This window comes from Mixophyes fleayi, chromosome 4 (assembly GCF_038048845.1).
Source record: "Mixophyes fleayi isolate aMixFle1 chromosome 4, aMixFle1.hap1, whole genome shotgun sequence".
Lineage (NCBI taxonomy): Eukaryota > Metazoa > Chordata > Amphibia > Anura > Limnodynastidae > Mixophyes > Mixophyes fleayi.
Window position 1 is genome coordinate 142,609,133 of NC_134405.1, and position 65,079 is coordinate 142,674,211.

A 65,079-nucleotide genomic window follows, 5' to 3' on the forward strand; every position below is an offset into this window, starting at 1 on the left:
ATTGTTGTCGCGTGTTTAAACAGTCGTGTTCATAGTCTGTTATATATGCATAGTATAATCAATTGTTAAAGCCTCTGAAAATATATTACTATTGTTTGGGAAATTTATTTTCTGTACAGAAAAGAAAAGGTTGTGTGTGTATGTGAATGTTATACATAAAGACAAAAGTATACTGGTAACGGAATATAGGTTTTTGCACGCGCGCCCAGGGCTGCCAAGAGGAATTCAGGGCCCCGGTACAACAAATTCACTAGGCTCTCAATTCGCCCGAGCGTCACATATGTCCAAGCACTCCTGACTTTTAGGACATCTAGCACCACAGTGTAGTATAGAAAAAATTCAGTGTGTATACAAAGAGTTCAGTCTTGGCCTGCACCTTAAAATTTACATTGTCCCTATTAGAATCACAACATTTCACATACTGCCCTGCTCTCTCCTACCTGTTCTTCTTACTTTCACCACCTGTGGCTGCATGTTTCTTTAGTTGCAACTTGTCTGGATCCTGGAATGCTGGGGGCCCTATTTGGAAAAAAATAGCTACATTTAGATAATTCCAAACAACCCTGGCGTTAAATCAATACCATCCACGATTAATAATTAGGCCTTCCTCCAGCTCCAATATTACAATAATGTGCCCCTTCATCATCGCCATGCCTTATGATCACACTGTGCCCTCCATGCTGCTTTTGCCCCCTTCATCTGGTTCCTCTTCATCACACTATACTATGCTGCTCCCCCCCCCCCTTTTTCAATCCCACTGTGCCATGCTGACCCCTGTTTTTTAACCCCACTGTGCCATGCTGCCCCTGTTTTTAACCCCTCTGTACCCCCTCATTTTTTAACCTCTCTGTCCTGCTGACCCCCATTTTTTAACCCCTCTGTGCCCCCCTCGTTTTTTAACCCCTCTGTCATGCTGCCCCCCCTCGTTTTCCTCCCTTCACTTACCTTTTCTCCTTTCTTGATTGTACTGCAACAGCAATTCCAGCAACTAGTTCAGGATTTAGTGATTTGGTAGGTCTGCATCCTGTCCGCACAACAGCAGTTCCCAATGGGAAGGGGGACAGAGATGGTGAAGTTCCCTTAAAACATGTAGCAGAGCATGATCCATAGACTAGGTCTGAAAGATTTCCCTGATCCTAGGAAAGATTTGGCCAAATGTCAGAAGTTTATTAGATATTATGGTAATGTGTACGAGCCAACTAATAACGATTGGCGAGTACTGTTGAAGGCCTGTCTTCCTCTCAATACTGATATACAAAAGTTTATTAAGGATTGTATGTTGGAGGAGGATAGATCCTCAACAGAGGGCGATAACCTTGAAAATATTAACCGCATAATTTCTCAATTGGCTTTATACTTTCCTGTGGTAGTGAACTGGAGTAAAATTTTCACTATCAAACAAAAGAATAGTGAGAAGCTAACAGATTATTTTCACAGAGCTCTGATAGCGATGGCCAAATACACTGGGGTATCAGACATAAAAGATAATGTACACTACAGAGAGGTTGCTGTTTCAGTTCTAATGGATGGCCTCAGTTAAAACTTGAAAACAAGGGTGCAAACTTCATTACCACACTGGAGAGGAATAACTGTAAGTGTTCTCAGGGAGTCAGCTATAGGACATGATAGAAGTATAAATAAACAGAAAGAGACACTAAGTGATAGGGTAATGATGGTAAGTATCCCAGCACTAGAGGGACTGCACACACGACCACCAGCATACAACCCACATAACAGGAAACCTAGAATATCGAGGTGTTACAACTGCCATAAAGAGGGACACATAAGGAGATACTGTAAAGAGAAACAATCATAGCCACCCACAAAGGAAGCGTACACAAGTCTCAGAGGTTTTTTCCAACAGTCACCTGCACACCTCACAGCAGCAAAGATTTTGAGGAAGAGCTATAGTCAACCCTATAAGTCAGGTCACACCTATAGTCCTACAACCAGGCGTGGTAAATGTTAAACTGTGGTAAGTATTAGTGTGCAGGTTACTGAATTAAAAGTATACTTTGTTGATTTTGCTTGTTTGTTTTATGATATCACATGTTTGCTTTCCTGATCGCTGGCCGATGGTAAAGAATGAAAATGTTTGTTTTGTTTGCTGTTTTAAGATAGCTATCTTGATTTTTTTCTTCTCACAGATAAGGGTACACAAAAGGAATATAGACTTAGTACTTAAGGGGGTGGGATAGAGAAATAGAAAAATTACTCTTGAAAGACAAATTAACAATGGATCATTGGAACACTCTTTGTTTTAGGCTGCAGTGACTCATGATAATTTGTTTGCCTGAGAATCATTATCCAAAAATGAACTATGTACATACTTTGCTCTAAAATATTGTTTTATGTATCTCAGATGAGTCGCCAAGAGTTAATTTTTTTTCCATTTCTCTGTTGTAAGTCAGGAAGTCCGTTGCAAAGGTATGTAGTTATGGTGATACAGAGTTCTTAATGAACAAATGACGGACAACACTGGATTGCACGGTTGATGTAAGACCCTCTAGTCAAGTATGGGGAGGAGTCGTAGTTTGGTGAATAGCTAAGGGGATTAGTGAAATGAATACAGCCATTGTCCCATAGTGTCCAATCCAGCTGTCATGGTTACTGTAAAAATCTTTTTTTTTTTGCATGTCTATTTGTTTTCAAACCCTTGTATTCAAATCTTTGTATTCTTATTACTCATTGCTTTCTTATTTCTCATTCTTTACATCTATGCTAGTATCTCTCTATCTTTTTCTTTCTCTCTCTCTCTCTCTCATCTCTTGTATAGAGATACAAAAGACGTAGACACGGTCTCCTTAAATGGGGCTAAGACTTTTTTTGACATAAGACGGACTCAGGGATACACCCACTAGATTGTCATAAGTCACAGAAACAGTTAGGGGGTTGGTGTTATGTGTATAGAAGCTGCTAATATTAAACAGAAATTTTTTTTTGTTGTTGTGGAAATATGATTCATGTTTTTTTAGATTGCATATCTGCTTTTTGCCCCCTGTACAAAGTGTGCCTTTATATTTATGCACAAAGGGTGGAGAGATCGCTAGAGGTTAGGCATACAGATATGCATCTCTGTTGAACATTAGAGTAGGATTTTTGCCACAAGATACGATATAATGTGAAACCCTAGAAAATGTAGAATTTTCGAGTTTTATATTTTTTCACTGTTAGACAGACATGTACTGGGTACTGTTATATTTGAAGAAAGTGTTATAGAAATAGACCCCTTTGCCCTTCTCACTTAGTCAAGTAGCTGAATGTGAGGCACTGAGAATGGCATGTGAGTTGGCAGAGGGAAAATCGATTAATATACATTGGTCTTCAGCATTTTTCTAGTCTAGGGGGCGACATTGAGTTGACTGAAAAATCTTTTTATAGCAATACCAGCACATGAGTAGGACACTACATAGAGGACTTTACACAGTGGCACAGTTACCAACTGAAGTAGCTGCTAGTAAAATCCACACTTACACACACGACTATACATGGCTGTCACACCAGGCAGCACATGGCTGTCAAATAGACAGCAGGGTTTTATGTGACAGCTGACAAATCTATGTTTTGTTTTTCGTTGTTTTGTTTTAAAATGTGAACAAACACACACACATGCACGCATACACATATTGGTTAATATATGAAGATTTGTGTTACCTGAAGAATAAACTGTCTGGAAGGTGAAGAGATGTGGTGAGGAGTCTGGCGGACCCTGGAGAGATGGACAAGGTAGACTAGTAGCTCCCAGAGTGTATCTTCCAGACCTAGCGGAGGCAGCACATGGTCTGGCTCAGATGGGTACAGAAGGTATGCGCAAGCTGGTAAGAGCACATTGGGGTGCACTAGACGTTTCTTCTCAAGCTAGTAGGACGGCAACATCCTGTCTTGATTGAGAGAATGTCAGGAAGATGATACCAATAGAGCCATCCTATATCCCTCCTGCAGATGGGTTTTTCTCCAGGTAAAACAAATCCAGGTCATCCAATTACCACCTTGCAGGATCCTCAAGTATACACTGGTGTACCGATAAAATATAGCTAGGTAAAGGTGTATTGAAATGTGTCTAATGTATTACTGTGTCCTACTCAAAGCTTTTGTTATTCAATGTGATAGCCCTAAAGTTATAATAGGTTATAGGGGTATTCACGTTATTAATAATAAATGTATAATGAATGAGTAGTGGTAACAAATTACATACTTTTGATTAGCCACAAAGCAGTGTGAACATAAAGTAACGGTACTAGTTAGAACGAATTGAATAGAATGAAGGTTGAAACTTGATTGAAGGGGCTGATGGCTTTGGCCACTAGTCCTCCCCACTATCAAGATCACTCCTGGGCTGCCTCTTAACCTGTTGACTTTGAAATGTTCTTGACCCCTCTTGGGATAAGTTTGTAACTGAGAGACTAGTTTAGACCTTGAGAGGGAAGGTAAACAGTGAGACAGCAACCGAGAACGTTCAAAACACTGTTTTCTGAAAAGTTACACTAACTGTCAGGATGTTGGACCGGGAGAGTAAGTTGTGGAACAGTAATTTCCTAGGCTCAGGTTATTTGACAGACAGGTACCAGGTGTAGGCTACCAGCATTACGACTTCAGGGGTAGCAGAGACAAACTAGTGCCCACTTCACCCACTGCAGAGGAGCCAACACTCAGAGAAGGGTCCAAGTGCAAACATTAATCTGTTCTGGGAGGCCTCGAATGCAGTTATTAGCACCTGAGCCAAAGGCTAAGACAGTTGTCCAGCATGAAGTTGTAGTTTTCCTGTTCTGTGTTTCTCTCATCACATTCTTTTTTCAGGACGGTCAATTCTTTTGATTATTGACAGGTGACAGAGGCTGGTTCAGGTAATGATATTGGGGATGAAGGAGAAGTTAGTAGCACAATTGGTCCAGCCAATGATTCTATTCAATTCAGGGGTAAAGGAAAATTTGAAAACCTTGGAGAAAGTGTGAGGGGCTATTGTCTGAGTAGCATTATGTCCGTAAGTACGTTGACTCCATAGTTGAAGAGAGGTACACTCAGCGATGCCAGTCCAGTAATATTCGGACTTGAGCAGGCGTCCTTGAGAATGATTATAATTCTTGGGTGGGTATGGTTGTAGACCAACAAGTGCTGGGGGTGCTCTCATGTACCTCAGTGATTATACCAAGTAGGACTAGTTCTCTTTCCACTAAATATTCCTGAGGTACTCGAATTATGGGTGGGAGGTCGCTAGGGGAAAAGTACGACACCTAGGTCCCTTAATCTGGAGTCTCCCAATGTTTGGTAAGCCAACCGCTATTTCACGTACAAAGAAACCTGAGTATTGGGAGACTGGGAAGAACGAACAGACAATAGCCCACCCACAAGTGTTGATGAAAAGAACTGATGACATTATTAGAAGTGTGTATATTAACGCAAGCTGAAGGAGATTGTATATGACATTATTGATAGACATAGGATGATGTTATTGATGAACATGAAGTGTTTAAATGTATTCTGAGCTTAAAGACATGTGTTGGACAGATGAACCTGTTAAACTTGAAGAACTGTAGTAGAGTATTCTGTATAACTGATACATGTTCCATTGTACTCTGTACCTTTCCAAATAATGTATTACATGTTTTATTGCACCCTTGAAGGGCATACAAAAGGTTATCTCCAAGCTCCAGAAGTATACGGTCTATAGTAAAAGAAGAAATTGTTTTGAGGATTAAGACTCTCTCTTATGATAATTTGTTTAGATCTACAGACAGCATGGTCATACACCAAGGGGGACTTGCATTACATAGCAATGAAACGTGGTACTGAGATCCTGCATATAAAATCTTTAAGGTGATAGTTTATTATACTATCAAAGGGTGGAACTGTCGAAGTCGTATAATTGGATGAACGAAAGTATATTGTTTTATTGTGCGATGGCACTCAGTATGCCACGCTACACGTGGCATAGTGCGATCACGCAGTAAAATACGCACGCACACACTTGCACTACAACATTTAGTTATTTATATATTTCATATTTATATTGATTCCAATCCACAGTGATTTATGAGCAGATAGTATTTAGTTTATTATTAGTTTATATAATATGATTATATGTACACTTCAGTGTTATTTAAGGTTCAGGTTATAGAAAATGTGTCATGTCTGATATCATTTTAATCCCCTATTCATCAGCAGCTGTCCGGTTCATTCGCAGAAGAATACGCATATTGCATACTCTAGTTATTGATGTTAGGGAATAAATAGTCAGAGTGATACCAAACTGTAAAATGCTAATGGACTAGTTGTAACTGGTTTCTGGGCGGGAGAATCATCTGGAATGTCCACCCTCAGTCTTTGAGGGGGTTGTTTGAACTAGCCTATGACCTGTTTACACTGGACCCATCTGAAGCCTTGCCCTATAGAAGCAAGCCACGTCATCTGCAGTGTTCTCTCTGTAACACTGAATGTATATAATCATAGCTGTGCTCCCACTAGCCTCAGTCTACTCTGACCACAGTATTTTAGAGTGATCTTCTGTTCACTGGTACCCGTTGGAGCGCAGCGAGCGCATGCGAATGCAGCGGTATGTATTTATCTTTTGGTATTGGCTGTAATGTATTATAATCATGTATTGAACTGATAAATGTTACATCTGCTAAAATAAATTACTTTGTGCGTTGGAAACAATACAATCGCTTGGGCAATGCTTATTTTGAAAACGATAGAATTACTTTAATAGTACTTTCCCTGATAACACTATTCTAACTATCTCATTGTTACCCTGTCCCGTCCGTTCACTTGCTTGCAGGCTTCTTCAGCGCCGGCTCCAGCGTCTTCCTTCAGATGTGCTCCTTTGCGGCTGTCGTGGACCATACTATGGAATACACAGATCCCTGTATGGTGTCAGAGTTGGATCAAACTTGCCTGTGCAATCTCTAATGCATTTTGTCCGTGAAGGACTTATTCAAAGAGTGCAATGCAAGGATTGGGGAGCCTTTTAAGGCATTCTCCTTCTCCCATTTTTTTTAACAACAGCTTTACTGATAAGTAATAAAAATGGATAAAAAGAATGGATAACAAAATCAAAATGTCCATTTATTCTTTTATTTCCCTGTCCATAATTAAAAATATTGAAATAGGTATATTTGTATATAGTGTAAGACTAGTGCTTTATAATTATATGGGCAAGAAAATTTGATATTATTTAAAATTACCCTATTTAAAACTTCATAAAAATACCAATACTGCATAAATTAATCTTTCATATAATGAAATCAATAAAAATAGTTTTATTATTTGTTTATCTTCTATGTGATGGTTTATTGGGGATTACCCCTTCTTCTTACCTGATTTCTTGCAGCCCAGACAGCAGGAACGTTTCCATCAGCCCGGCTCCACTGCATAACATGTGACTGCTGTAGTCACATGACGCTGAGACCGAGACACAGAGTAATAGGAAGGACCACCCCTGCTGCTCTGTCAGTGTAGCTGGCGAGTCTGCAGCTTTCTATTAAACATTTCAGGTGCCCCTTGTGTCTGTTCATCAGGGAGATAGTGGCTCCACCCACCCATCTCACCATGAGTTGCCATAGCTGATTGGCATACTATAATGGGTGATATGGTCGCACTGGACTAGGTGGTGGAACTTTTGCCTGTAAGTCTGTGTGGTTATGGCATAATGTTTTAGGAGCATCCCCTTTTTAACATAATGTTCTGCACAGTTCATTAATCCCCGCTACCCCATGATAGGCCTCCACTGCATTTCACTAGTGTGTGGAGACCAAATATTTTGTACAGTCCCTCATTTACAGGCCACAGAGTCTGATGCTCATCTTCAGGTGTTTGATATGACCTGCAATGTCCCCAACTCCATCCTCAAATTTGGAAAGTGCAGATACCCCAGCCTTTGTATACCTCCAGATACCTGTTTACTGGGTGCTGGGAGCCACCAGTGATAGGCAACCTGTAACACTTTGATGTATATTTACTAAACTGCTGGTTTGAAAAAGTGGAGATGTTGCCTATAGCAACCAATCAGATTCTAGCTGTCATTTAGTAGAATGTACTAAATAAATGACAGCTAGAATCTGATTGCTATAGGCAACATCTCCACTTTTTCAAACCTGCAGCTTAGTAAATATAACCCTTTTAACTTTTAAAAGGGCCGAACATTAGCGATCTTCTCAGTAATAAGCTAAAACAATACATTTAGTTATAGAAAGAGACATCTATCTGTAATAATTCAGTTTAAACAAATGTTTCAAGCTATAACAGAAAAATCTGACAGGAAAGCAAGAAGTAGCTGAAGGCCACAGGTGAAGTCTCGTAGGGCAGTATGCGACCCTAAGGCCACCTGTTGTCTATCACTACTTTAGAATATCAGACAAAAAAAAACACTTAGGAAAAGTGCTAATAACCACATTAATTGGTTTAAAAATATATAGAAATATTTAATATGGCGGTGTAACCACGTGAGAAAGGATTGGCTTTCAATATATTTTAATGCACCAAATTTGAAAACAACCACACAAATCCTTTTATATATTCTAATATTATGTAAAAACCTATGTGGAGCATACCAACACCATTAGGGTGAGATAGTGTACATTATCATATGTAATAAAGTCATATAACTGATAAATAAAATGAGCTTTACAAATCAACAGCTGTTTAGGAACCAATAAGTGCCACACTATAATAATCTTCTTGCTTGCAAAACTTGGAATCCTCAATCTATCCAAATGACCTTTCCACTACTTTCACCTGCTGGAAATGGAATTATAGTGAATCCGCACAATTTTACCTTCAGACATTTGGGATAGCCATGGGCACCAGGTTCACCCCGAGCTTTGCCAGCTTGTATATGGGCCAATTTGAACAGGAATACCTGTTGACCGCCCCGTTTAGGGAAAACCTGGTGCTCTATGGTTGGTATAGCACTAATTTGTGATGGGCACTTTTAAGTCAGCACTGGATGTTGTCACTTATTTAAATTCAAACAATAATAATTTTAAAATTCACACATTTAGCTGTACATCTGTAAATTTCCTGGATGACACCCTGTCCCTCTAGGGCACTAAGATCTGATTGCCAGTGTGGTAGAATGCCTTGTTTTTGATGACCAAAGGCAGCTTTTGATATTCAAGTGCATAGAATGGTAGAGAATTTTAGGCAAAGGGGGAAGCCAGATAGTCTGTTGCAGAAAGCCTATTCATTTACAAAAAGATTGGATACTAGAACTAGAAGCAGAAAGTTCTGCATGAATGCTCTTCTAAACAACTAATCCTTTCATTTTCAAAATATAATAATGCATCTGGGGAAATTAAAACAATTGTTTCTAAAAACTTTCAGAGTTTAAAACCCAGCGATTAGTAATATATTGGATAAAATGAGAGAATATTTGATTTATCCACCAATCCTGTGAATGAGCTGCTTATGTTTTAGCACATTTTCACACTTTTACTCACCCTAAAGAGTTTTGTCAGTGTTGAATTTGATTCCTGAGAAGGGCCTTATCTGTGCATAGTTTATATATTCTCCCTGTGTTTGCGTGGGTTACCTCCAGGTGCTCCGGTTTCCTCCCACACTCCAAAAACATACTGGTAGGTTAATTGGCTGCTGACAAAATTAACCTTAGTGTGTACAGCATTGCAGAATTTGTGTCGCTATATAGGTAAATGACAATGATGCTCCATTTATGTTTTTAAGTAATATTGCTTAATAAATAAAATAAATATATATATATATTATTTATTATGTGTATATATGTAAAGGATGTGCAAAAAGAGCCTGTTTTGTGCATCCAAAAATGCTCTGGCAGGGAAATCTGACTTTTGCATTTGGATTCCAAATCACGAGCACTATTGCAGCTTCTTCCATCAGAAGGACGAAATTGTCCCTTCCCACAGTCGCTACCTTCTTGATACATTAATCCATAGAAATTGGTGCATCTGCACAAAAATAGTAACATGATGTCACAAATGAAAATGCAATGGCATTTGCTCTGCCTCTTCCATAATTTTCTGCTTTACTAAATGACCCTTAGCATGTCACTTGTATGTTCATTTCACAGGATGGAGGAATAGTGACATCCCTGAGGCTCTCACCACCCTGCCTTGTCCGAGGCTCTCATTTCAGAGGGCGTAAGATTCTTGATTTGAGGCAGCAATGCTAACCATTGTGCCACTATGTTGTCCCATTAATCATTGAGTATTTCTGGTGTATTGCATGTCAGATTTCTGAACAGAACATTTATAAAGACACTAAATCAGTAAAAGATAATGCTATTTGTTTTATAAACAATCTTTTAATGAAGTGGTTATTTCTTCTACGAACGTGGTTATTTCTTAAGTACAGCTTAGTGTGTGCTTGCAGTCAGAGGTGTAACTAGCAAGATGTGGGCCCCGATGCAGGGAGGCTGGGAGCAGGGAACCGAGGCCCCTGACCCCCTGTATTTGCCATGTAGTGGGCCCCATTATCTCCATGGGCTCCGGTGCACCGCACCAATGATACTGCTTCCAGTGTTAAGTTGGGTACACACTACAGGTTTTTTGTCCAATAAGCGGCTCAACCAGCCGACATACGACCGCTCATTCGAAAGTGAGGTCAGTGTGTGTAGTGACATGATGGTCGAAAGTCTGCCCAAATAGACGATTATCGCCTCATTTGGTTGGTCGTACCGTTCAATTTTTTCCGATCAATCACCTAACGATCATGTAGTGTGTATGCACTCATGCTGACGATCTCCATAGTGTTTACAGAGTCGGGCTCTTTTCAGTCGATGTTAGCACTGAATGTCAGAGTGGATAAATGTAGAGAGTGCTGTAGAAGGAATAATTCATTTGTTCGTTCTGAGACAGAATATTTTGTTTCCGAGTCACAGAAGCTAACGAAATTTGTTAGGACATGTGGATAGCTATAGCAAGGCGGTTTTAAGTCCTCTAGTCTCCAGACTAGAGGACCAGATAAAAGACCAGATGAAGAGCACAGATCTGAAGGTAAATCGTGTCAGTGTGTATGCATGAATCGCCAGACTGATCGGACCTTCAGTCGTAGGTATAATCGTTTGAGGTAACACGTCAGTCTGAACAATTCTTCAGTGTGTACCCAGCTTTAGTAGGAAAAAGCTGTAAAAGTAAGAAATGTGAGCACACAAATATCATAGAGCCACAAGGCAAATTAATGAAGCACAATCAGCTAGAGAGGGAAATCTGTTATCAGCCAAACAGAAGGTTGCAAACATCAAAGTCCATCAATACTACAATAGTTGGGAGGGTTTCATACATTTAGACCCATATAACTGTAGGGGAGATGAATGAGTTAACACCTGAGTAAACAATAAGTTTAGCAATGTAGTAGTTAAGTTTAGATTGGCGCAGGATAGTATAGTATAGGTAGCTCCCCCCTTAGCACAGTATAGGTACCCCCCCCCCTCACTTACCTTCAGTTGCTCTGGTCGGCGTCTTCTCTCACATCAGGCAGACAGGAAGTGAAGTCGACTTCCTGTCTGCCAAACAGCATCGTGGGAGCCCATACAGCAACAGGCAGCCTAGCGATTGGCCGCCTGTTGCTGCCCACTGAACACCAATGGTTTAGATTGCTTCCCTATTCCCTGCACGTGACCCCCCCCCCCCCCCTGTGGCGCCCCTCCCCCTGCATTGCTAAAAAATATAATATATACATTTTTTAAATCTGAGACAATCTGAGGTGGCCTCTGGGCGGCCTCGTGAGGCCATCGGTCTACCGTGAAGCTTCCCTGTGAGGTCTATGGCCAATCTGCCCCTGATTGTTTCAATCTATAAATATAAACTTAGGAGAGGCAGTGCCCTGTAACTAGCAGGGTTAATCTGTACTAGTGTGAATATTTTTCCTGGTACGTACCTGATTTCTAAAGAAATATGCTTACTATATAGAAGTGTCTGGATCTTGATTTCTTACATAGTATATACCCAACAGTAAAGTTTGTCATTTAATGTATTGTATGTTTAAATTTAGAATACTGATACATTGCTAATTTACGGGGAACCATTTCCAACACTATCTCCTCTTTGCAAGGAGCTGAGTTCTTGGCTTTAGATCTCACAATTATGACTGCTGTTCTCATATGCTGATGGCAATGGGAATATCTCTGCACACCCAGGCTCATGTAGAGTTGGATGCATTTGCTTCCCGAATATTAGCAGTAAAAGACGCACACATGAAAAAGCGCATTTACATGCATATGTTTGGTCTACAGCTCTACAACACTAGCATATCTGCCAGGTTTACGGCAGCAGCCACAAGTGTAGAACAGAAAGCTTAGATGTGGCTTGACAGTATTAGTAGCAAATGTGCAAGTCGCATTATCATATGTGTACTGGATATAACAACGTAATGAAGTGTCATACGAACATGAGAGAATAGTGTCATGGCAATTAATAAATAAAAATTGCAGCTACTATATAAAATGATTAAATACAAACGCTGATACATGATACATGATACAAATTCAATTAAATGAAATAAAATACAAACATCTGTTACCTCTGTAACATTCCTGACACAGTCCAAATGGAAGTGTCTACTAAGTAGATGGAAGACGGCCTTGCCTTTTATATAATAGTACTGAAATCATTTGTGTGCTCTAAAAGCTGGAAAGGTGAATAAGCAAATATCCAATCAGAAGCGGCTTGTTAGACTGGGTACACACTATACAAAATTTATGCCGATGTGATATTCTTAACGATTTTACCAACGATTTAACAATAAAATAAAATTCCAGAAACACACTTTACACGATTTACCTTCAGATCTGTGCACTTCCTCTGTTATAACCATCGCCTGAAAAAATTGTGACTCTCCACACGCTATAGAAATCTATGAACACTTCTGGTCATGAGTGCATACACACTGCTGGATTGTGACCATATTGTTCCATCGTTGAACAAGATTTTTAGTCCGGTTTAAAAATCAAATGAAATGATACAATGTGCTTTAGAATGATAACCTTCATCATTGCAGTGTAAACACTAATGCGATATCGGGCCGAACGCTCGTTTATCATTTGATTGGGCTGATAATTGGCTGAAACACTGTAGTGAGTACCCAGCCTTATCTCTGCTGATCGTTCTCATCATCATTGCATTTTGTTGTACCAGCCCTTCAGCACCCACAACAGATACAGTATGTTTCATGCCAGGTGCATATGTGTCTGCATACAGGTCTACCTCAGTCGTGATTACATGCACATGCCCTTACAGTACTTGGCCTATGCTTGGCCACCCTTTCCCTTCCACTTTCTGCTTCTGCCAGCAGGGGCGGGCTGGCCCGGGGGGCAGCAGCCCCCAGGGCCGCTCAGTCAGGCCGCTATTAGGGCCGGGGGTAGGCCGGCCGGCCGCCCCCCGGATGCAATATGCCCCATTTTCACCGGCGGCCGCATCTGATGACATGAAATGCGGCCGCGTCAGCGCACAGGCGGCCACATCATATGACAGGGGATGCGGCCGCGTCATCTATGACGCGGCCGCATCCCGTTTCATGAGAGGCGGCCGCCTGTGTGCCCCCGGGCTTCCCTCTCCCAGCCCGTGCCTGTCTGCCAGTGAAAGATGCATCCAAATCTGCATGCGGATGTATATTATACATATTTTTTTGGTACGCACGCACAGTACGGAATAAAACCGATATAGATCCAACTCTACATGAGGCCCACAGTGCACAATCTAGTTGATATCTTGATAGCCACTGGCATAACACCATCCATGCATTCAAATTAATTACACTGTGTAGCTATGTGTATAATGGGGCAAAGGTAGTCATAAAAATGTATTTAGGAACTTCTAAGTAAAAACATAATAGGCTTCAACTAGTATGTTGGGTAAAGCTGTAGTTAAAATTGTGGTCTGTTCTTCAGCCATGTTATACATTATTATTCACACACAAATACAATGCATATCAAGTATCAAATATGCCTTGACACACACATACAAAAAGTACTTAGTTATCGATCAATGGATAAAAAAAACTTATTGACACAGGACCAGCTATGCTGATTACCATTTCATTAAGTATATCTTTATGACATAAGGACCATTTCATCACAGCCATCTCTTTGGAAATGTTAGGTGGCCTTTTATCTGTTGTATGGCAGTAGGCAAATGTCCAAGTTGCACTTAATTATAGAGAACCTGTCACCGGGCTCTGAACTGGCATTTTATACCGCTTTCATACTGCCGCCCCGGCAATATCCCGGGTTTTTCAAGTCGGGTTTTTGCCGGGGCTCGGAGCGTCCCAGCTCAGAAACACCATTCATACTGCACCTCGGACCCGGGAATTTCCCGGGTTGACCCCATTCATACTGCACAAGTCTGTGCCCTGGCAATTTGTGGGAGTCATCACCAGAGCAGTTTTCATTGGCTGAAAAATGGTGATGTCATTGAAATACTGAAAATAAAGCCCTCAATGATATGTTTAAGTGAAGGGGAATGACAATAAAACACACTCATATCACTGTGCTGTTGGGAGGACCCTGCTTCTTCCACCATCTAATCAGCTCTGTCCTCACTGACACAGTCACTGCCTACCACAAAATTAACTTTCCTGAAAAACGTTGTGCTTCTGTGAATGCTCCAGCGATTTGATTGGCTACAGGTTGTTATACTGCCCAGTTAAAAAAACAAAAACCCACAAATGAGCAGGAGATAAAGGTAACAATAAAAGTGCCACAACATCCACTGATACTAAAATCCTGTTTCCTGGACGGAGTGCTAGCAGTACAACTGAACATCAAGAATTCCGGCCCTGATGCTGGAGAAGCCAGTCTGTGACATCACTAGCCAATCAGCTTGTTTTCTGTGCAACCTGGGTTGAAAAACCCGGGTTGCACCATTCATAGTGCAGGCAACCCGGGTCCCCTCGATAAATCCCGGGTTGAAGACCCGGGTTTTTAGACCCGGGATTTTTGACTTGTACCATTCATACTGCACCAAGACCCGGGTCGTTTGAGCTCGCCCCGGCAAAAACCCGGGATTTTGGTGCAGTATGAATGGGGTATAATTTACACATTGCTTGGTAAACTATGCAGACATGCTATTTGGGAAAAAGTGTAGCACAATACACAGCCAACATGAAATTTGAGTAGAGGCATTAGCATACCAGGCAATTTTTCAAGTGCTCTCCTGGGCAAAAAAGGGCAGAGCAGAATTTTGTACCATGTGTGGTGCAAAAGGCTCAATGTTGGGTATAAACAAAATGCCAATCAAGAAAGTAGTGGCAGGTCCACCTTAAATTCATATTTGCACAAGGAACTCCTGTTTGCATGGATTATAATTTTGATTCAGAGATCTGGGGTTCAAGGATTTCAGTGGGCCAAAAACTTCACCATTCACATTCAGTGGTGCAAATATAATCTTGGCAAGAGATATAGCTGATTAAGAGTTGTACATATGTCTACTTGGGCAATATAAAATAAATTTTGATACATTGTGCATGCCTAAAACTTGAGTTTAGACTCACATAACTCTTGCACTTGAAGTCCCTTATCTGCTGGAGAGGCACTCATGTGCCAGTACAGTAAAGAAAGGGAGTGCACACGGAAGTTCAGCACTTTCTTTAGAGATGCGTCTTGGGTATAGTTAAAATTACCTTTTAGATGCACCTTTTTAGGAGGATTATCTTTTGCATAGTTAGAACTTTTTTTTATATTCCTTAGTGTAAGTTTGTGTTGATGATGATGACTTTAACATCTTGTAGTATTAAAGAAATGAAAATATTATACACCCCCCCTCTCATCCCCAAGTTCATAAACCAACACCATCTTATACAGAGGAGGGTTGGCAAATTTTAACCTGAGGCAAGATTCAACAGCCTATTTTGGAACTTTATAAAGAAAAAAAAATGCAAGTGGCACTGTAGCCCACTATGAGACCTGCCCAGGGGGGAGAAGCCCCCCTGCTCTCCAACCCAGCCTGTACCTGATCCTATACAGCCTGGGCTTGTTCCCACTAAATCGTGGGGACAACAATTGTAGGATACACCTGCTAGGTGTTAAGCAGCACCAGGCACAAGATGTGCTTGTGACACTAGAACAAGGAAACCCACAGTGGAAAAAGAAAAATGTAATAAGTTTTTAATTTTGACGTATTCCTATGGTATGGACAATGAGTGATCCTTGGGCGAGCACTTGAAGATAAGCAAGTAGGAGAGACAAGAACGGTAACAGGCGCAGGCTGTTATGACTATGAAGAAGAGGAGAAAAGCCTGAAGGGAGCTTGTATGGAGCGTCTGAAATCCGCTCCTTAAAGGAGGGGCTATGTCGGCGGTTCCAAAACTGTGCGCCGCGGCTCCCAGGGGTGCTGCGGCGCTGTCACTGGGGTGCCGCGGGCCAGACCTAGAAAGAAGAAAGAAAACAAGAACTTACCAATCCGCCGGGCGCCGGGACCCAGCAGCCTCCTCTCTCCCGCAGCTGTCACTGAATATCGACGTCAGTAACAGCTGCGGGAGAGAGGAGGCTGCTGGGTCCCGGCGCCCGGCGGATTGGTAAGTTCCTGTTTACTTTCTTCTTTCTGTGGCTGGCGCCTGGCGCGGGGAAGAGTGTGAGAGGGATCGTAGCAGAGGAGGGGGACAGAATGATGGCAGAGGAGGGGGACAGAATGATGGCAAAGGAGGAGGGGGACAGAATGATGGCAAAGGAGGGGGACAGAATGATGGCAGAGGAGGGGGAACAGAATGATGGCAGAGGAGGGGGAACAGAATGATGGCAGAGGAGGAGGGGGACAGAATGATGGCAGAGGAGGAGGGGGACAGAATGATGGCAGAGGAGGAGGGGGACAGAATGATGGCAAAGGAGGAGGGGGACAGAATGATGGCAGAGGAGGGGGACAGATGGCAGAGGAGGGGGAACAGAATGATGGCAGAGGAGGGGGAACAGAATGATGGCAGAGGAGGGGGAACAGAATGATGGCAGAGGAGGGGGACAGAATGATGGCAGAGGAGGGGGACAGAATGATGGCAGAGGAGGGAGACTGATGGCAGAGGAGGGGGACAGAGGGCAGAGGAGGGGGCAGAGGTGGAGGGCAGAGGAGGGGGGCAGAGGAGGAGGACAGAGGGCAGAGGAGGGGTACAGAGGGCAGAGGAGGGGGACAGCGTGAGAGAGGGCATAGGAGGGGGACAGCGTGAGAGAGGGCAGAGGGGGCAACGTGAGAGAGGGCAGTGTGCCTGGATGCAGAGGGGGCAGTGTGCCTGGATGCAGAGGGGCATTTTTGCATACAACTAAATAAGTATTTCTGTCGTGACCTAAATACTTATTACAGTTTTTTGACCCAACTACTTCTAAAACAGGACTGCTAAGTAATTATTTTGGAGGGGTGCCTTGAAAAAATTTGGAGACTCTAAGGGTGCCGCGAACTGAAAAAGTTTGGGAACCACTGGGCTATGTTATGACTCTGTCTATACTTTGTATGTGGCAGCAGTAGTACCTCAAATCACCAGAGGTGCTGCTGCTGTTCAGGGGCAGAACAGCAGCAGAAGAGGTGCTGCTGTTCTGACCCTGAACTTTACACCATGCCTGTAGGAGTTAATCTCCTTACCTGATTAGAACTGCACCTGTCTCACAGCTTCTAATAGCTGCCTTAATTTGTGCTCTGGGCAGTTCATCATTTATACCTGACTGCTGCTTGTCTCTTGTTTATCCCTGATCCAGTTTTGCTTTGCTGCCATCTGATCTCCTGTTGTGACCCTCTGCCTGATTACCGGACCCTGATTGTTTGCCTGTTGCCCTGACCTCTGCCTGGTCACTGGACTCAGCTAGTCTGTTCTGCTTCCCTTGACTGCCTCGTGCCTCTGGCAATCTGGAATCCTGACCCCTGCCTCTTTAGTCTGGAGCCTCATGCCTCCTGGCAATTGGATAACTCATTATAGTTGTCCCCGCATTTAAACTGTATTTGTCATTGCTTGGATCCTGTTGCTTCTGTGGACTATTACTGCCATTCATCACACCTGTTCATAATTGTGTATTGGAGTATACCTGTTTATTCTGCTACCTGAAATCTGCATATTCCACAAACTAAATCCTTCACATATTTTGCCTAAATAACGACACTTGGTCTTTCTACTGCTATTGCCGTGTCCTGAATTCACCAGGAATCAGAACACAGACATGACAGCCCCTTCCCCTTTCACATTTTCACTCTCATTAGCATTCGTTCATGCCTCCTCTCTGCTATACAGTTGTTATTTTAATGAAAACAATATGAGTGACCAGGATTGCTGTGACCCTTTCAAAACACCTGACCTCTTGTTCCTACCCTACTGACACACCTTACATTCCTACCATGCTTTCACACTCCTGGTCATCCTGGTTATTTGTCCTGTCAATTAGTCAGAATCCCATCTTACTATACATATCTCCTGCTCCTGACTCCTCTCCCCTGACTCTCTCATGACCCTTCGCCTGGTATCTTTTAATGTTAAAGGTCTCAATTCCCCCACAAAAAGGGGCAAACTTTAGGTCACCTTTGAGGGCCTGTAGGGAAGCATAGTGTTTTTACAAGAAACCCACTTTATCATACACCTACACCCTGAACTCAGGTCCAAACGCTTTCCTTTCACCTACCATGCTTGTGACTTGGCCCAGAAGAGACGCGGGGTGGCAATCCTCTTCTTTCGTAACCTTGTTTTTAATCTTACAGATACACATAGCAATAAAGAGGGTAGATTTCTTATTCTAGTGGGTAAATTGAATAAGCTTCCTTGCACGCTAGTAAATATTTATGCCCCGAACCAGGACCAGCATAAATTCTTTAAAGTCTAGGAACAACACTTTCGCAGGTTCGTAAGGGAGAGTTGATAGTGGGTGGAGACTTTAATACGGTTCTCAACCCTCACCTGGATAGGTCTGCCCCCCTTGGCTGCTCTTCCCAACAGGAGGGATGGGAGGAACTCCAAGGCTTTGCAAGATTTTTTTTAAGTTGCATAATCTGTACGATACATGGCGAATCTCTGAACCTTTGACTCGAGATTACTCCTTTTACTCTCCCGTTCATAACACATATTCCCGAATCGACATGACTCCGCTCAGCCACGATCTGACCCTTAAACTCACTAACTCTGATATTCACTCAATCGTGTGGTCTGACCATGCCCCGATTTCGGCGGACCTCTCCTCTTTAGCCTCTCGCCCCTCTTCCTTCTCTTGGAGACTCAATGAATCTCTTCTCCATAACCATAACATGGTAACCCACCTTAAGTCTCTAATATCTAAATATTTTGAAATAAATGAGTCCCCTGATATTCCCCCCTCAACTCTATGGAATACCCGTAAGGCTGTCATCAGAGGTCACCATCTGGCCTTGGCCGCAAGCGCCACGAAGACGAGACTAGCTGAAACTATGCGCCTCTCCACTTCCCTCCAGCAGCTAGAGGCACAACATAAATCTAACCCAGGCCCTGCTGTATTTAAACAGTCTCTATAAGGGGGGAGCTCAACCTGCTACTCTCCCAGCTCGTGGCCAACAAGCTGAAATGGCTTAACCAGCGTTTCTATGAAAAGGATGATAAGGCAGATAAGCTCTTGGCCACTCGGCTGCGGACTAAAATTTCGGCACGCAATCTCATGGCTATCGGAGATTCCTTGGGGGCCCTGGTTTATGACTCAAAATTAATTTGCTTGGAATTACAGAGCTATTATTTAAAACTGTACAACCTCCCTCAACCCTCTAACGCCTTGGCCTATCAGAAACAGGAGGAATGTATAGAGAAATTTCTGGAGAACGCGCGCCTCCCGAAGTTGACCCCCCAAGCCGCTGACCGTCTTAGTGAGCCCGTTGCCTTAGAGGAGGTCGAGTAGGTTATTAAGGCTCAGAAAGCTGGTAAGGCACCTGATGGATTCTCGGCAGCATATTACAAAAAGTTTGCAGCTCTCCTGGCCCCTCGCCTCTCCACCCTCTTCAACTCTATCTTGAAGGGCAGCCCCTGGCCCAAGGAATCTTTTGAGGCTCGAATAGCTCTGATCCACAAAGTGGGAAAGGATGTCCACAACTGTGCCAGCTACCGTCCAATTTCTCTGCTCAACAATGACCTGAAACTATATGCTAAGATCCTCGCCAATCGCTTAAATTCTGTACTCCCCGGGTTAGTTCATTATGATCAGGTGGATTTTGTCCCTGGTAGGCAGGCCAGGGATAACACAAGGAGAGCCATTGACCTTATTCACATACTCAACATTAGGAAAACTCCCTCCATTATTCTATCCTTGGAATGCCGAAAAAAGCCTTCGACAGGATTTCCTGGCAGTTCATGCCCCATACTCTCAGGCACTTTGATCTGTCGGGGGACTTCCTGTCGGGGGTATGGGCTCTATACTCCCATCCTTCTGCTAAGGTTGTGGTCAATGGTTCTCCTTCTGATCCCGTCCCAATTAGTAATGGTACCTGCCAGGGATGCCCTCTTTCCCCCTTAATCTTCGCCCTGGTCATCGAACCTCTGGCAGCTACTATCCGAGCCTCTCCAGATAGACGGGGTCTGTGGAGAGTAAGCTCTCCCTCTTTGCTGACTATATACTCCTCACGCTCCAGCAACCAAGAACATCTTGATTCCAGGAGATTTCTGATTAAACGTTTCCCATCCTTGGAATGTGTGACTCGGACCTGGGAGATCTGTAATTGCCATCTTTCTGTCTCTTCCAGCCCTCTTCCCATCACATCTATGTGACACAACCCCGCCTTCCCTCTGGGTATGTCCTGACCTTTTTCTCGGTCATGGATCGCAGCGGGTTTACGATTTGTAGGAAGTCTCCTTGAACGAGGAAGGCCTATACCCTATGACGCTCTCTGTTCCAGAGTTCCTGACTTTCACCCGCCTCTTTACCAATATCTGCAGGTACGGCATTTCCTCCTGTCTTTCCTGTCGGTCAGCTCGCCCCACCTCCTCTCCCCCTTTGAATCTCTTTGCCTCTCTACCCCCTTGCGGAGGGGTATGATCTCTTCCTTGTATAATCTCCTACTGGAGAATATGTTGCTGTCTGGGGATGCACATGAGAGGGAGTGGGAGAGGAACCTGCCCCCCCTCTCACACCCCTTCCTGGATGAGGACTACTGGGAGACCATAAGACTGAATGCTGAATGTGGCCTCTAGTTCTATATCTATACTAATTAAAGAAAACGCTTATAAAGTTTACTACAGGTGGTATCTTACACCCGATAGGATTACATGCCCAATGCTGTTTTGGGCATGTAATCAGGTGGCAAAGTAGGCACAGATAGCATTTTGAGCATTTTGAATAAGTAGCTGCAGATTTGCAAGGGTTAAATGGTGTTGGGCCAGCAATTTGACAGTGGGAATCAATACAGGGTGGTCAGTTACATATAAAACATCTGTCTTTTGCCTGGCCCAACGCTGTTTTGGGCATGTAATCAGGTGGCAAAGTAGGCACAGATAGCATTTTGAATAAGTAGCTGCAGATTTGCAAGGGTTAAATGGCATTGGGCCAGGCAAAAGACAGATGTTTAATATGTAACTGACCATCCTGTGTTGATTCCCACTGTCAAATTGCTGGCCCAACAGCATTTAACCCTTGAAAAACTGCAGCTACTTATTCAAAATGATAAAATATGGTGACTTTGCCCACTGATTTCATACCCATAACCTTGTTGGGTCAGGCAAAATACTAATGCATTTTGTATAAGTGTTAATTTGATGTGAAATCAGTGATCCAAATTGATTTAACCCTTTAAAAATAAGCTTTTCTTAATAAGAAGCTGGAGCATGAATAAGAAGCTGGCCGAATAAGAAGCTAACTTCAGCCTCGTTTTTTTTTTTTTCTATGTACAAAATATAATCTTACAGTAATAGGAGTCCATGAAATATTACATCTATTGGACTCATCATATGAATCGAGCTCTACACTGCACATCTGGAACAATTAGTACAGTGCTGCATATGCCCGAGCAGACAGACCACTATTGATACACTATCTGCAATACAATAGGTAGAGAGATAGTGTCTGGGAGGGGTCTGGAGGGAAGATATAGTAACAGAGAGGGGAGGAGGAGAGGAATGACGAAGAGGTGGTATGGGGGAGGGAGAAACACAGAGATGGATCTGGTTTAGTAATGGAAATCATTACTGTGGAGCAGTGAGGTTGGAAACCGTATAGAAAGCAGGCTCGGTACACAGGACACCACCATGGATGTGGACGAGTAAGTGATGCAGTCTTCGTTCATGTCTTGTTTATTAGTGACCTGTAATGTTGATGCTCTCTGGAAATAAATACACTTTACACTACCCTGCCTGATGCACATCGCTAAATGGTTTACTCGTACAGCAGTGACCGCTGCTACAACAAGACTGGTTTATATACTTCTTACACGCTCACACATATGATGTTGTTTTACTCGCATGCATCACTCTATTTACGATGGTGAGGAAATATTATACTATACAACTGTTTAGTTACAAAATGTCCTCAATGCACGGTATTCTCCTCTCCACAGTATTGCAAGTGCAGTTTGCAGATGCACACTGCTGTGCCACAATGTGTGTGGCCGATTCATACGGTTGTGTGTCTCAGATGCACACAGTTTCCAGTGTTGTGTGCACAATTTGATAAATACTGATGCATTAAGGTTATGCACTAATAATTAATGAAAGCATAGTTTGTTTATATTCGATTTATTATTGCAATAGTATGGTTTTAGCAAATTTGACAGATTTGCCATCTTGACCTAATGCATTGATTTGTAGATCTTTCAGTGCATTCCAAACTAGAATAAATAATTCACATATAATGTAACCTTACATAGTTAACATCACTCTTTTGTACACTTCACATTCATTTATTTGTATATTTATACATATTTTTATGTAATTTGCTGTTTATTACAACGATTGTGCAAAATGCTGAGATTTGCCAAAACACTGATCTGCATTCAGATCTCCATTGCATTCGAATGAGATTCCTCACTTGCTCATTCAGATCACCTTGAAATGGGGAATGATGTACTAAGGTTGTAGATGTTATGATGCCAAGTATAGAATTGCTCTCGTTTTGACAGTTAAACCTATTTGGTACATATATGGCTGTGCCATTGTATTAGATCTATCATTGTTGCCGACGATAGTAACTTACAAACCCCTCTGCACCATAAGTTTTGAGTCAAGCTTAATATGTACCATAAAGCACAGACACTCCTGTGTGGCTGCCCAAGTGCTGCAACTTAATTTCTTACCAGAGTAGACACTATTTATTAATTGTAGTGTCTCTGTTGCCTTAAATGCATAAAGTGCTTTATCTCTTTGCATAAGACCACATCATATGACGTTCAGTACATGCATGTTAAATTTGCATATTAATGGATTAATATTAAAATTATTTCAATATGCTGTTCATAGGTGCAGCCACGATCACCCATATGATTTTGTCCAATTGAGGGATAAACTTAATCCATTGAATTCCAGTGTTGTGTTTACCCCATGTAACTAATGCTTTTCTCTAAATTCTCTGTGCACATATGGGCCATGAGTAGAGGTAGGAAGTTTATGGGAGTCCATACTCTTATGTAATGCAAGCTGAACACACTGATAGGAGTCTATTCATCATCATCATCATCATCATCACCATTTATTTATATAGTGCCACTGATATCGCAGTGCTGTACAGAGAACTCATTCACATCAGTCCCTGCTCCATTAGAGCTTACAGTCTAAATTCCTTAACACACACATACACATACACACACACACACACACACACACACACACACACACACACACACAGAGAGAGAGAGACTGGGGTCAATTTTGATAGCATCCAATTAAACTACTAGAATGTTTTTGGAGTGTGGGAGGAAACCGGAGCACCCGGAGGAAACCCACGCAAACACGGGGAGAACATAAAAACTCCACACAGATAAGGCCTCAAACTCATGACTCCAGTGCTATGAAAGTGGAAAGTTTGAAATTAAACATCTCATGTAACGATTTATATATACTCTACATAGATGAGCACTGAGATGTTTGAATGCTTTAAATCTTCTCCTGTCTCTTCTGAAAAATAAATTGATCATTTATTAAGCACCATTTGCTGCGTATCTCACAAGTGGTGGAGGTCCATGACTCAGTACTGTAGTACTTCTAGCTAAGTAGTGGTATATTTGACCGAAGTTTTAGTTCTAATTTTAGTATTAGCAAATTTCAGTTGTGTTCTCTTTTAAAGGGGTACTCCACAAAAATATGTTTTTTACCATGTTGTGTGTGGCTGGGCAGCTATGTAAAAAATGACTTCAGTACTTACCTTCCCAGCATCTCTTCTACATGCATAGTAACTGGATCAAACTTACGTGCAACAGGTTCCAGTTAAAAGTGTAGACAAAACCGTGTACTTAAAAAAGAGCTTATGTGCAGCATAGTGTATCATGCACTTAATGGACCTCATTTAGAGTCTGACGCAAAGTCTGTTTTAGGCGCAAGTGTCCAAGATGCAGGCGGATTTGGTGCTTTCTGCACATGCATGATAGCGTTTTTTTGTTGGATGCGCCTTAAACGGACTTTGCATCCGACTCTAAATGAGGTCCAATGTGTGCTCCATTGTAGTTTCATGAGTGTTAATGCTCCTCAACGCTGCAAGCAACATTGAAATTAATGCAAAGTGAAACTAAAATTGTGGTAAACACTTCATTTTAATGTGTACAAGGCCTCAAGCTTATTTACTAAATAAACTTTGTTTTTTTTTAGAGTAGCTAGTTTGTGTTTAGCTGTTGGTTTTCAAATGTTATATATGTACATACAATGTATTTGTAATGTGTATATATAAATGATTGTTTGATATAAAAGTTGTACTTGTCAAGTCATACCACAGCTCACTACTTTTGATTGTTTCATATTGGTACAGTGACGTGTGCATTAGATGGGGGCGAAGCAACATCACATTGTGGTGTGCCACTGGCCCCTTCTTCACCACTAAAAACACACTTCAATATGCATACTTTCCACTTGGCATTGATGGGGCAGTCATCAGCAGGGCATATCCCCAACTGTCCTAGAATCAGGACCATAGCCCTGATCCATCGAACAGCAGAGCAGTCCCCTCAAGTCGGGACTGCCCTGCCTAAATCGGGATAGTTGGAAGGTATGATCTACATATTGGACATACTAACTTTTCATAGTAGATTGACTTGTATTTTAGGTCTGAAGGGGTGCACTGAGTTGTGTTGAATATAACATGCTGCACCTGTTGTCCAAATATTAAATATATAAAGAAAAATTATATTAAATATATAAACAAAAAATTCTCAGGACCACAATAATTTCTTAAATTTGCTTCTAAAACAAACCTAAAATAACAATCCATGGATTTCTGTAGCCACACTCTTACTACATTGTGAAAGTGCCCTCAAGCAAATGGTTGTTTGGTAAATATTGAATGAAAATGGTAAAATAACAGTATTTCAATTAGAAGCCAGTAGCAGTGCATTATAAATGTTGACACTAAAACGAAGGCTCTAAAAGCTCCAGTAGCTATATTATTGTCACAAGTAGCAGAAACCTGCTGAAGGCTATTTGCTAACCAAGTGAATTGCAGAATGAAATCTGGCTCTACAAAGACCCAGTTAGAAAATCCAAACAAATATAAACACTGCTGTAAAAGAACGTTCCACCCCCTCTGTCTATTTTATACATTTAATAATTTTTTTTGTCCTGGTGCTTTTCATAAAATGAATTGAAATGAGAATGAATCATACCGCTGATCGAGAAATTCAACCCACACAGCAATTTGTTTTGTGTTACATTGCATGTAACAGGTAGGCGGCATGATACCATACATGAAGCATACTTTCACCCACAGTGTATGTCATACGCGAGGAGTCACACAAAATGTGTCACACAACAACGGTGCTTATTCAATTATTTATGTTTTAAGAATGTTCCACACAATTGTCTTGTTCATGACTGTGATTGGTTTGCTAAGATCCTTTGTCAAAAGTTTCATCTGAATGCTTTACAGCTAATAAAGTACAAGAAAAATGGAATGGAACCAGATCTCTTCAGTAGACATCCTCTTTAAAACCTGACTTTTAATGGTCTTTTGAGCATTTCTGCAGTCTGATGCCGGGTTGTCAAACCTGCAAGAACCTCATGAAAAATACATTTAAAAAAGATCATGTCAAATGCTGGGAGGAATTGACTGCAAAATGACACACAAAGCAGAAGGAATTGTGCAAAAGAATATAAGTAAAGCTGGGTACACACTACAGAATTTTCTACCACCTTTTTATGCCGATCGATTTTTACATGCGATCGATGTTCCGATCGCTCGGTCCATGGACTGCATACACACTAGCCTTGTTTAGGATGATAAAGGGAAGAGCGCATGTCCCTTTAGCGACTTTTTACAGCCATGTTGTCGTGAGCAATGACTGTAATTTCGTACTCCCTGTTGTGGATCGGTCGGAAGTTTCTACACACTACACAGCGGAAACGAGATTGGAACGAAAATATTAAACGGTACGACCACCCAAATGAGTCGACAATCGTCCATTTGGGCAGACTTTCGACCATCGTGTCACTGCACACACTGACCCGACTTTTGAACGAGCGGTCGTATGTCGGCTGTTTGAGCCGATTATTGGACGAAAACCGTGTAGTGTGTACCCAGCCTAAGAAGAGGAATCTTAGGCCATGAAAAGATACATATGTTGATCTTGAAAGGCTGCATCACTAGTGATAGCGGACAAGTCATAACAATTCAAAGGATTTGGGAGCTTTCTGAAAAATAATGGTGGATACTATGCCTGGACTCGCCAATATGGCGATACAAAATTATGTGTATGCTGCCCACTATCCATCAATGATAAATTTGGTTTCCTAAATTGAATTTCTAAACATAATTTATAATTGGAACGAATAAATAAATTGCATGTCTGTGTGTGTATATTTGCTCAGACACAACCCAGCCTGGCAGAATTCCAATGACCTGGTCACAGACTCCTGTAAGATAACACTGGAATTCTCTTCTGATCTCTGGAGGGTACACTGATAGCAGCTGCAGACTATTAGTTCCCTAATACAAAGTATGCACCACTAGATAAGGGCAACAATTCTGGAGGTCTCATCCAATTATGTTAGGAAAATGCATTTACAAGTTATATATCTGCTCCTATGTTTGCCCTAGTCAAATTATGTTTAGACTAATAATTTATTTTGTGTTTTACAAAGAACTTTTAATTACAGTTTTACATAAATGTCTCACAGAGTTGGCCTGTCTGTGCAAAAATAGGTTAGGGTTAAATCATTTTTAGAATGGTAACCAAGTTGAGAGTATGAACTTTGTTTCCTAAAGAGGTGCATTTTGACACCACAGTCTTCCATCTATTGGGGGGCTGTTCCTTCTCCCTTCCCTTCCTTTCTCTTTTCCCATGATGCAACACTGTGGACAAGTCAATGTCTCCCAAACATCAGCACACCCAATACTCTTACGGTGGTGAATAGCTACAGGTTGCTCCATTTCAAGACTAAGGGCTAGATTTACTAAGCTGCGGGTTTGAAAAAGTGGGGATGTTGCCTATAGCAACCAATCAGATTCTAGCTGTCATTTAATTAGTACATTCTACAAAATGACAGCTAGAATCTGATTGGTTGCTATAGGCAACATCCCCACTTTTTCAAACACGCAGCTTAGTAAATCTAACCCTAAATGTGTAATAGTTAAAAGCTGAATCAATAAGTTGCTCGGACTCTAATCAAACACACATTAGGGGGTAAATGTATTAATGTCCGGATTCTTCAACTCCGGCGTGTTCAGCGTCTTCGGCGATTAAATTTAAAGCGGCACTGCATTGTAAAGGGAAACTTCCCTTTAAAATGCAGCGCCGCTTTAAATTTAATCACCGAAGACACTGAACACGCCGGAGTTGAAGAATCCGGACATTAATACATTTACCCCAAAGTGTCTACTTGATTTTTATTTTTTAACAGAAAAAAAAAAGAAACGGCACCGATCATGCTTCCTTGTTTTGCCTAATGCTCTTATTTTCTATACTTATTAACAGTCTCTCTAAATAGCTATCATTGTAAAGTTTATTTTAGGAAGCAGAAAATGCTACAAATTCCAACCCAACCAGTCTTTCTCAGTTCAGACTTAAAACATTCAAATACACCAATGTATTGACCTCCTGCTAGTTTCACCATATTGCTCTTTGCGATATTAAAATGTATTTTCTTGTCTCCTAGTTTGTGCTGGCAGAGAAGACTGAGCCCTCGGTGACATTTTGTTTATCTGGTAGATGTTGTTACAAGAGGACACATCATGGGTTTTACATATTGGACATCAGTAAACATCATTATCTTGGCATTTTTACACACAAGCCTCCAGGAGGTAGCCTCAACTGAAGATCTTCAATGGGCGGATGAAGAACTTATTGTACCACATTCTGTCTTGACAACAGGTCTTGTGCCAGTGATAGAGTATTCTCCTACATTGACATCTGAATGGCTTCATGGTAATGAGGCACCATTGTTGGATGAAGTCCAAACAAACAAGCATGTTTTACCTGATTCAACCCATACGTTGCCATTTTTAGCATCAGACCAGCTTCAGATTGATATGTTGTTACTTGACCCCACCAGGGTAGAGGATGACCATGTACAGTCAGTCACTGTCAATTATGAACTAACAGACCAACATGTGACAGAGGCTGCTATTGAAGAACCTCCAACTGTGCCTCTTATGACAAACTCTCATTTATCAACATCTCAAGGGCCTGAAATCTCATCACCAGTCTCCCCTACATCTCTGTTTACCACTGGCTTTAAATCACCACTAGAACCTATTCATGTGGTAGACTCCAACTTGGACCCAACATCTAAACCTTTACCTAAAGGTGAAGGTATACAGCCCCTACTAACAACAGTTTTAAACAGTTTGTCTCTACCAAATGTTGTGTCTGCCGTCCCTTTGCTGCCATTTATCTTGGACATATCAGAACCAACAGTCACTGACTCCCAGACTATTGAAGGTAATCCCATTGAGGTGGTATCTTTTCCAATGCCTAAAAAGGACAATAACACAGGTGAAATGTTAACCACTGAAGATACCACAAATGTTAAATTTCAAATGATTCCTGAGGAGCTTTTGGAGAATTCATCAGAGAAAGACAGGCATCAGACAGAGGAGGGGACATCCAGCTTTTCATCAACACTGACAGACAACATCACTGGTAAGAGCAATCATGTCTCACATTTGATTTGGAGACTGACAAAAGTATTGCCCTGCTTTCCTCTGTGCACTGGTAGTTTTGATTTGGCTACACTTATTAATGTAGTTGTACTACTACAAATCAATGTAATCTCAATAGTTTCTAGGATTATCAATGTAAAGTCTTCTATTTATTATTAACTATCATTAGTTTAAATAGCACCAACATATTGCATAGTACTTTAAAGATAATTATTATTTATTTATTTATAAGGCGCCATAGATTCTGTAGCGCCGGATACAGAAGTAACAAATGGATGAGGTAATACACATAAGTACCCTTAGATTGTACGCTCCTCTGAGCAGGGCCATCTCTCCTCCTGTTTCCACCACTTCTAACTCTGCTCTCCAGCTACTTAGCCCTCCTCCTCGAGGGTCCTCCACCCCACGTCCACTCTCGCTCCCTCCTCCCCCCTGGGGGTCTCCCTGTCTTCCGCGCCCTCCTTCTTGGGCCCCGTCATTTGCGGATCCTCCCTCCCCCTTCCCCGCCCTCTCTAGCTGTGCATTGAGCGTACTGAGTTGCTGTGTTTACTGTACTGTGCTGTCTCCCATTGTATTGTGATTTTGTTTGTCTCTGTACGGCGCTGCGGATGCCTTGTGGCGCCTTATAAATAAATATTAATAATAATAAAAAGTATCACAGATGAGTGTGAGTAACGCTATGGGGACTCTCACAGAGTGCAGCAAAACACATGACAGGACATAGGACTGCGTCAGACAGTAGACAAACATGGGACAATAAGCAGAGAGGTCCCTGCCCGTGAGAGTTTAAATTCTAAAATGTTTAGCCATTCATATCAGTCATGTCCCATTCTAGGTTACAGGCTAAATTCTCTACTCACAAGCACACACACACTAGGGTCAATTTTGTCAGGAGTAAATTAACCTTCCAGCATATTTTTGGACTGTGTGAGGAAACTGGAGAACCTTTAGGGATCCCCCACAAACACAAGGAGGACATAGAAACCCAGGTTGGAATAGTGCTCATGGTCCCAGTACTTTAAGGCAGCATTGCTGACCACCGTGCAGCCCATTGCTCCTCATGTAAAACCGTATACCCCATAAAATGTCATAGCAGCTACCACTGAATGTCATGTCCACCAGAAAGCCACGATGAAGATAGCAGACAAAATTCAAAAATCACAATATAATTTACTATTCTGTTTCTGATAATTTACTAATTTGGAAGAGCCATACAAGTGTGTGATAACAGCAGCTTGTATACATAGGAACTGAATAACAATTTAAAGAGGGATTGATTTTAATGGTACACAGTATATGTGACAAGAGCTCTAGTAGAAGACAGACCATTTAGTTTAGAGTTATTCTGTATATAAACCCACAACAATGGAGTAATTCATTGAAAAAATCTTTAAATGTTACCTTTTGACCACATCGGTTGATGGCCAGTTGACTGCTAAAACTAACATCTCTCTGTGCATTTTGACTAGTGAGAAATCTTCTCTCTATTTACACAACCTGCTCCTTTTGTGAATGGAGGTGAATTGCTGCTATGTTTACGTGGGGGAGGTGCACAATGTATGGATGGGGGAGGCTTACACTGCTATAGAATGTATACTCTATACATAATTTCTGCAGGTGTACGCAAAAGGTCTGGCAGCACAGTGTGTGGGGTCGCTGGCTATAGGTCTGGATTATATCTGTCTAGTTGTATCTTGTAAATCTAGAAATCCTTTTCTAGTGAAATGCTGCAGGCCCTTACTCTGTACTACAGATATGCAGTAAATATATTGAGGACCTTGCAGTGCAATATGTGAATGATACTCTGGATCTGTTTCTGCATGATTGATATATAGCATAAATTCGTTGGTCTGCCAATTGTGTATGTGGGCAGGGAATTCTAGGCTGCTACTTTATTATAACTGTGTGTATATAATGTGTGTGTGTGTGTGTGTATATGTATAAATGTGTGTGTATATATATATATGTGTGTATATATATATATATATATATAATTTATATTACAGGGTGATTCAAAAGTCGCAGTACACCCTTTTATTTCAAAAACTCTACAGGAAATTGGGAAACCTGAATATTCCAGTAAGGTATGGGTGACGTGGTCTATCTTTTACGGTATGTACCAAACATGGGCGCCATCTTGAAATCGGCCAATCGGCCCAATTCCTATAGAGTTTTTGAAATAAAAGGGTGTACTGCGACTTTTGAATCACACTATATATATATATATATATATATATATATATATATATATATATATATATATATATATATATAATTATATTAATTGTTTGGTAGAGCAGTTTCTATGGCAAGCCAGTCTACTTCACAGCTTGTATCGTAGGAAAGCCAGTCTGTTTCACAGGATGATTGCAGTGTTGTGTGTAAGCAGAGAAAGCTGGTTTTCTACTTGTACTATGCCAGTGATGTAAGCCATGGTGTTAGCTCTGCATAAGCATTGACACAGCTGTTGCTATGATGCTGTAACATTAGTTAAATATAACCCATACTTGGAAGCAGACAAGTCCTTCTTTCCACTCATCTGTATTCTGCCCAGGTAGTGACATATTACCCAGCATCCTTCATGTCTGCAGCTGTTGTCTCATTGATAATTCTGCAGACACCTATTTACCTCTGTAACTGCCAAACACCAAAATCTGTACTGATCCCTCTTTGAGAGAAATTTATGTTTAAAAATGTAATTAAAATTAAGATGCATAACTTAGTGCTTGATGTTTTTCATAATGTTATGTGTTTACATATTTACAGTTTAATGGGTAGGGTTATCAAACAGTGAAAATTGGAGTTTTTGGCAGCGATTTTGCCCTATACACTAAAGCAGTGTTTCCCAAACCCAGTCCTCAGGGCTCCCTAACAGTGCAGGTTTTCTTTGCTGGAGCACAGGTGTATTCATTACTGACTGACACATTGTAACAGATTCACAGGTGGTCCTAATTATGTCACATCTGATCCAGAAAACCTGCACTGTTAGGGAGCCCTGAGGACTGGGTTTGGGAAACCCTGCACTAAAGGCTTACTGCTAGTGATAACACATAACAACCCCTGCAAGCGGTAAGAATCGCTTGCGGAAGCCTAATTAACAAGTACGGTTGCAATCATCATCAACATATATATAGCGCCAGCAGATTCTGTAGGAATTTCAGGTGCACACAATTGGAATTGGGCCAGTATCACTGGTGCAGCTGCCCCAGCGATATGTTTTTGATAAATTACAGCAATAAGGAATTTTTTTTATTGCTTTGATAAGTGCCGTGATCCGGGCTCCATTGAAAAATAGGTCCATTAGTCCTTACCCTAATGAGAAACATTTGACTCTAGTCATTGGGGGATATAAGGTTTATTTGGACAGGCCCCATAACAATATCTAGAGATGCCGGTCCACTCTCTCAACGCCCTCGCTCTGCTGTTCTCAGCACGTGTATGGTCATGGTATGCACAATGAAGCCCTATCTACAGAGATGGAGGTGAACCTTAGGAGGGTGGAATGGCATTGCTGGGCCCCTGCTCACTTTGACCCCCCAGCTGTTTGTCCCCTCTGAAGTGTCTGTAGTTCTGCCACTGGTGTAATAATACAGTACTTGTGGGGCATGGCCTAGTGGTAAACACACAGGTGTTTCTTTTGTTATTTTACACGTTTGGGGTTGAAGTTGAACATGTGAATGACATGATGCCTATGGAAACATATACCTGTCATTTATGTCTGTACGTGGAGTGGAACACAACGCACTGAATTTCGTTAATTACAGGCTTCACTGTCCTTCAATCAGTCAGAGTATTTCAATAGGAATAAATTCAATGGTCAGGAACATGTGCAAAGTGGTGACCGCTTGTGTCTGTACTGTAGTTGTCTGACAGATCTTAAAGGACGATCTCTCAGACATAAATGACAGGTATATGTTTCCATAGGCATCATGCCATTCGGTTTCTTCATGTGTTCAACTTCATACTGCAGAAAGAGGGGAAGACAACCCTGGCATTTTCCAAAATATATTTCTGCAGGATCCAAGATCCAAGAGTAGACACACAACACCAGATGCTAGAATTAAATTAATTGTGAATTAGTTATTTAGATGATCTGAATATAGACTTACAATTAGATTACTTTGGTAGCAGATCAAATATAATTTGTTTTTTTTGTAATTATATATGTAGAAATGTAATAGTGTTATGATTCAGTGGCTAAGAAACACAAAGGACTCCTTCTCTGTTACTGTCACTGCCACCACAACCTGACACAGTGACACACAGGAAAGATCTATATGACCCTTTGATCTGCCCTTTCCATTGCAATCTGACAATGACACTGGCAGAAGGAATCTCATGTTTATTAAAATGTATGGAACAGGGTTAGCTCAGGTAATGTGGTCATAGTTATCTGTAGATGGGTATTATGTAAACAGAGATGAAAGGACTGCAATATTTTGCAATACAAGGGGGAAATTAAACACTTAGGGGCTGGGGATGTTGTCCAGGTCTGTGTTAAATTATGCCCTGTAGGGTCCAGAGGTCTGAATAGTTTCCTGGGGGGAAGGTGTAAAGAATGGAACTCAATTGCTTCAGAGCAAATTCAGGCACATTTACCAGGAGACAGTAAATAAACAAAAGGAAGGTGGGGTTGAACCAGATTCAGAGAGAATAGGGATTATAGGTGTGTGCTAATTATACCTTGAGATAAACAGGTGAAGTTATGGGACTTGTAGTATATCCCACTGGAGTGTATTTTTGTCCCACAGCACTAAAGTCATTGGGCCTGAGTCATTAATGAGAGCAAATCATAACAAAGGAGTAACTTTGCATGTGGGCAAAACCATGTTGCATTGTTAAATTTAAAATGTGGGGACAGATTTATAGTTTAGGTGGGGCATGTCCTAGATCAACTTTAAGTTTCAGCGTAAAAATAAATCTATCAAGTATTTGTGTGCTACATGAAAAAACAGCCAGTATTTTCCTTATGTACAAAATAATAAACTAATTTGCACCCCTTACATTGTAACATGGTTTGTCCAGCAGTAAACTTACTCCTTTTTTATGCTTTGCTCTCCTTAATGACTCAGGACCATTGTGTTCTCTTCAGTTCCTACTTATTGCACACAGTCACTTCTCCAAGCTCTAACTCTACAGTTACACTTTATATTTTGTAACCAAACTGGATTAGCACCTGCCTAATGTGATGTAATATGATTGGATTTGATGCGGTAAATCTGTGTGGCACTGAAAGACGAGAGAGTATATTTAATAATTTGTTTAGATGACTAAATTGTAAATTATTAATGTTTGATTCGCCTCCCTTGTAAATTAGATAGCCAGGCCCCTTTCCACCATGTGCAGGGATTCAATAAGAAGTTTTGCTGTGGTAACTTTTACCCCACTGTAAGAGGAGCCGCTGCTTGGCTGACCAGGTAGTAAGACCAGCACCTCCCTTTCTCCTTATAACCAGATAGAGAGCAATGAAAGGCGTGAGCAGGACTTTTGGAGCAGTGCAGTGACAGGTGTGCACTTTCCTTAGAATATTGTGTGCCAAATACACTGTATTCTTCACTAGCACATAACACATTCTTACCAACATTGTAGTGTTGCCCTCTGACAGGAAAGGGTATTTTATGAATATATTACATGTAGTCCTTGGTCCCATAGGACAATATGGGTTCATGTTTAAATAAGGGTCAATTCACAAATAACAGACAGCTCTCTCAATAATTCATGTTGTAGCATTCACATTTCACATTGCAACAAGGCCCATTTCACCTGGGATATAATGTTCTGATACAGGTGTTTTTAAAAAGAAAATAATGAACATACTATTGTATATTAATATGTAAGAGCCATTTCATTGTTCATGCAGTATAATTCTGTGTTATTGCAGCATCCATGCGTATCAGTGTGTGTGTGATATATATATATATATATATATATTACACACACACACACACACTCTGTATAACGCAAGATCGGTTCGGTCACTTCACATGCGTCAGTCAAATATTTCATACCAGTCCAGTGCTTTGGTTCAAATTGCCTCAGTTCATTTTCTTAACTAGCATCAAAATTTAACAAAACAGGAACAACATTTTGGTCGGGACTCCTAGTATGAACACCATGGAGAGAAATGTGAAATGAAACGAAGTGGTATATTTTTAATACAGGTCATACAGGTAAAACAAAGATTCAGTAAGTGATAAGAAAAATAACTCAAGTCCATTGAAACAGTGATAACTGGATACCTGGCCCAATAGGTAAACTGCAGGTAAGGGTTAGACAGAGTAAGCAGGTTAGACTTGGAAACTGGAGACTCTCTGGTATTCCATGTTATACTGTGAACTGTAGATACTGGACGTTTGGTTTGCAAGATAATACTAAGGAGCTGGATACTCTGGTTTCCCAGGTGAAACGGTGGCATGCAGATATTACAGGTGTCACAAATGAGGGTCTGGAGGACCCGTTCGGTCTGCTCGAGTTGATGCTACCCTCCTAGTGCTGCAGAGTCTAACGGAGAGGGAGGTATTCGCCAGGGACTCCCGCAAGGGAGTTTTGACTTTGCAGCTCCCTAACCGTAGGTCGCTGTTCTCAAGGAGGGCTACAAGCAAGACCTAGAGGAGAACCAGGTAACTAGAGCAGGACGAACGTTGATAGGGGAAATTGGCTAAAGACGTGAGAGTGTCTGGTGAAGCGATGATCTGCAGGTAGATATAGCACAGAGATCTTGTGGAGCGGGAAACCTCTGGAGTCAGGATCACGGGGAGGTGCGATAATCTGCTGGTTGGTGTGACACAGGTAGTAACCCTCTGCAGAAGGATAGTGTACTGTAGCACCAGTGAGCAGAGACTGGTAGTAACACTGTGCAGTGTTCTACCTGTGCTATATACATATCGCACTTCTGACAGTCTGTTGCCTGGCCATTGTGCTCCTGGTTCTTTCCATTCATGCCAGTGTGCTCCTGGTTAATTCTATCCACACCACAGAGTTCGCTATCCTGCATTTACATTAACATGCCTTTTTCTGTCTACCTGCCTATCATGTCCAATACCTGCCCTGGAAGGGATAGCAGCAAAGCATACCATCTTGTGGTTCCTGGTGAATACCTATCCTTCGTTAGACTCCCCACGTCTGTTCCCTTGTCAAATCGGTCTGGCACCTCTATACTATGTCTGCTCTATTGTACAATACTTTTGTTCCTCATCTCCCCCCTACCCTCACATGTCATGCTGAGATCTGTGAGCCTGTGTGTAAGTAGCAGCTATATTTTGCAGTCTACAGCAAGGTTTTGAAAACGAGATAATGTTTGTAGAAGGACAGCTAATAAAAATTACTACTTAACTTGCTGCTTAAAGAAAAAAAAAGCTATGTGGAATTGCTGCCTTAAAGCCTCAATTCCATTAAAAATCTGATGTGTTTTTTTTAATATAAATCATTGTGGCTGGCTATAAGGATAATGTTGATGTTTACAGGTTTCCTTCAGGCTTCTATTAATGATTGTGGTCGCCCATTCTTGCCTAATCAATGCTTGGAGCCTCCCAGAATTTGTGAGTTTTTGTTTGTCCACCTGCCTCTTGAGGATTCACCACAAGTTCTCATGGGATTGAGGTCTAGGGAGTTTCCTGACCATGGACCCAAAATTTCAATGTTTTGATCCCCGAGCCACTTAGTTATCACTTTTGCCTTATGGCAAGGTGTTCCATCATGCTGGAAAAGGCATTGTTTGTCACCAAACTGTTCTTGGATGGTTGGGAGAACTTGGTCTTGGAGGATGTTTTGGTACCATTCTTTATTCATGGCGGTGTTCTTAAGCAAAATTGAGAGTGAGCCCACTCCCTTGGCTGAGAAGCAACCCCACACATGAATGGTCTCAGGATGCTTTACTGTTGGCATGACAGAGGACTGATAGTAGCGCTCATCTTTCCTTCTCCAAACAAGCGTTTTTCCAGATGCCCCAAAAAAGCTGAAAGGGGATTCATCGGAGAAAATTACTTTATCCCAGTCCTCAGCAGTCCAGTCCCCAGCAGTCCAGTCCCTGTACCTTTAGCATAATATCAGTCTGTTCCGGATGTTTTCCTGGAGAGAAGTGGCTTCTTTGCTGACCTTCTTTACACCAGGCAATCTTCCAAAAGTCTTCGCCTCACTGTGCATGCAGATGGACTCACAGCTGCCTGCTGCCATTCCTGAGCAAGCTCTGCACTGCTGGTGCCCCGATCCTGCAGCTGAATCAACTTTAGGAGACGGTCCTGATGCTTGCTGGACGTTCTTGGCTGCCCTGAAGTCGTCTTCACAACTATTGAACCGCTCTCCTTGAAGTTCTTGATGATCCGATAAATGGTTGATTTAGGTGCAGTGTTACTAGCAGCAATATCCTTACCTGTGAAGCACTTTTTGTGCAAAACAATGATGAGTGCACGTGTTTCCTTGCAGATAACCATGGCCAACAGACGAAGAACAATGATTTCAAGTACCACCCTCCTTGTCCTGCTGATTGAGTTAGAATAACAGACTGGAACTTTAAACAGTGATCTCCATCCTTGTCCTCGTCAACACTCTCACCTGTGTTAATGAGGGAATAGCTGACCTGATGTCAGCTGGTCCTTTTGTGGCAGGGCTGAAATGCAGTTGTTTTTGGGATAAAGTTCATTGTCCTGGCAAAGAGGGACTTTGAAATTAATTGCAATTCATCTGATCACTTTTCATGACATTCTGGAGTATATGCAAATTGCCATCATAAAAACGGAAGCAACAGACTGTACTTAACTGGCTATTTAAAAAAAATAAAAACAAAAATTCCACGTGGGATTGCTATTTAATTTAATATACATTACATATTTCTATTACATCAATTATTTGCACTAATATCACATTTGACTGTTATGGAATATTTTCTTTGTATAAAGATTTATACTATTTTATAATGTAGTTATTGTATTTTTTTTTGTCCAGGGCTTCTTACTTTATTTCTTGTTTTGAATAATTGCATCTGTACATATATTTTATTATCAAGTAAAATGCAGCTTATTTTTTTTGTGAAGTAGGTTAGTAGGTAGTGGGAATGACCATTTTATCACAAGGCTTTCATTGTGTCTGGCTCATCTCTCAACTTTCCATGTTACAGATGAGATGAACATTGACTGTCACAATTGGCTTTCTGGGTGGTCTGGAAATAAAACAGGCTGTCTGATTAAATCAAGGTTATTTTATTATTTCTACATCCAGCCAACTGTACAGAGCAGCAGGATATGCCAGCTGGTTTAGGCTTATCTATATATCTATCCATAGCCTATGGATGCACTAATTTCACAATCACACACATTAACTGTAACCTTACAAGTTTCAGAAAAGAACAACCTCTTATTATACTGTAAAGACAAATGACTACATTAACAGGTTTATTTTATATACTCTATATTTTCCCCATCATTTTTGTTCCCTGCTGTTTTTACAGCTCTGTGCTTATCTTTCCCATTGTTCAAATGTTTCAAAATCACATTAAATTAGTATATAATGCTGTGAAGGGAAACAGAGGGGCAGGAAAGAGAGAGGTAATAGGATACACCTCCTAATCATGTGTTTGTATAAACCACTGAACTATTACAATGGGTAATAGGTATATAGTGAATAAATTACCAGGGCGGTGTCCATCTGTCTGTTTATAAGCCGAATCACCAACCTCCCAGATAAACATTAATGCGGTGCGTGTCATGAGGCAGCATCGCAGGGCCATACTTCCCCAGTGGCAGTAATTTGGCGCATCAAGGAAGGCTCTCGCTACCTGCAGCGTCACTGATGTGCAAATATGACATCAGTGTGCTGTAAGTATTGAGCAGCCCATGCACAAGGAGGAAGAACTAAGGTAGTTAAATTATTGCAGTGGCTGGTGAGAAGAAGGGGCTGGAGAGAACAATTGGGAGGGCTGGAGAGAAGGGTGGCAGCTGGAGAGAACATAGGGAGATTCAGGGGGTTGGGGGTTAAGCTGGGTACACACTACAGAAATTTCGACCTACTTTTTATGCCGAGCAATTTCACATGCGATCGATGGTCCGATCGCTCGGTCCATGGACTGCATACACACTAGCCTTGGTTAGGATGATAAAGGGAAGAGTGGACGTCCCTTTAGCGACTTTTTTACAGCCATGTTGTCGTGAGCAATGACTGTAATTTCGTACTCACTGTTGTGTCGGAAGTTTATACACACTACACAACGGAAACGAGATTGGAACGAAGATATTAAATGGTACGACCAACCAAATGAGGCGATAATCGTCCATTTGGGCAGACTTTCGACCATCGTGTCACTGCACACACTGACCCGACTTTTGAACGAGCGGTCGTATGTCGGCTGTTTGAGCCGATTATTGGACGAAAACAGTGTAGTGTGTACCCAGCTTTAGAGAGAAGGGAGGGTTTCCTTTTGTACTACATAAATATATGCTACATAAATACTATAAAAACAGTAATTTTAGGTATAAAAAAACAAATTAGTAATATATTCATTCGCAATAATATTCTCAATTGAACGTGAGGAAAGATTGAAGCCTTAATCTTATTTTGGGGCTGGTGGAGGATATAGGCCTTTGTAATAAATATCTAAAGCTATAATATATATATTATACACAGTTATAAAGATGCTTAATGGCGTATATAGTCCATACACCTACAACACTTTCCAATGTACAGACGGCTGCATGTGCCAAAAAACCAGATGGTGACTCTGGAGATAATCTGGAAAACGAGAAAGAAGAAATCTGGCGCCCAGATAGTGTGGTATTCAAGGATATAATCCAAAATCTTTGACTAGAAATATGCGTACCAGAATGTGATATTATTCAAGCATGTCAGAATATCTTTCCAGAATTTTCAAAACCTGGTAGCAGGCTCCGTGACATAAGAAACGGAAAAAGGTAGAAAAAGAACCACGGACAGTGTTTTACCCTTTTTTGGGGTCAGAAATTTGCTCACCACACCCAATCAAAGGTATATGTTCGTATCAGATATAATAAAATTCATAGCTTATATATATATATAGTCCAATGGTCCATATATCTGTACAGTTGCTGTGTACCTCAAAATGCTTTCACAGTGTCTCCTTTACATCTAATAGCAGAGCTGACATAGTTTGTCTACAATCAAGAGTGGTTACTTCTGTCTCTACCTCTTTCCGGATATTTGTTATGGAGATAGAGAGATATATATATATATATATGTGTGTGTGTGAACTCAGCTGCATTTGTTTCCAGCATTTTGGATCCAGTTTCTAGAGAGTAGTCATTTTTGTTGTTGTATGGGATTGTTAATAAATGTTGGTTGATTTTATGCCGGTTTTTGTACAAGTATCTTTGTATATGTTTATGTAAGGCACTTTTAGTTCTGTTAATTTGCCCACTTTCTATATCTATGCATAGGTTAGGTATTGTACCTTGGCATTGGTTAATGAGGTTCTCCCTTCTTACCTTGTTAATTGAAGCTAGGAGCTGATTCACTCTGTGGGCATTCTTTCCAATGCTATTGAAAAGGACTAGACACATTCAGACCTCCAACACAGCAAGCTCACAGTGCAATATAGTTTCCAGTTTCAGGTAATGTGGACTTTGGGAGGGCGATGACAGATTATATTATGAGATGGAAGCATGGTGTCTGCTACTGCTGATTGGACAGCCACACCACTCTTACAGTCAGTATCTATCATTTCCACCCATGTATTGAATCCTGCAGCTCTTACAAATCATTATGGAGGCAAACCATCAGAGGTCGCCACTAATTGTGCATACTGGACATCTGCTGAATTGAAACAGCTGGGGGTTTACAAAGGAAGAGTGTTACCAAGCTAGGTGCCCTCCCCAAGTACTAATGTGGAGAATTGTGAGAGGATGGGGGGGGGGTCTAGGTTTTAAAAACAACCTGACAGTGGAAACCTCCCTTTTTTTTTAATTAGTTAGTCCACATTTTTAAAAACAAACAAAATCAACCTAAAAAACATATGGCTGAATAACAGGCACAGATGGAGACTGCAGGTACATGATACCAGAATCTCCAGGTTTTTCTCAGGAAATGTGATATTTTTGTGACGCCTCTAGAGCGTCCTTGTCCACTGTCCCGGAATGTCTAGGGGACTCCTAAATTCCATGTAAGACTCCTGGACACCTGGGAGAGCAGGCCATTTTCCCACATAATGCCCACTTCATAGTGGCACAAATGACACAAATCATGTAATTTTGGCCCTGCATCGATATGATGCAATCGTATTAATTCGCCGTGCAGGTCCAAAATTACATCCTTCCTTTGAACTTGCACTTCACCTCCCCTCTGGGATGTCCTGAAGGGAAAAAATATAAAGTTGGCAAGTATGCTCTAGAGCAGTGTATCCCAACCCAGTGCACAGATGTAATCATTACTGACTGACACATTTTGAAAGGTCCACAGGTGGTATAATTATTTCACTGGTGACTTGAAAAACCTGCATTGTTAGGGGTACTTAAGGACTAGGGGCCTGATTCATTAAGGATCTTAAATGAAGAGGTATCTTATTTTAGTCTCCTGGACAAAACCATGTTACAATGCAAGGGGTGCAAACTAGTTTTCTGTTTTGCACATAAGTTAAATATTGACTGTTTTTTCATGTAGCACACAAATATCAACTTTACATTTCAGTGTACAAGTAAACTATCAAGTATTTCTGTGCTACATGAAAAAACAGGGAGTATTTAACTTATGTGCACTTTTGCCTTATGGCAAGGTGCTCCGTCATGCTGGATAAGGCATTGTTCATCACCAAACTGTTTTTGAATGGTTGGGAAAAGTTACTCTTGGAGGATGTTATGGTACCATTCTTTATTCATGGCTGTCTTCTCAGGCAAAATTGTGAGTGAGCCCACTCCCTTGGCTGAAAAGCAACCCCACACATGAATGGTCTCAGGATGCTTTACTGTTGGCATAACACAATACTGATGGTAGCGCTCACCTTTCCTTCTCCGGACAAGCGGTTTTCCAGAAGCCCCAAACAATCTGAAAGGGGATTCATCGGAGAAAATGACTTTACCCCAGTCCTTAGCTGTCCAATCCCTGTACCTTTTGCAGAATATCAGTCTGTCCCTGATATTTTTCCTGGAGGACATCCTCCTAATTATGTCCGTCTAGTCGCTATTCAATAAAAAAATTGTCCAATTCGAATAGTGTGGTTCCAACTCACAAAGCGATTTAATAGCAAAAAGTAACAATTAATAAAATGAGTACACCCGATTACATACACAGGCACTCTGGATCCAGCATACAGTCATTCAATCCTGAAGTCTGTGGTCAAGAAGACTGTATGATAGTCCCAGTTGGTGTTACATTGAAAACAGTAGAGATGATTTGTTTCCATTGGTTCAGGCTTCAGGTCAGTCTGGTATAATGCAGGACATAGGTCAATTCAAACGATGCCCTCCAAGGGTGGGGGTCAGCTCTCCAACAGCTGCATACGTATCTTCCCGCCTAAAAGCTGGTTCAAACTGGTCTATTTGATTACACACACAATACCATTCTGATCATTAATTCCCTATCATCCATGACTTGCATACGCAAGTTGCGATCTCTTGGCCGATAGGAACGTATGTCTGAGAATAAATTGGCGATTAGAATGATGACAAACCTGATATGTTCCCTGTATTCTGAACCTTAGATCTCACTAAAGTGCATTTAACATTATTATATTTCACTATAAACTCTAATAAATTTGGTCATAAACAAGTTTGTGTGGAACTATTTTAAGGTAAAATATTTACAAGTGAGTGTACATATGTGTAGAAGTGTTCGCATGTGTTGTTAAATACGCCCTTCCACGCCGTGGTGTGCTATTCACATATTTTCAGACAAAGACAACAGTATTGATGGATATTAATTTGAAATAACTACATCCAATTATTTGACTTCGACACTCCAAAAGTCTTCCTCCAATGTGTGTGCAGATACACTCACACCTGCCTGCTGCCATTTCTGAGCAAGCTCTGACTGGTGGTGCCCCAATCCCGCAGCTGAATAAAGTTTAGGAGAGGGTCCTGGCGCTTGCTGGATGTTCTTGGGCACCCCGAAGCCGCCTTCAGAACTATTGAACCTCTCTCCTTGAAGTTCTTGATGATCCGATAAATGGTTGATTGATTTAGGTGCAATCTTACTAGCAGCAATATCCTTGCCTGTGAAGCCCTTTTTGTGCAAAGCAAAGATGACTGCACGTGTTTCCTTGCAGATAACCATGGTTAACAGAGGAAGAACAATGATTTCAAACACCACCCTCCTTTTAAATAGAGATGAGCGGGCTCGGATTCCGCTAATCCGAGCCCACCCGAACAGTGCGGATCCGAACGGGATCAGAGCACTGTTCGGATATTTCCGGCGGGCATAAATTGAAAACGAGGCTCTGTCGTCCAAGTCTTGCGTCGAATCTCGCGAGGGGTGGGAGGGAGGGCCCAGAACAATTCCATCTTGTACCTCTTTTTTTGGCATTATGTGCTAAAGCTACCTTGGTGCAACCTTTTGGCCTAAAAACAATATTGTGAGGTGTTCAGAATCGACTGGAAATTAGTGGAAATGATTGTTATTGAATGTTATTGAGGTTAATAATAGCGTAGGAGTGAAAAAAAAAAACACAAAACTGGTTTTTAGCACTTTTTATGCTTTTTTTAAAAATAAATCAGAACCAAAACCTTTCATCGGATGTTTTTGCAAAACAAATCAGAACCCAAAACACTAAAAGTGGCCGGTGCACACCCTTACTTTTAAAGCTTCCAGTCTATTATGCTAACTCAATCAGCATGACAGAGTGATCTCCAGCCTTGTCTTCGTCAACAATCTCACCTGTGTTAACGAGAGAATCACCGACCTGATGTCAGCTGGTCCTTTTGTGGCAGGGCTGAAATGCCGTGGAATAAGTTAATTGTCATGGCAAAGAGGGACTTTGAAATTAATTGCAATTCATCTGATCACTCTTCATGTAATTCTGGAGTATATGCAAATTGCCATCATAAAAACTGATGCAGCAGACTTTGTGAAAAATAATATTTGTATCATTCTCAAAACTTTTGGCCATGACTGTAGAGTCTTTTCTCTTTCAGACATTGCATATAGCATGTCTTCTTCTTTAAATGTATTTTTTTTCTTTTTGCAGTAATGCTCTACAGAGTTATGTATGGTACACCACAACCTAAACAGCGTTTGAATGCTGCAGCTGGTTCAGCCGATACTGCATGCCTTTAATTTTAAGTAAAGCATATTGTAGACCTCTCGCTTCACGGCCTTATTGCTAAGATCAGGTGAGTACCTGTCCAAGTAGGGAATTCCTGCACCTGAAAGGACCATGGGAAAGCTTGGTCTGGCCAGAAGGCCGGTAGCTTTGAAAGTCTGAGATAGTGCCCCTGGAGGGGTGCCATAACTCACTTGGGACGTGGTGACCCTCACTTGACACATGTCACTTTTGCACGAACCTCACTTTCAGCCACACACTCTACCTTGCCCCGGCCTTTTGGCTAGGTAGGAATAATTTTTAACATCTCGGCCGAAAGGCTGGGGCCGTTTTGCACGGCGCTATTTATTTTCTCACTGTTTGTCACTTCACTTATTTTTATGTTTTTTTTTTTCATGGATTTTAGGGGTGCGGGTAGGCCCTTATGGGCTCTCCCCCCGAAGATCTAGGGGGGGCTGTGTGGCCCTGAGGTTCTGGCGCCCCTGAAAAACATTGTGGGTCCACCCTTCCGGGGGTTGGACGAGCTGTCGAGCCCTGGATGAAGCTTCAGTGGATCCTAGGGGCTAAAGGGACCCCCCTAGCCTTGCGGCGAAGGGGGTCTGAAGACCCTTGCCCCCTAAGGGTCCTTTTGGATCCGGGGGTTGGGGACTAGGGCCTTTCCTTTCTCGAGGAGGGCCATGTACCGCACCCTTGTGCACGTTTTTTAAGTTTTCACTTAATTTTTCGGACACTTGGGCACGAGAGCACTGCTTAAAAAAAGAAATATTGTAGACCTCTCGCTTCTCCGTACAGCTTGTGTATACAACGGTCAATTTAATGTGTATCGGTGATATGTTTTAATGCTAAAGCGTATTCTTGCTCCACTGAAAAATCTTAGATAGCCTTAGTAAGCAAGTTGGTTAATTACACAAAACGGAATTTATCTCCACACTGCTTCTATCCACAATCCTAAAATTACACACTGGGGAAAGTATTTCACAGATACCACAGAAAAGTATGATGATATTTGGTACAGGAAAGAGCCTAGCTTTACATTGTCTATCTGGTAATTAGGACTTTCCAGCCACTATACATAATGGGCATGGTTCATCAAAGCACACATTCTGAGCGCAACCCTCCTTTAGTATTTAATGCACAGGATTCGGCTTTGCGTACTCCCAAATTATCAAGGCACGAATCTCAACATACATGCGCTAATGAGTTCGCGTCTAGGTCTGCTGTGTTCTACTACACTAGACACTGCAGGATACATTAAATACCTATGTGGATTATAAATTCACATAAAAATACACCGAAAAAAATATTATTAAATGAATGTCACCTGGAAATAGTTTAGGCATTGGTGATAAAACAGCTTTTTTTTTTTTTTTTTTTTTTTTTAAAGAAAGTTTGTTTTTTTTTTCTTAAATGTTTTTAATGGAAAAAAAAATAGTTAGGATATTAATGGCTGCTGAACATAAAATAAATTTTTACAGTTGCTCGTGATTACAGACAAGTTATAGCATGCATACAATACTGACATCACCACTGATAAGGACCTACACTAGCACTATAGCTGTTGCAAGAGATACGTCAGAAAAACAAGAGATGGCCAAAGCTTGATTCGTATATGTGACAACATGCGCTTGAGCGTTACACGCCCTTACTGTATATTGGCTATGGCAGAATGCCCCTTCCCTGTCCCATTCACTCCCCAATATCCTAGGCTGTAGCATACGAAGACGCAGCGGACAGCGCTGCGCTTACTGGTGTATAGTCCGGTTCTGGGCATGCGCAGTTCGATTTTGTGTAAGATGCGCTCAAAATCGGCAGATAGGTGCCTTGATGAATCAGACCCCAGGGGGTAAATGTATCAAGCTGAGAGATATCCGGCGGGTTTGAAAAGTGGAGATGTTGCCAATATCAACCAATCAGATTCTAGCTGTCATTTTGCACTATGTACTAAATAAATGATAGCTAGAATCTGATTGGTTTTTCAAACCCTCCGAAAAACTCTCAGCTTGATACTTTTACCCCCCCCCATGTACAAGATTTCTCTGTGCCAGGAAATTGGAATTTGTCTTGTTTGTTAACTAGATGTTCTCATTTTCACTGGAAAGATAATTGAATTAGTACTTTTCCCTTACATACGCATGCACTGTATATGTACGTATTCCTGGAGACAGATGTCAGCAATGCAGGGTTACATTTTTGGGTCTTCAGTTGGAAGAAATGGTGGGTTGGACTGTGGCAGTGTAAAACTAATCTTCAGTTTACACTAGTATGACAAACTCTCCATGTGGCACCTAATTATACCAGTATCTCTGTCACATGTGCCGCAGTACAGAAATTATTTTCTTAACATATAAATTGAGGTTTTTTTTAAAAAAAAAAAAATGTATAGCAGATGTTTATCAGTTTGATAAATAGTATGTTGAATGGATTTGTTTTGCGATTTTTGTCTACTTGGATAAGAACATTTTTATTTTGCTGCCTCATCTAAAATTTAAACGACAAGAGCAGAAAGAACATTTAGTAGAAGGCGCTGGATTTTCATGTGGGAAATCCACACCATTCAGCAATATTCTAGAACATAAACACAGCAGTTTTAAAATAAAATGTGGCAGAGAAGGAGGATTGTCGGTAAGATCCTCTGGGATTCTCTTAATATTTGTTAGAAACTACACTGAATTAGGAGGTTTTCCCTCAAGTCTTCATTAGTCAGAATGTTTACGCAGGAAAAATGTGGCTTTAACTCCAGAGCTGAACAAGTCAGTCTTTATTTCATTGAGAGCTGTAGCAGAGATAGGAGATAACATGTTGAACATGTGTGAAGAAATGAATGTTTCTGGAGCTAGTAGGAAAGATAAAAATGTATTTATAAGGAAACAACATATTCTAACCCACTATGTCTGTAGTGTTTTAATATTGCATTATTTCACAGTTTTCAGTTTTATGCCTTTTGGATTGTGAAACATAGGGCAAGTCATCTGTCAGTAACAGCAGTTTAGATATGTTAATATAACAGTTTTTTCTTACATGGGACCTAAAAGGAAGGATTTTGAGGACTAGCTCCATCAAGACAGGAGAAACTGATTTGGTGGTATGATTTTACAGGCACTAAAGGGAGTTAGTTGCCTTTAGAGAAAATAAAGTCAAAGTAAAAAAATCCTCTATTTTTCAGACGCAAAATGACACAGGTTTAAAATACGGTTATCAGTGATGCTGTCATTTCTAGCTAGTAAGTTAAACCATACTTACCAACCTTTGGTAACTTAATTCCGGGAGATCCCAGGCAGGGGGGCGTGGTTGGAGGACGGGAGGGCGGGACGCCGTAATTTGCGTCATTTTGGCTCCGCCCCCAGAAACTCCCCCCCTGCGTGCGCCACTGGTTTTCAAGACCCCTGCAAGGCTAGGACATACTTACCTACTTTCTTCAGCTCTCTTCCGGGAGCCAGCCAGTGGAGGGGGGCGTGAGGGGGCGGGGCGGCCAAAATCGCGTTATTTCGGCCCCGCCCCCTGTGACGTCATGACGCAAATTGCGTCATTTGACAGCGGGGGGCGGGGCTAAACGCCGCGATTCATCGTGAATCGCGGCGTTTGGGATCTAATTCTGCCCACTTCACTAGGAAGTGGGCACTTCCTAGTGAAGTGGGCAGAATTCGGGAGATTGCCACACTCGCCCGGGAGTCCGGGAGACTCTCGCAAAATGCGGGAGTCTCCCGGACATTCCGGGAGAGTTGGCAAGTATGGGCTAGGAGGTCACTTTAGCTTGGGATCTGTGCAGCCTCTTGCAAGGAGCAAGAATCTTAATTCCCCCCCTAAGAGGAAGCCTTTGAAAGGGTAGAGAAGTAAGAGCCTCATGGGTCACCCTAACTTCTCTAGATGTGGGGAACAGAGCCCATTAGGCTAGGGTAAAATAAAGTACAGCACTTTTTTTTCCTTACTCTCTATCTTTTCTTTCTCGTTTTAAAAATACAATAGTGAGATCACCTTGTTACCTGCTCACTATCGGGTGTATTTATGTCATAATCAATAAAAAGAGATCAGTTGTAATAACTGCAGGTCACTACTCTGGGGGCGCATTGTACCTCAGGAACTTCTGTTGCAGGCCTCCTGGCCAAAGGACCAAGTCCATGATTGCAGGAGTTAGATATATATATCTATAATATAAATGCTTAGTGGCGTGTGTTAGTCTGTCTGTGTGTGTGTGTGTGTAAAAAATAAAACCAAGCTGCAGCGCCACCTGCTGGGCGGAGTTATACACTGACCTACTAAATTCTTAGTGTGTGTAGAAAAAAAAAATTCAGAAAGGGCTGAAATTTGGTATACTAAGATGTTTTTAATTTGTTAATTTAATTTGTTAATTGTTAAAAGTGTTTATAAAGATTTAAAAAATATATATATATATTTCTTGAAGGAGAAGTGACAGTTGGGAGTGGTTGGTGGTTGCCGGGGGTGACAGTGGGGAGTGGTTGGTGGTTGCCGGGGGTGACAGAGTGAGAGGAGTGTGATACTCAGGACCGCTGAGAGAGATCCCTGTGTCTGGATAGACATCTGGATAGATGTGGCGATGAAAATGAAGGATGAGGTGATGGAGAAGAATGATGAGGTGGTGACATGTGGACAAAACCACGTTAAAAAAGGGCGTTTACATCGGGAAGTAATGCTCTTCTCCTGAGGAGGCCTGGGCTATGGCCCAAATGCATGACAAGAACCTTTTTAACACCTTAAGTAGCTTGATTTGACTAGAATGCATGAGTATTATGCACGGGTTAACTTGAATGTATGTGTATATATGTATGTATGTGTGTGTATATGTGTGTATGTATATGTATATGTATATATATATATATATATATATATATATATATATATATATATATATATATATATATATATATATATATATATATATATTCTCCCTGAATTCCCGGGAGTCTCCCGAATTTCAGGGAGTCCTCCCGGAAGAGCAGGCAAAACTCCTGAAATTTGGCGAAAATCACGGCAGTGAATGGAGGGGGCGAGGCTTAATTGTGTCATTGAGCTCCGCCTCTCCATTCAATACCGTGAATGTCGGCTTTTTATAGTGGGGGCGTAGCTATGGTGACGCGAAATGTCACCACCACGCCCTCCCCCCCCCTAAAAGTGGGCATGTATGATATATCTATATAATATATCTATCTATATCTGACCAGGATACCAGCAGCATGGCAATATAAATACTATACACAGTTACGAACAAAAAACACAATTGTCAGCACTTAACCTCACTATTGCAAATCTGTGTGTATCTGGCAAAATGAAAGTATGAGATATTGCTTCATATTTTGAGTAACATGTTTAAATCTACTACCACACATGATACATTCACAAATTAAATTATGCTAATTGTAATGAGCTTAACAAAAAAGAAGCAGTGTGGAATAAATTACAACAGGAAAATGGTAATTGTATTGTTTGGTGCAAGCAAAGAAGTCATTATTGGACATTAACCTATATAATGCATTGATCTGGACAAAAAAAAATCTCAGGGACTGCAAATTAGTGAATTCCCACAAAGGCGCATGGACAGTTATCTCTCAATAAGCACAACCAACGTGGTTTGCTTTGCATTGTGCACGACATAAGCATCATGAGATATTGCTTTATCTGTTTCAGAAATTAAAGGGAAGAAATCCTAAAGTACAATTTATTTTTTAACATGCAGTGAAAAATTAGGTAACTGCATTTTAACTTCATATATGAAAACATAAGGTTTTGGTGTTAATTGTCCTTTGAGTGGGATATCTGAGCTCCAGCTTTATGCTAAAGTTTTTACATGTGTGAGAATTAAGTAGTGGAGGCTCATGTGACTTCCACATAAATAAGGTCCACCTCTTGGCAATTATATTGTGAACATTGCTATAAATCTGTTGTTAATGTTAATAACAATTTCTTAATTTGCTTTATTTTGTGACATCTTATTCAATTTTTTTCTTTCAGATCCTGGTTTCATTTCACAAGGCTCAGTATCAACAACACACTCTTCTTCATGGGGCTGCCATCACTCTATTTCTGAGAAATGTGAGTTCAGCATGACACAGAGGCCGACTCCTGATGAAGTAGACCCCACTCTTCATGGATATACACCTCTTCTTTCCTCTCCTCCAATATTTATTAATTTGCATGCTGATTGGAATACATCTGTGGCTGACTGGGGCGTGGCTTGGGAGGCCCTGGTTTATGGCTCTGTCGGCCTCTATGGATCAGTGGCTCTTTTGGCTCTACTGTCTTTTTTTTGTCATGTGTTCAGATGCCCATCAGGAGGTTTTTATTTCTCAATTTTACACCTACTATTGATATGTTTAGGCAGCAGCCGAGCCTTTACCCTTTTCTATGATGCATATGGCCACCGAGATCGCCTCCCAGTTTTCACTGCTTTGCTACTGCACGACCTGGCCTTCCCTTGTATGACATCAAGTTTCAGTATTGTCTTTCTATTGCTGTGCTCAAGATGCCGCCTTCAGCATTCATCTCCAAGCTTTCCACGGCTCTGCATTTTAGCCTCAGCAGCTTCTCTCCACTTTATCACCACTGGAGGAGCAGTTGTAGTTGTTGACCTGTTTCAGCAATTCCCCTTTCTTCTTCTGGTATCCCGGGGAGTCTATGTGGTCTTAACTGTTCTCCTTTCTTTCTGCTTCTTCATTTTTTGTTGCATAGCAAGAACACAAAACACCCAAATCTATGACTTCAAGAGTTCTGCTCCTCCTGCAGAATATACCAGTGGTTGTCCTTTCGCAAACATAAAAGACTGGAGCCGAGCAACTTACATTGTTCTGCTGTCTGCCTGTTTTGGTGTTTTGAATGCTGGTCTTCAGTTGTATGCTGTGCTCTATGCCATGGGCTATGGTGGATCCATTGTTTTTGGGCCATGGCCTTGGTGGGCTTTCCAGTTAAGCTCAAGTCTCTGTGAAGTGGGCATCTGTCTACCGCTTGCACTTATAGGTGCCTACCCAATTTTTTGTCCCAATGAGATGGGGAGGACCAACTGCTTGACACATCTCTTCCGCCTTTCCCCTGGCCATGTGACAATGAAGGCACCTATTTTAAAGAATAACTCTCAGTGGGCTTCCTCCCAACACGAGAAGTTGCTTATTTGTGACACCATTGCTAGGAGTGACTCAGAATTCTTTCCCCTTTACACCCTAGTGGAAAAACGCTTAAGTCATGAAGAAGACTTAAGCTTAATTTACCACAGCAGCAAAAGCCTTGAGGTTCAAGATTTAGGCCTTCACCATGGTTCCAAAACTCCTTCATTTATCAGTGTCCAGATGGACAGTGACTCCACTGTTGATTTTCGGCCTCCATCTCCAATCAACCTGCGCCGGAGCATTGATGAAGCACTTTTCAGTGAATCTTTAATACCGAAGAGTCTCTTCCATGGCACTACCTTGTCCAGTAGCTTGTCTCTTACCATCAAAAGTGTCACACAACTGGAAGACTGTGTCTTTAAAGAAAAGGCCTCTGACAGGGGGCTTTACCGAACTTCGTCCTGCATGGAGATAGAAACAGGTTTGCCCATAATACAACCTGTACCCAGTACTAGCAAGCATGACACTCCAGCCTCTTCTTCTCCAGGGATATGGAGGGAAGAGCAGAGCACAGCTAGTTCTCTGTGTAAAATATCACTGGATGGATCATCCTTGGTTCTTTGTTCCAGTCCTGAACATGTTATGACCTCCACTTACAGCACTGAAGGGAAGCAGGAGCCAGGATGGAAATCAAAGGCGATATATCATACACTGAGTCCACCTTCTCAGGAGTCATTGGATGTTACAGCTCAGCCAGGAAGTAGTCTGAGAGATGACTTGATAGATGTTTTTGGACCAATAGATGCTCTGAGTGTTTGCAGTGACACCATTGACTTGTAAATTAAATAAAGAAATGTATTATTGGAGATGTAAAGGCAAAAACAGAAATAGCTTAATGACCATGTTGCTGCTTGCTGGGAACTGTTAAGCAGATCACTCGCATATGATGCATATATATTGGGCAGATGTGGTTATTGTTTGTTTTAACTATGGAAATTTTATTGATGCTAGTGAATGAACAGAAAATGTATTTAGATTGCACCCTACATATTTTATATATTTAATCATTAAAAACTTTCCATCTTTATAGGAGCAGACTTTTTTCTTTGAAGATGATGCCAAATGAACTTGTCATGTTACAGAGCTCTTACTCTCTTAAGCTGGGTACACACTACAGAAATTTCGACCAACTTTTTATGCTGAGCGATTTTACATGCGATCGATGGTCCAATCGCTCGGTCCATGGACTGCATACACACTAGCCTTGTTTAGGACGATAAAGGGAAGAGCGGACATTCCTTTAGCGACTTTTTACAGCCATGTTGTCGTGAGCAATGACTGTAATTTCGTACTCACTGTTGTGGATCGGTTGGAAGTTTCTACACACTACGCAGCGGAAACGAGATTGGAACGAAAATATTAAACGGTACGACCAACCAAATGAGGCGACAATCGTCCATTGGGCAGACATGGACCATCGTGTCACTGCACACACTGACTCGACTTTTGAACGAGCGGTCGTATGTCGGCTGTTTGAGCCGATTATTGGACGAAAACAGTAGTGTTTACCCAGCTTTAGATATGAACCTTTAAAATATTTTCTCAATGTCTTATCTGTATATGTGTGTGTATAATTTAATTATATATATTATACATACGCCACTTTAAATACCCTCCAAAATCCCTCAGACAAATGAGACAGGTATTTATTGATACCAATGAATTATTACACCGTGTCAGCTTACTACATTGTTGGAAAGCAGATTGTTAAATTTTCCTTTTATTTCCCAAAACATTATAAAATATTTCTCTCTGACATCAAAGCTACAGCTACATGTTGTGTTCAGTTTATTACTGTAGTCATTTGCCAATCAACTAGATATGGACAGGAGTTTTCATCTTAATATATAAATATAACAATGATTCTGACGTGTCTAGATGATCTAATATTCCACCACAACTACTTTCTGATAAGTACATCTATTACTTAAGTTTTGGCCATCCCAAACTAATACCTACTTCTTGGGAGGAATTAAGTGAGAAAAATTAAACACCAAATGTGACTTAACAGCGATGCAGCTCGTCCCCTGCTATGTGTAATGGTCACAAGCAGTAGAACCTACCTTCTCACCGACACCCTTCACATAGATCTTACCATTCATGCCGATGAGGTGTTCATGGGGAAGGTGCTTTAACAACCCCAAACAGGTCCCATCCATACGGTGGGAGGACTGTTGGTCACATTAAGAGCCCTGCCAAATCTATAGAGCGTTTGTAAGTAACATTTGGTATTTTATCTCTGTTCCACCCAGAGTTAAATTTGGGGTGGAATTATCCTCTAAAAGTATTATATAAGGCTGACAGCGATTTAAAAAAAAAAAAAAAAAAAGTATGGCTGGTATTTCAAGAAAACAATATGCTTACATTCCCACTCATAATATTAAATAAAATACACAGGGAAGTGAGATCAGTATTGCTGTATGAGTAGCCAGAGTTTATTATCACTTCAATATTACAGTATTATGATTATTTCTCTCTCTCTATAATATAAGCTGTGTAACATTTCTGTTAATGTTGTGAATGATCGAGGACTTTTATAGGCCCTGCCGAGGCTGGAGGCATGGAACCAATAGGTAAAACTTACATCAGTTGTCGATTGGGGTGAAGCAGCGAAAGCCACAGAGTTCCAACCAAACTGTTTGAATTTTACCTCAAGGATCCACTTCCCCAATGCATGTATAGCTCAGATAGTGTCTGTGGCGGTGCCAACAAGGATCATGAGGTAAAGGACGTTGTCCCTTCCAGACTGCTACTAGGGAGAATGGAGGCTTTCTTAGGAGGAAAACAGCTGTTCTTTAATAAATGATCGCGCTAGACTAGGTTTACAGGGTGAAAACAAATATTGATTTCCTAGAGTTGTAAAGGAGAGGGCTGCAGGTCAAAATATCTGGAACAAAAGTGCCTTTGTAGTAGTAGTATTTGCATTTATTCTACAGTAACTGTGATCCCATCTCCAGTATAGCTGTTCACCAATGTCCGTATTTTTGAAACGTATCAGTGATCTTCAGGCACTGTGTTCCAAAGACAGCATCAATTCCTGTGTCATGTGACTAGTTTGTTGTAATATAAACAACCAATATTACTGGAGACAAGTCCTATGCAAGATATGACAAAGTTATAACAAATACAATACACACTATTATTGTAGTTGAAGAAAAGAGATATGAAATGATGCTGTGTCCCAGACTAGAATATTACAGTATACACAGATTTATCTAAATACCTGTACATATTTATTGTTGGTAGAAGCAAAATCCCTCCCATGTTATTAAAGTTAAAAAATATCTATTTTCTGATCAGTAGCTACTAACCAGTGGTAATTGATGATTAGTTATTCAGCGCAAAGATCCTTATTTTTTGACATGTAATATAAGCTGCCTCTACCTCTGCTGCAGAAGCAAAATTAAATAGCTACAAGATGCCCACAGACCTGTGACCAAAAAAACTTGGAAAATAGTCTCACAGACATTGGAGTACCCTTGTTTAATAAATGAGGCTTAAAAACATAATTCTATCTTTAAATATATTGTTAAAACTTGATATTAATTCCATGGACAGGCCAGGTAACACAAAAATATTTTTAATATCTATCAGGACTAGTGCTTTCCAATACAACCCAACGCAAGAAGGCAAAACAAAAAACCCTGTGTGACAGTTGCCAGTTATGTCTCCCAGGGGTAAAAAAAATCTTTGTTGAGCCCAAAAATTGGCAATCGGATATATTCTCTGTATCGATCACCCTTGTAAAAGTCTTTAGTAATTACAGCTACTTTTACTTGTGTGAAAGGCATCCAATTCTTTGTTACGTAATGTGATCATGTCAAAGACACAGACATGAACACCAAGGGCCTGATTCATTAAGGATCTTAACTTAAGAAACTTCTTATTTCAGTCTCCTGGCAAAACTATGTTACAATGTAAGGGGTGCAAATTAGTATTCTGTTTTGCACATAAGTTAAATACTGACTGTTTTTACATGTAGCACACAAATATCAACTTTAAATTTCAGTGTACAAATAAGCTATCAAGTATTTGTGTGCTACATGAAAAAACAGTCAGTATTTAACTTATGTGCAAAACAGAATACTAATTTTCACCCCTTATATTGTAACATGGTTTTGTCCAGCAGACTGAAATAAGAAGTTTCTTAAGTTAAGATCCTTAATGAATTAGGCCCCAAGTTCCTCCTACAGTCACAGGACCTCATTTAGAGCTAGGAGTGAATCCAGCTAGGTTTAATTTTGCATCTTGGCAAAACCATAATGTGCTTGCCATAAAGCTAGGTAGCTTTAACCAAAAAGATACCCCACCCCCCAAAAAAAATAATTAATATAATATTAATGATTTTTATCAAGAATTGCAAAGGGAGTAATTTCTAGAATAAGTAAAGCTAAATGTCCACCCAAAGATTTTACTGGTTTATCTACAGCATAGTAGAAATGAGTGTTCCAGAAAGCTTGAGGATACAAGTGTCACTACCTCTGCGGTTGGCAAATGTGTTTAGAATATTACTTGCAGGCAGCATGGTTTGTTGCCTCTCTTCTCATACTCCACATACTTTCCATTTCCTCCTATAAAGTAACGTTTAGGGGTAAATGTATCAAGCTGAGAGTTTTCCGGCGGGTTTGAAAAACCAATCAGATTCTAGCTATCATTTATTTAGTACATTCTACAAAATGACAGCTAGAATCTGATTGGTTGCTATAGGCAACAACTCTACTGTTCAAACCCGCTGAAAACTCTCAGCTTGATACATTTACCCCTTAGTGTTATTTTACTAATAAGGCACAAGAATTGGAGGAAAACGTATGCAGCTGGTTAGTGTCATCACTAACCACATGTCACTGTGCCCAAAGTGTCACATTCGAATCACACCCATTAGAAGGGCATAGAAGGCAGAAATGCAGGTATATTTCCATGTTGTATAGAGCAATAGTTGTTATCTTGAGACATTTTGCTTTGAATGAACACCCCCTTTAGTTTCAGAACAAAGTGGTAGGGAAAGTCCTGGCGTAAGGGTAGAAACAATGATTGTGAAGAATGAGTAGCAGGAACTTGGGGGGAAAAAAAAGCAAAGATCTGTCCTGAAAATTAATGATAAATGATTTTAATTTGCCATCAACATTATATCTGAGTATATATCACGTTTGCAGAAAATGTTTATACCAGTACATAACTGATTAGTTTAAAATTGCTCATGTGTTTTTTTTTTGTTTTTTTTTTAAATTCTTTATTTTGGTTGGTCATATAAGCAAATACAGGGAATAAGACTGTTATTATTGAACAGACGTACAAAAACAGTCAGAACAATTGAATCAACATGTACATAGAAGCTTATAATGAGACAACCATTTTTACAATTTTATATGCGGTATCAAATTGTATATAACTGTAGTGAAAGTGTGAAATGTGGGAGTGGGGGGAAGGGAGTCAGAGAGGAGGGGGGGGGGGAGACCACAAAGCAGGTATATGAAAGAGCTCAGGGGGTGGAGAGTGTGTAGACGACTCAAGAAGATAAGGGGGAAAAGCGTATAAGGGAGCTGGACTTACCCCACATGGGTCCTTATCACGGGGCTAATTGTTAGGGGGACGCAAGCTTTCCACAAACTGCCAAGGAGCCCAAACCTGGTTAAAAACATGGCCTCTATCATGGAGGTAATAGGTAATCTGTTCCATGGCTGCGACATGCCAGATTTGTTTTTTAAGGGCTGTTAGAGAGGGAGGGGACGTTTTTTTCCAGTTTAGCGCGATAAGGGATTTAGCCGCTGTCAGTATATGTGAAGCTAGTTTTTTGGAAAATTTGTCAAGCTCTGGAGGAGGATAGCATAGTAGAAACACCCAGGGGTCCTTTGCAACGGGAGCCTCAAATAGAGAGTTTAGAATGCCACAAACCACATCCCAGAAGGAGGAGATAATTGGGCAGGTCCACCATATATGGAGCATAGTTCCCCTGTGGCCACAACCCCTCCAACAATAAGGTGAAGAAGAGGGAAACATGCTGTGGAGTCGAGTAGGGGTATAATACCAACGGTAATAGATTTTATAAGAGGTTTCTTTAAGTTTGGTGGATATGGAGCTTTTAGCTATCCCCAGTCTCATGTCTCATGTGTTTTTTTATTACAGCTTGGTTATTAAGACTAACCCCTTAAAGAAAAGTTATATTTTACATGAACACAAAAAGTAACACACAGGATAAGTTCATTCAAGAGAATTGTAATACATTGACCCAACTGGTTATGACAATGCAGACAGATGACAACAAACGTTTCAGGGCACTTGCCCTTTCTGCAGTGATATCTCCATAACCTCATCCAACAACAATCTTCTTAAATGCCCCCAACTAGATTTTAACAAACACAATTCTTATCCAAGTGAAGCCACGCGGAGTGGTGTGTGTATATATATATATATATATACACAACAAAACATTTTCATCACAATCCCATGTAAAAAATCACATGTAAACATATAAACAGTTCATAGTACATGAACCACAAAAGCACTTGCTCAAAGTACAAAATATTCTAAAATTTGAACAACCTCATTACATCGAAGTGCAGCCCTGCTAGCCATATTAGTTATAGCTTTAAAAGTTAAACAAATTTTTGGGTGAATACGGTACAAAACTTATAATAAAAATAATTAACTCACAGGGGCATAGTCAATTGTTGGTGTTTCCTGTGGTGTTAAAAATATTACCGTAATGACGGTAATAGTGCACACGCCGCGCTACTTTTCTGAGTAACGCCAACAATTGAATATGCCCCATATAATCAGTGAACATCAAATCAAATCAAAAGGACTTAATATAACTGTTTCTCTTATTGAGGTTATCATATTAAGCCATTCTCCTTATTGGTCCAGAAGTCAGAATTGTCAGCCATAGAGGAAAGAGGTAAAGTCCAGTCTCTCATTAAGGCTCTTCTGACCAACACAGTCATGACTCTACCAACTGAAACGCTGCAAGAGAAGGATCTATCTCTCCCTCTTCTTAATGGTTCCATATAAGCTATCGCTGATCTCTTAGATGTAAAACATTGCGGCCCAGTGCTTTGAAGTGCTGTGAGACTAATGTATCACTGCAAGCATTTCTTATAGCCATTTTATGTTATGGAATCATTAAGGGGACAAATGGTTTTGCTAACATTTAGCAGCCCACACAGACACATATATAGAAACCATTGATGGTAAATGGTTTTTTCCTCTTCTTTTTCCTCTTCTAGATTGGAAAAATGTATAATCTTCGTGGACAATCCTGGCCCTAGACTGCCATCTCTACATTGTATCTATCTGTGGCTCTGAATTTTGCTTTCATTTTTTAATAGTGGGTCTGTTTGAAGAAGATACCAATGTTACTTCACTATATTTCTCTCTCTTTAGAAAGGATTTTAAAATGTGAATAAAAGGGATGTCGACTAAGCCTGTTCCTTGCTATTTTACTAGTTCTATAACTATAGCCTCTATCGCTATTACTGCCCACGTGATTTGTCACATGGAATTGTAACAAAAATGCTTTGCTGAATATGTATGTACACCCCACCAAGAGTGGCTTCACTTGGACAAGATTGGCACAGGCAAGAGATTGCACAGAAGAAAGGACAAGTGCCCTGAGATGTTTGCCGTCATCCATCTCTGCATTTTAATAACACACAAGATACTATAACAAAAAAATCTTAAAAGGTGCTCAATATATCACCAGGACTTCAGCAGCTGTTACAAATGGCAGCAATCATCATATATAAATTAGCAAAACTAAACACAAAAACAGCGCTAATAGGTCTGGACTATGAAAATTGACAAAAAAGCCTCAAAAATTAAATAGAAGCAAAATAAAAAGAAAAAGTTAATCACAGACATCGATATCCAATAATAATATTAATATCGAAATTTATAAATAATAAATATAAAACCAAAAGAAGCATACATAGATCCTTAACAAATCTGTAAGATCATACACCACTACAAGCTTCATACAGAAACTGTGTCTCACGATATATATATCAGCACGGATTATGAATTAGGAACAACTGTCCCAACCAGTAATATTATATTACGTAGATACCGTAAAAATCACTAGGGTACTGATAAGTCTCTGCAGGTATACTGGTGTGAACAGTAATGCTGGTAACATATTATCTGGAGAATCAGAGTGAAAGCAAATGCATAGCAAATAAATACTTGTACAAAGTACATCATAAGCTCTGCCGGAGATTCTCCTACTGTGGTAATTGAGAGTTATAAGTTAACAGTGAGAAATCCTCAGGAACAAATAGGCAGTCCCACATATGGATTCACAAATTTGCTTTTATATATATAATATATATATATATATATATATATATATATATTTTATTTTATTTTTAAAAAACTTTCCTTAAAATTCAACATTCCTCTACCAAGTAAAACATCAGAGCCCCTTCCCCCAAGGCCCACTTTCTGCTACAGTACCGCTAGTTCTATTCTCCGAGCAGCCGTGCCTGGGCAATTGTGAATATGCAGGGATTACACTTACAGAGACTAATTGGTCAACCGGAAATGTACAGTTCCTAGTATTTGCTGAATGCCTATAATAAACCAAAATATTTAGGTTGTCCTAATGGGAGAAAAAAATGTAAGCTTGTATAATGTTCTAAAATGCTATATCTAAATTGTTATTTTTTTCCCTCTTGATAGTGGGCAAATAAATTGGCACATCCTTTGTAAAGTAATGAATGTAGTGACCACAACATGAATCCAGCTTCTGTTCTTTCTGATTGCCATTGACACGTTGGCACTGATGGTGTCATTCTGCGCTCGTTCCAAGTTGAATGGTTAGCCCATGTGTGGCCATTTTTAAAGATACAAATCTGTGTTAAAACTATACCACATTTACTATTGTTGTGTAAGTTGCGCTAGACAATATTTCTTTAGATTCTTTCATCCTAAAAATTAAAAATAAACTTCACACTCGGTTGTAAAGAAACAAAAATAGTGCAAGGTAAAAAACAAAAACTTTATTTTACTCCATATGGCACAGACAAGAAGCAAACAAATGTCTAATGTGTTTCTTATAGATGTAAGCGTTTCTGTAGGGGCACACCTCATGTATATAATGCACTCTGCTTAAAGAAAGAATGGCAAAAAAACCACAAACTTTATACCAAATCAGTAATTCTCCACTCAAAAGGTATACAAAAAATATCGAACACAACACTTACATTATTCTATTTTTATATAATAAATAAAATATTGACTATATAAAACAAATCAAATTAACAATGAATGACATAATAGTAAGACTCTACCAATCGCTGTACATGAGGACCACATAAGGCCCAATTGAATCACTAAAAATCTAAAGATGTTTATAAAACAGTGGACACTTTATTAGGTACACCTGTTCCCCTGCTCATTAATGCAAACATTTAATCAGCCAATCATATGGAAAAATCTCAATACATAGAAGAATGCAGCCATGGTCAAGACCAAACACGGACCAAACACCAATGGAAGAAGAAATGTGATCTTAGTGACTTTGACCGTGTAATGATTGTTGGTGCCAGATGGGGGTGGTTTAAGTATCTCAGAAACTGCTGATCTCCTGGGATTTTTACGCACAACAGTCTTTAAATTTTACAGAGGATGGTGCACAAAACATCATCATCACCATTTATTTATATAGCGCCACTGATTCCGCAGCGCTGTACAGAGAACTCATTCACATCTGTCCCTGCCCCACTGGAGCTCACAGTCTAAATTCCCCAATATAGACACACACTCACACACAGACAGAGAGGGAGACAGACAGACAGAGGGTCAATTTTGATAGCAGCCAATTAACCTACTAGTATGTTTTTTGGAGTGTGGGAGGAAACCGGAGCACCCGGAGGAAACACAGGGAGAACATACAAACTCCACACAGATAAGGCCATGGTCGGGAATTGAACTCATGACCCCAGTGCTGTGAGGCAGAAGTGCTACCACTACGCCACCGTGCTGCCCACAACATAAAACATTCAGTGAGGAGCAGTTCTGTGGGTAAAAATGCCTTGTTATTGAAAGAAGTCAGAAGATAATGGTCAGACTGGTTCAGGAGGACAAGATGACAATAACTCAATTAACCATGCACTACAACAGTGGTATGCAGAAGAGCATCTTTGATTGCACAGAATATCGACCATTGAAGCAGAACACCACACCAGGTTCCACTCCAGTCAGCTAAGAACAGGAAACTGAGGCTACAGTGGTCTCAGACTCCCCAAAACTGAACAGTTGAATATTGGAAAAATGTTGACTGGTCTGAAAAGTCTTGATTTCTGCTGCAACATGCAACAAAGTTTGCTGTAAACAACATGAATCAATCCTGCCTTGTATACACAAGGCAGGCTGCTGGTGGTGTAATGTTGTGAGGAACATTTACTTGGCACACTTTATGTCCTTTAATACCAATTGAGCTTTGTGTAAATACCACAGTCTACCAGAGTACTGTTGCTGACTAAGTGCATCCCTGTATGACCACAGTCTACCCATATTCTGTAGCAGGATGGACCCCCTATGCCACCCTGTCTGTTGTTGCTGGGAACCGGCTGGGCTTACTTTGCTACCGTCCTTTTTCGTTATTCCGAATATGTCCCTCCTGCCACAGTAGGAGGAGCCTGCTGCCACCACTGGGCTCCTTTATGGGTAACTGTCACTGCTGGGGTACCCTCTTGCTGGTGTACCTGGGCTGGTACTCCGGACCTCTTACTATGGATCAGGATTGCTGTGGGTGGATCCCCCCTGGCCTATCACACTGACCAGAGCTGCAGGGTAGCAGGCTGAGCGGTGGTACCCGAAATGCTGGATCCAACCTCAGAAGCAGCCAGAGAATGGATTAGATTTAGGGTCTAATCTGCAGGTCACAGGAATACAGCAATATTGAAGATGTTTTCAAGCAGGTCTTTAAAGCAAGTGATATTTATTTGCTCTAACACTGGTTGAAGGTACCAGGTGATCAGGTCAGATGGAACATCAAAAGGGTACATTTCAGTGTACAAGACAGTGCTTTTTATACTAATTTGGACACAAGCTATTTTTAGAATTAGGATGCAATGTGTTTACACAAACATGGATTTACATGCATTGCAAAGCTAACAATATTTACTCTTATCTGTGATATCTTAAAAATTCTGTGATGTCCTGCATCTTGTTTTTAGACACAGGAAATCTAGCAAGTCAAAAGGTTTAATTCATATGAATACTTTCTTTAGACAGCTGGGAACCGACTGGGCTTACTTTGCCACCGTTCCCTTTTGTTATTCCAAATGCGCCCTCTAACCGCAGTAGGAGGGGGCTTACAAATGCTGCCACCACTGGACTCCTTACCGGCATCCAGTATCGGGTTTCTTCTGAGTAACTGATGCTGCGAGTGTACCCCGTTACTGGCGTACCTGGGCTGGTACTCCTGATCTCTTACTATGGATCAGGGATGCTGTGCATGGATCCCTCCTGGCCTATCACACTGGCCAGAGCTGCTGAGTAGCGGGCAGAGCAGTGGTACCGGAAAAGCTGGGTCCAAACCTCTGAAACAGCCGGGAACGGATTAGATTTTGGGTCTAATCTGTAGGTCACAGGGATAGAGAAGTTTTCCAAGCAGGTCTTTGAGCAAATAAACATCACTTGCTTCAGACTGGTTGAAGGTACCAGGAACAGGTCAGATGAAGCAAGAAAGAACAATTTTCAATACAAGACAGGGCTTTTTAATACCGATTTGAACACAGCATCATGGGCTATTTTTAGAATCAGGATGCAATTTGTTTACCCAAATATGGATTTAGCTGCAATGCAAAGCTAACAATATTTACACTTCTCTGTTATGTGCTAAAACTTGATGCTTGCATTATCTTAGATCTAGTATTGCCAGACAGTGCCCCCTGCTGGATATACAGGCTAAATAGGTTTTTGTCTCTTCACATAAAGACTTACTTAACATTTCCTGCTATCAGAAAACAGACTTCCTCTAGGAAAGATACAAACCCAAACAATGACACTTGCATACAAAACACATCCCAATGTAACACGATAAGTGCATTTCAAATTATACATTGGTGCCTGCACCTCTGATTGAAATACATTTCTACAATAAACTATTTCTACATGATCCAGCCATAAATAAGTTATTTATCAGTGATCCCGTCACACACATAATATGTAGGTAGAAGTGCAGCTTTAACAGTTTGTTTTTGTGTCGAAAACTTTAAATAACCAGTAGGGTGACATTTTTTATTGCTATAAAGGGGAATCAGAATGCACGGATAGATGCATAGCTCATATACAGGGAGTGGAATAGGATGGATCTTACTTAAAGACATGTTAATGTGCTTTTGAACACTTGCTTCGGTTGTTACTTCCACTTTTAGCACTGGACTCTAATATTTCGGCAATGGAATGACCATCTTGTGTGGTCATATTACAGTTGCCCTACTTCACTTTAATGCACAAGGTCCTCAATTTTTGCATATGACAGTTTTGTGGGACACCAATTATTTCAGTTGTGCTCCTGTGAAGAGATTCAGATAACATGCACTGTTAATTTGGTTTGTTGACTGGGTTAAAGACCACTGCTATTTTGATAAATGGATACAATCTCTAAATTTAACTTTACTGATCATACTAAATTAATTTGTATTTTACAGACCAACGTACCTGGCATTACGTGTATGATTTCAGAAATATAAAACTGTTAAAACAGAAATTATTAGTAGAATTGGACAAGGTAACTATTAAAAATGCTTCCTCATAACAGGAGCATGTACCTCGTTCAGTGCTCTTCTAGTGGATACTAGCTGTGAATGAGGGCTGTTTCCAGTGTAATAGCATCCAGTACCTCATTAGAACTGGTTACTTGCATTTAGAGCGCCCAGGCACAAGAGAACATGCTGTTTTGTTACCTTAGCCATAGCTTAAATGAAAATGCAGAGGTGCCATAACCATGGATTTACTACAGCATAACAGGCTATTTACCACATTGAGATGGAGGTGCCAGAGCTTAAAGGGTTTCTCGCCAAAAACTTACTTCACGTAAGTCTATTATAAAGACTGAGGAACATAAACATTTTACCTGCAATAAAGCAATTGCTCAGATTTACTGTTCAATGGACAGCAAAATATGTTTCAATACAAAAAAAAAAAAACAAACAAACAAAAAAAAAAATCACAAAGTTTATACCGTTTAGTGACTGAGCAGTACCTGCTGCAAATGCGTAGCTGAATGAGTTGAAGCACCCCTTGTTGCTGTTATGCACGTCTAGTTGCTATCCAATAACGATTGTCGATTGCTGATATGTGGTTCCAAAGCACAATGTGATTTAATAGCCAAAAGTAGCAGAACAACAAGTCAGAATAAAATAAGTACAGCTGTTACTTATCGCAGGCGCTCTGGATCCAGTGTACAGTCATTCAGGTCTGAAGGCTGTGGTCAAGTAGACTGGCCACTAGGTCCAGAGCGCCTGCTTATATACAGTCAGTGAATACAGTACAACAATGCAGATGATGTGGCTTGCTTCTATTGGTCCAGGCTTCAGGAGGGCCCAGTGTAATGCAGGTCATAGGCCAGTTGAAACCAAAAT

The 65,079-nt window shown here is 40.8% G+C and overlaps 2 protein-coding genes across 2 annotated transcripts in view; one reads left to right on the plus strand and one right to left on the minus strand.

The window, feature by feature from the left end:
• The first annotated feature begins 22,025 nt into the window (after window positions 1-22,025).
• PRRT4 (proline rich transmembrane protein 4) lies at window positions 22,026-52,518 on the plus strand. Its single transcript, XM_075208525.1, has 3 exons — window positions 22,026-22,136; window positions 28,165-29,150; window positions 50,346-52,518. Exons 2-3 carry the CDS (start codon window positions 28,241-28,243, stop codon window positions 52,271-52,273), a joined length of 2,838 nt encoding a protein of 945 aa, XP_075064626.1. The 5' UTR covers window positions 22,026-22,136; window positions 28,165-28,240; the 3' UTR covers window positions 52,274-52,518.
• A 12,076-nt stretch (window positions 52,519-64,594) lies between these two features.
• Window positions 64,595-65,079, minus strand: part of POLR1H (RNA polymerase I subunit H) — a 5,539-nt gene continuing 5,054 nt past the window's right edge. Inside the window, exon 5 of the transcript XR_012691299.1 lies at window positions 64,595-65,079. This exon is cut by the window's right edge and continues 1,041 nt beyond it. The gene's annotated coding sequence lies outside the window, so the exon portion shown is untranslated.

What these genes read in the sequence shown, in the direction of transcription:
- PRRT4 (XM_075208525.1), top strand. Translation starts at nt 28,241, where the DNA reads ATGGGTTTTACATATTGGACATCAGTAAACATCATTATCTTGGCATTT. An exon ending in ACTGACAGACAACATCACTG is followed by an intron (nt 29,151 to 50,345) that starts GTAAGAGCAATC and finishes TTTTTCTTTCAG; the next exon opens with ATCCTGGTTTCATTTCACAA.